The sequence below is a fragment of the Hydractinia symbiolongicarpus genome, chromosome 2 (assembly GCF_029227915.1).
Source record: "Hydractinia symbiolongicarpus strain clone_291-10 chromosome 2, HSymV2.1, whole genome shotgun sequence".
Classification (NCBI taxonomy): Eukaryota; Metazoa; Cnidaria; class Hydrozoa; order Anthoathecata; family Hydractiniidae; genus Hydractinia; species Hydractinia symbiolongicarpus.
Window position 1 is genome coordinate 20,341,848 of NC_079876.1, and position 72,089 is coordinate 20,413,936.

Sequence of the window (72,089 nt, forward strand, 5' to 3'; positions counted from 1 at the left end):
CTATTTCCTCTACACTCACTGGACTACGACGTTTCAAGTCGTTTTCCATCGCGCCATGGTCTTACAACAAAGTGATCTACGTGTAGAGGCCTCTAAAGATTGTTATATGGCCCTTTACCACCTAACAAAGACCCTACACGTAAATCACGTGTTCCACGTGCCTACGCAGTTCACCATCGGTCTATTCCTTCCACTCTCAATGGGCTACGACGTGTCAAGTTGTTTTCAATCACGTCATGGTCTTACAACGCAGTGAAATACGTGTAAAGGCCTCTAAGGACTGTTATATGGCCTTTTGCCGCCTAATAAAGGCCTCACACCTAAAACACGTGGTTCGACGTGTCTGCGCAGGTTACCATCGGTCTATTCCTTCCACTCTCAATGGACTACGAGGTCTCAAGTCGCTTTCCAACGCGCCATGGTCTTACAACGTAGTGAACTACGTGTAGAGGCCTCTAAAGACTGTTATATGGCCCTTTGCCAACTAACAAAGGTCCTCCACGTAAATCACGTGATTCCACGTGCCTGCGCAGGTTACAATCGGTCTATTCCCTCTACACTCACTGGACTACGACGTTTTAAGTCGTTTTCCATCGCGCCATGGTCTTACAACGCAGTGAAATGCGTGTAAAGGCTTATAAGGACTGTTATATAGCCTTTTGCCGCCTAATAAAGGCCTTACACGTAAAACACGTGGTTCGACGTGTCTGCGCAGGTTACCATCGGTCTATTCCTTCCACTCTAAATGGACTACGGCGTCTCAAGTCGCTTTCCAACGCGCCATGGTCTTACAACATAGTGAACTACGTGTAGAGGCCTCTAAAGACTGTTGTATGGCCCTTTGCCACCTAACAAAGGTCCTTCACGTAAATCACGTGATTCCACAAGCCTGCGCAGGTTACCATCGGTCTATTCCTTCCACTCTCAAGGGACTATGAAGTTTCAAGTCGCTTTCCATTGCACCATGGTCTTACAACACTGTGAACTACGTGTAAAGGCTTCTGAAGATTGTTATATGACCTTCTGACGCCTAATAAAGGCTTTACACGTAAATCACGTGTTTCCACGTGCCTGAGCAGGTTAACATCGGTGTATTCCTTCTACACTCAATGGACTACGACGTCTGAACTTAAATTCCATAGCGCCATGGTCTTACAACACAGTAAAATACGTGTAGAGGCCTCTAAAGATTGTTACATGGCCTGTTGCCACCTAATAAAGACTTTACACGTAATTCACGTGGTTCGACGTGTCCGCGCAGGTTACCATCAGTCTATTACTACCACTTTCAATGGACTACGACGTCTCAAGACGCTTTACATCGCGCCATGGTCTTACAGCACAGTGAACTACGTGTAGAGGCCTCTGAAGGTTGTTATATGGCCTCTTGCCGCCTAATAAAGGCTTTACACGTAAATCAAGTGGTTTCACGTGTCTGTGCAGGTTACCATCGGTCTATTCCTTACACTCTCAATGAACTACGACGTCTCAAGTCGTTTTCCGGCGCGCCGTGGTCTCACAGCACAGTGAACTACGTGCAGATGCCTCTTAGGGCTGTTATATGGGCCTTCACCACCTAACAAAGGCCCTACACGTAAATCTCGTGGTTCCACGAATCTACGCAGTTTACCATCGGTCTATTCCTTCCACTCTCAATGGGCTACGACGTCTCAAGTTGTTTTCAATCACGTCATGGTCTTACAACACAGTGAACTACGTGTAGAGTCCTCTTAGGGCTGTTATATGACCTTTTACCACCTAATAAAAGCCTTACACGTAAAACATGTGGTTCCATGTGTTAGCCCAGGTAAACATCCGTCTATTCCTTCTACACTCACTGGACTGCGACGTTTCAAGTCGTTTTCCATCGCGCCATGGTCTTACAACGCAGTGAAATACGTGTAAAGGCCTCTAAGGACTGTTATATGGCCTTTTGCCGCCTAATAAAGGCCTCACACCTAAAACACGTGGTTCGACGTGTCTGCGCAGGTTACCATCGGTCTATTCCTTCCACTCTCAATGGACTACGAGGTCTCAAGTCGCTTTCCAACGCGCCATGGCCTTTCAACATAGTGAACTACGTGTAGAGGCCTCTAAAGACTGTTATATGGCCCTTTGCCAACTAACAAAGGCCCTACACGTAAATCACGTGGTTCCACGATCCTGCCCAAGTTAGCGTCAGTCTATTCCTTCTACACTCACTGGACTAGGACGTTTCAAGTCGTTTTCCATCGCGCCATGGTCTTACAACGCAGTAAAATAAGTGTAAAGGCTTATAAGGACTGTTATATGGCCTTTTGCCGCGTAATAAAGGCCTCACACCTAAAACACGTGGTTCGACGTGTCTGCGCAGGTTACCATAGGTCTATTCCTTTTACACTCACTGGACTACGACGTTTCAAGTCGTTTTCCATCGCGCCATGGTCTTACAACGCAGTGAAATACGTGTAAAGGCCTCTAAGGACTCTTATATGGCCTTTTGCCGCCTAATAAATGCCTCACACCTAAAACACGTGGTTCGACGTGTCTGCGCAGGTTACCATCGGTCTATTCCTTCCACTCTCAATGGACTACGAGGTCTCAAGTCGCTTTCCAACGCGCCATGGTCTTACAACGTAGTGAACTACGTGTAGAGGCCTCTAAAGACTGTTATATGGCCCTTTGCCAACTAACAAAGGCCCTCCACGTAAATCACGTGATTCCACGTGCCTGCGCAGGTTACAATCGGTCTATTCCCTCTATACTCACTGGACTACGACGTTTCAAGTCGTTTTTCATCGCGCCATGGTCTTACAACGCAGTGAAATGCGTGTAAAGGCTTATAAGGACTGTTATATAGCCTTTTGCCGCCTAATAAAGGCCTTACACGTAAAACACGTGGTTCGACGTGTCTGCGCAGGTTACCATCGGTCTATTCCTTCCACTCTAAATGGACTACGGCGTCTCAAGTCGCTTTCCAACGCGCCATGGTCTTACAACATAGTGAACTACGTGTAGAGGCCTCTAAAGACTGTTGTATGGCCCTTTGCCACCTAACAAAGGTCCTTCACGTAAATCACGTGGTTCCACAAGCCTGCGCAGGTTACCATCGGTCTATTCCTTCCACTCTCAAGGGACTACGAAGTTTCAAGTCGCTTTCCATTGCACCATGGTCTTACAACACTGTGAACTACGTGTAAAGGCTTCTGAAGATTGTTATATGACCTTCTGACGCCTAATAAAGGCTTTACACGTAAATCACGTGTTTCCACGTGCCTGAGCAGGTTAACATCGGTGTATTCCTTCTACACTCAATGGACTACGACGTCTGAACTTAAATTCCATAGCGCCATGGTCTTACAACACAGTAAAATACGTGTAGAGGCCTCTAAAGATTGTTACATGGCCTGTTGCCACCTAATAAAGACTTTACACGTAATTCACGTGGTTCGACGTGTCCGCGCAGGTTACCATCAGTCTATTACTACCACTTTCAATGGACTACGACGTCTCAAGACGCTTTACATCGCGCCATGGTCTTACAGCACAGTGAACTACGTGTAGAGGCCTCTGAAGGTTGTTATATGGCCTCTTGCCGCCTAATAAAGGCTTTACACGTAAATCAATTGGTTTCACGTGTCTGTGCAGGTTACCATCGGTCTATTCCTTACACTCTCAATGGACTACGACGTCTCAAGTCGTTTTCCGGCGCGCCGTGGTCTCACAGCACAGTGAACTACGTGCAGATGCCTCTTAGGGCTGTTATATGGGCCTTCACCACCTAACAAAGGCCCTACACGTAAATCACGTGGTTCCACGAATCTACGCAGTTTACCATCGGTCTATTCCTTCCACTCTCAATGGGCTACGACGTCTCAAGTTGTTTTCAATCACGTCATGGTCTTACAACACAGTGAACTACGTGTAGAGTCCTCTTAGGGCTGTTATATGACCTTTTACCACCTAATAAAAGCCTTACACGTAAAACATGTGGTTCCATGTGTTAGCCCAGGTAAACATCCGTCTATTCCTTCTACACTCACTGGACTACGACGTTTCAAGTCGTTTTCCATCGCGCCATGGTCTTACAACGCAGTGAAATACGTGTAAAGGCCTCTAAGGACTGTTATATGGCCTTTTGCCGCCTAATAAAGGCCTCACACCTAAAACACGTGGTTCGACGTGTCTGCGCAGGTTACCATCGGTCTATTCCTTCCACTCTCAATGGACTACGAGGTCTCAAGTCGCTTTCCAACGTGCCATGGCCTTTCAACATAGTGAACTACGTGTAGAGGCCTCTAAAGACTGTTATATGGCCCTTTGCCAACTAACAAAGTCCCTACACGTAAATCACGTGGTTCCACGATCCTGCCCAAGTTAGCATCAGTCTATTCCTTCTACACTCACTGGACTAGGACGTTTCAAGTCGTTTTCCATCGCGCCATGGTCTTACAACGCAGTAAAATAAGTGTAAAGGCTTATAAGGACTGTTATATGGCCTTTTGCCGCGTAATAAAGACCTTACACCTAAAACACGTGGTTCGACGTGTCTGCGCAGGTTACCATCGGTCTATTCCTTTTACACTCACTGGACTACGACGTTTCAAGTCGTTTTCCATCGCGCCATGGTCTTACAACGCAGTGAAATACGTGTAAAGGCCTCTAAGGACTGTTATATGGCCTTTTGCCGCCTAATAAAGGCCTCACACCTAAAACACGTGGTTCGACGTGTCTGCGCAGGTTACCATCGGTCTATTCCTTCCACTCTCAATGGACTACGAGGTCTCAAGTCGCTTTCCAACGCGTCATGGTCTTACAACGTAGTGAACTACGTGTAGAGGCCTCTAAAGACTGTTATATGGCCCTTTGCCAACTAACAAAGGCCCTACACGTAAATCACGGGGTTCCACGTGCCTGCGCAGGTTGCAATCGGTCTATTCCTTCTACACTCCCTGGACTACGACGTTTCAAGTCGTTTTCCATCGCACCATGGTCTTACAACGCAGTGAAATACGTGTAAAGGCTTATAAGGACTGTTATATAGCCTTTTGCCGCGTAATAAAGGCCTTACACGTAAAACACGTGGTTCGACGTGTCTGCGCAGGTTACCATCGGTCTATCATTTCCACTCTCAATGGACTACGAGGTCTCAAGTCGCTTTCCAACGCGCCATGGTCTTACAACATAGTGAACTACGTGTAGAGGCCTCTAAAGACTGTTATATGGCCCTTTGCCACCTAACAAAGGTCCTACACGTAAATCACGTGGTTCCACGTTGCTGCGCAAGTTAGCATCAGTCTATTCCTTCTACACTCACTGGACTAGGACGTTTCAAGTCGTTTTCCATCGCGCCATGGTCTTACAACGCAGTAAAATAAGTGTAAAGGCTTATAAGGACTGTTATATGGCCTTTTGCCGCGTAATAAAGACCTTACACCTAAAACACGTGGTTCGACGTGTCTGCGCAGGTTACCATCGGTCTATTCCTTTTACACTCACTGGACTACGACGTTTCAAGTCGTTTTCCATCGCGCCATGGTCTTACAACGCAGTGAAATACGTGTAAAGGCCTCTAAGGACTGTTATATGGCCTTTTGCCGCCTAATAAAGGCCTCACACCTAAAACACGTGGTTCGACGTGTCTGCGCAGGTTACCATCGGTCTATTCCTTCCACTCTCAATGGACTACGAGGTCTCAAGTCGCTTTCCAACGCGTCATGGTCTTACAACGTAGTGAACTACGTGTAGAGGCCTCTAAAGACTGTTATATGGCCCTTTGCCAACTAACAAAGGCCCTACACGTAAATCACGTGGTTCCACGTTGCTGCGCAAGTTAGCATCAGTCTATTCCTTCTACACTCACTGGACTAGGACGTTTCAAGTCGTTTTCCATCGCGCCATGGTCTTACAACGCAGTAAAATAAGTGTAAAGGCTTATAAGGACTGTTATATGGCCTTTTGCCGCATAATAAAGACCTTACACTTAAAACACGTGGTTCGACGTGTCTGCGCAGGTTACCATCGGTCTATTCCTTTTACACTCACTGGACTACGACGTTTCAAGTCGTTTTCCATCGCGCCATGGTCTTACAACGCAGTGAAATACGTGTAAAGACCTCTAAGGACTGTTATATGGCCTTTTGCCGCCTAGTAAAGGCCTCACACCTAAAACACGTGGTTCGACGTGTCTGCGCAGGTTACCATCGGTCTATTCCTTCCACTATCAATGGACTACGAGGTCTCAAGTCTCTTTCCAACGCGTCATGGTCTTACAACGTAGTGAACTACGTGTAGAGGCCTCTAAAGACTGTTATATGGCCCTTTGCCAACTAACAAAGGCCCTACACGTAAATCACGTGGTTCCACGTGCCTGCGCAGGATACAATCGGTGTATTCCTTCTACACTCAATGGAGTACGACGTCTGAACTTATTTTCCATGGCGCCATGGTCTTACAACACAGTAAAATACGTGTAGAGGCCTCTAAAGATTGTTACATTGCCTGTTGCCGCCTAATAAAGGCTTTACACGTAATTCACGTGGTTCGACGTGTCTGCGCAGGTTACCATCGGTCTATTCCTACCACTTTCAATGGACTACGACGTCTCAAGAGGCTTTACATCGCGCCATGGTCTTACAGCACAGTGAACTACGTGTAGGGGCCTCTTAGGGCTGTTATATGACCCTTTACCACCTAATAAAAGCCTTACACCTAAATCACGTGGTTCCACGTACTTCCGCAGGTTAACATCGGCGTATTCCTCCTACACTCAATGGACTATGGCGTCTCAAGTCCTTTTCCATCGCGCCATTTTCTTACAACGCAGTGAAATACGTGTAAAGGCCTCTAAGGACTGTTATATGGCCTTTTGCCGCCTAATAAAGGCCTCACACCTAAAACACGTGGTTTGACGTGTCTGCGCAGGTTACCATCGGTCTATTCCTTCCACTCTCAATGGACTACGAGGTCTCAAGTCGCTTTCCAACGCGCCATGGTCTTTCAACATAGTGAACTACGTGTAGAGGCCTCTAAAGACTGTTATATGGCCCTTTGCCAACTAACAAAGGCCCTACACGTAAATCACGTGGTTCCACGTTGCTGCGCAAGTTAGCATCAGTCTATTCCTTCTACACTCACTGGACTAGGACGTTTCAAGTCGTTTTCCATCGCGCCATGGTCTTACAACGCAGTAAAATAAGTGTAAAGGCTTATAAGGACTGTTATATGGCCTTTTGCCGCATAATAAAGACCTTACACTTAAAACACGTGGTTCGACGTGTCTGCGCAGGTTACCATCGGTCTATTCCTTTTACACTCACTGGACTACGACGTTTCAAGTCGTTTTCCATCGCGCCATGGTCTTACAACGCAGTGAAATACGTGTAAAGACCTCTAAGGACTGTTATATGGCCTTTTGCCGCCTAGTAAAGGCCTCACACCTAAAACACGTGGTTCGACGTGTCTGCGCAGGTTACCATCGGTCTATTCCTTCCACTATCAATGGACTACGAGGTCTCAAGTCTCTTTCCAACGCGTCATGGTCTTACAACGTAGTGAACTACGTGTAGAGGCCTCTAAAGACTGTTATATGGCCCTTTGCCAACTAACAAAGGCCCTACACGTAAATCACGTGGTTCCACGTGCCTGCGCAGGATACAATCGGTGTATTCCTTCTACACTCAATGGAGTACGACGTCTGAACTTATTTTCCATGGCGCCATGGTCTTACAACACAGTAAAATACGTGTAGAGGCCTCTAAAGATTGTTACATTGCCTGTTGCCGCCTAATAAAGGCTTTACACGTAATTCACGTGGTTCGACGTGTCTGCGCAGGTTACCATCGGTCTATTCCTACCACTTTCAATGGACTACGACGTCTCAAGAGGCTTTACATCGCGCCATGGTCTTACAGCACAGTGAACTACGTGTAGGGGCCTCTTAGGGCTGTTATATGACCCTTTACCACCTAATAAAAGCCTTACACCTAAATCACGTGGTTCCACGTACTTCCGCAGGTTAACATCGGCGTATTCCTCCTACACTCAATGGACTATGGCGTCTCAAGTCCTTTTCCATCGCGCCATTTTCTTACAACGCAGTGAAATACGTGTAAAGGCCTCTAAGGACTGTTATATGGCCTTTTGCCGCCTAATAAAGGCCTCACACCTAAAACACGTGGTTTGACGTGTCTGCGCAGGTTACCATCGGTCTATTCCTTCCACTCTCAATGGACTACGAGGTCTCAAGTCGCTTTCCAACGCGCCATGGTCTTTCAACATAGTGAACTACGTGTAGAGGCCTCTAAAGACTGTTATATGGCCCTTTGCCAACTAACAAAGGCCCTACACGTAAATCACGTGGTTCCACGATCCTGCCCAAGTTAGCATCAGTCTATTCCTTCTACACTCACTGGACTAGGACGTTTCAAGTCGTTTTCCATCGCGCCATGGTCTTACAACGCAGTAAAATAAGTGTAAAGGCTTATAAGGACTGTTATATGGCCTTTTGCCGCGTAATAAAGACCTTACACCTAAAACACGTGGTTCGACGTGTCTGCGCAGGTTACCATCGGTCTATTCCTTTTACACTCACTGGACTACGACGTTTCAAGTCGTTTTCCATCGCGCCATGGTCTTACAACGCAGTGAAATACGTGTAAAGACCTCTAAGGACTGTTATATGGCCTTTTGCCGCCTAGTAAAGGCCTCACACCTAAAACACGTGGTTCGACGTGTCTGCGCAGGTTACCATCGGTCTATTCCTTCCACTATCAATGGACTACGAGGTCTCAAGTCTCTTTCCAACGCGTCATGGTCTTACAACGTAGTGAACTACGTGTAGAGGCCTCTAAAGACTGTTATATGGCCCTTTGCCAACTAACAAAGGCCCTACACGTAAATCACGTGGTTCCACGTGCCTGCGCAGGTTACAATCGGTGTATTCCTTCTACACTCAATGGAGTACGACGTCTGAACTTATTTTCCATGGCGCCATGGTCTTACAACACATTAAAATACGTGTAGAGGCCTCTAAAGATTGTTACATTGCCTGTTGCCGCCTAATAAAGGCTTTACACGTAATTCACGTGGTTCGACGTGTCTGCGCAGGTTACCATCGGTCTATTCCTACCACTTTCAATGGACTACGACGTCTCAAGAGGCTTTACATCGCGCCATGGTCTTACAGCACAGTGAACTACGTGTAGCGGCCTCTTAGGGCTGTTATATGACCCTTTACCACCTAATAAAAGCCTTACACCTAAATCACGTGGTTCCACGTACTTCCGCAGGTTAACATCGGCGTATTCCTCCTACACTCAATGGACTATGGCGTCTCAAGTCCTTTTCCATCGTGCCATGATCTTACAACGCAGTGTACTACGTGTAAAGGCCTCTAACGACTGTTATATGGCTTCTTACCTCCTAATGAAGACCTTACATCTAAAACACATTGTTCGACGTGTCTGCACTTGTTACCATCGGTCTATTCCATCCACTCTCCATGGACTACGACGTCTCAAGTCGCTTTTCGACGCGCTATGGTCTTACAACACAGTGAACTATGTGTAGAGGACTCTAAAGACTGTTTTATAGCCCTTTGCCAACTAACAAAAGTCCTACACGTAAATCACGTGGTTCCCCGTGCTTGCGCAGGTTACCATCGGTCTATTCCTTGCTCTCTTATTGGACTGCGACGTCTCAAGTACTTTTCCGGCGCGCCGTGGTCTTACAGCACAGTGAACTACGTATAGAGACCTCTTAGGGCTGTTATATGACCTTCTACCACCTAATAAAAGCCTTAAACGTAAATCACGTGGTTCCACGTACTTCCGCAGGTTAACATCGGTCTATTCCTCCTACACTTAATGGACTACGACATCTCAAGTCCTTTTTCATCGTGCCATGATCTTACAGGGCAGTGAACTACGTGTAGAGGACTCTAAGGGCTGTTATATGACCTTTTACCACCTAATAAAAGCCTTATACGTAAAACATGTGGTTCCACGTACTTCCGTAGGTTACCATCGGTCTATTCCTTCAACTCTCAATGGACTACGACGTCTCAAGTCGCTTTCCAACGCGCCATTGTCTTACAACATAGTGAACTACGTGTAGAGGCCTGTAAAGACTGTTATGGCCCTTTGCCACCTAACAAAGGTCCTACACTTAAATCACGTGGTTCCACGAGCCTGCGCAGGTTACCATCGGTCTATTCCTTCCACTCTCAATGGACTACGACGTTTCAAGTCGCTTTCCATTGCGCCATGTTCTTACAACACTGTGAACTACGTGTAAAGGCTTCTGAAGACAGTTATATGACCTTCTGACGCCTAATAAAGGGTTTACACGTAAATCACGTGGTTCCACGTGCCTGCGCAGTTTATCATCGGTACAGTCCTTCCGCCATAAATGGCCTAAAACGTCTCAAGTTGTTTTCCATTCCGCCATTTTTCTTACAACATAGTATAATACGTGTAGAGGCCTCTAAAGAATGTTATATGGCCTGTTGCCGCCTAATAAAGGCTTTACACGTAATTCACGTGGTTCAACGTGTCTGCGCAGGTAACCATCGGTCTATTCCTACCACTCTCAATGGACTACGACGTCTTAAGACGCTTTCCATTGCGCCATGGTCTTACAGCACAGTGAACTACGTGTAGAGGCCTCTAAGGGCTGCTATATGACCTTTTACCACCTAATAAAAGCCTTACACGTAAATCACGTGGTTCCACTTACTTCCGCAGGTTAACATCAGTCTATTCCTCCTACACTCAATGGACTACGACGTCTCAAGTCCTTTTCCATCGTCCCATGATCTTACAACGCAGTGAACTACGTGTAGAGGCCTCTAAAGATTGTTATATGGCCTGTTGCCGCCTAATAAAGGCTTTACACGTAATTCACGTGGTTCGACGTGTCTACGCAGGTTACCATTGGTCTATTCCTTCCACTCTCAATGAACTACGACGTCTCAAGACGCTTTCCATCGCGCCATGGTCTTACAGCACAGTAAACTATGTATAGAGGCCTCTAAGGGCTGCTATATGACCTTTTACCACCTAATAAAAGCCTTACACGTAAATCACGTGGTTCCACGTACTTCCACAGGTTAACATCGGTCTATTCCTCCTACACTCAAAGGACTACGACGTTTCAAGTCGTTTTCCATCGCGCCATGGTCTTACAACGCAGTGAAATACGTGTAAAGGCTTATAAGGACTGTTATATGGCCTTTTGCCGCCTAATAAAGGCCTTACACCTAAAACACGTGGTTCGACGTGTCTGCATAGGTTACCATCGGTCTATTCCTTCTACACTCAATGGATTACGACGTCTGAACTTAAATTCCATAGCGCCATGGTCTTACAACACAGTAAAAGACGTTTAGAGGCCTCTAAAGATTGTTACATGGCCTGTTGCCGCCTACTAAAGACTTTACACGTAATTCACGTGGTTCGACGTGTCTGCGCAGGTTACCATCGGTCTATTCCTACCACTTTCAATGGACTACGACGTCTCAAGACGCTTTACATCGCACCATGGTCTCACAGCACAGTGAACTACGTGTAGAGGCCTCTAAGGGCTGCTATATGACCTTTTACCACCTAATGAAGGCTTTACACGTAAATCACGTCGTTCCACGTACTTCCGCAGGTAAACATCGCTCTTTTCCTCCTACACTGAATGGACTAAGACGTCTCAATTCTTTTCCATCGTGTCATGATCTTACAACGCAGTGAACTACGTGTAGAGTCCTCTGAAGGTTGTTATATGGCCTCTTGCCGCCTAATAAAGGCTTTACACGTAAATCAAGTGGTTTCACGTGTCTGTGCAGGTTACCATCGGTCTATTCCTTACACTCTCAATGGACTACGACGTCTCAAGTCGTTTTCCGGCGCGCCGTGGTCTCACAGCACAGTGAACTACGTGCAGAGGCCTCTTAGGGCTGTTACATGGCCCTTCACCACCTAACAAAGGCCCTACACGTAAATCACGTGGTTCCACGAATCTACGCAGTTTACCATCGTTCTATTCCTTTCACTCTTAATGGACTACTACGTCTCAAGTTGTTTTCTATCACGCCATGGTCTTAAAACACAGTGAACTACGTGTAGAGGCCTCTAAAGATTGTTATATGGCCCTTTACCACCTAACAAAGGCCCTACACGTAAATCACGTGTTCCACGTGTCTACGCAGTTCACCATCGGTCTATTCCTTCCACTCTCAATGGGCTACGACGTCTCAAGTTGTTTTCAATCACGTCATGGTCTTATATCACAGTGAACTACGTGTAGAGTCCTCTTATGGCTGTTATATGACCTTTTACCACCTAATAAAAGCCTTACACGTAAAACATGTGGTTCCATGTGTTAGCCCAGGTAAACATCCGTCTATTCCTTCTACACTCACTGGACTACGACGTTTCAAGTCGTTTTCCATCGCGCCATGGTCTTACAACGCAGTGAAATACGTGTAAAGGCCTCTAAGGACTGTTATATGGCCTTTTGCCGCCTCATAAAGGCCTCACACCTAAAACACGTGGTTCGACGTGTCTGCGCAGGTTACCATCGGTCTATTCCTTTCACTCTCAATGGACTACGAGGTCTTAAGTCGCGTTCCAACGCGCCATGGTTTTTTTAACATAGTGAACTACGTGTAGAGGCCTCTAAAGACTGTTATATGGCCCTTTGCCAACTAACAAAGTACCTACACGTAAATCACGTGGTTCCACGTTCCTGCGCAAGTTAGCATCAGTCTATTCCTTCTACACTCACTGGACTAGGACGTTTCAAGTCGTTTTCCATCGTGCCATGGTCTTACAACGCAGTAAAATAAGTGTAAAGACTTATAAGGACTGTTATATGTCCTTTTGTCGCCTAATAAAGGCCTTACACCTAAAACACGTGGTTCGACGTGTCTGCGCAGGTTACCATCGGTCTATTCCATCCACTCTCAATGGACTACGACCTCTCAAGTCGATTTCCAACGCGCCATGGTCTTACAACATAGTGAACTACGTGTAGAGGCCTCTAAAGACTGTTATATGGCCCTTTGCCAACTAACAAAGGACCCACACGTAAGTCACGTGGTTCCACGTTCCTGTGCAGGTTAGCATCGGTCTATTTCTTCTACACCAACTGGACTAGGACGTTTCAAGTCGTTTTCCATCGCGCCATGGTCTTACAACGCAGTAAAATAAGTGTAAAGGCTTATAAGGACTGTTATATGGCCTTTTGCCGCCTAATAAAAGCCTTACACCTAAAACACGTGGTTCGACGTGTATGCGCAGGTTACCATTGGTCTATTCCTTCCACTCTCAATGGACTACGACGTCTCAAGTCGATATCCAACGCGCCATGGTCTTACTACATAGTGAATGACGTGTAGAGGCCTCTAAAGACTGTTATATGGCCCTTTGCCACCTAACAAAGACCCTACACGTAAATCACGTGTTCCACGTGCCTACGCACTTTACCATCGGTCTATTCCTTCCACTCTCAATGGGCTACGACGTCTCAAGTTGTTTTCCATCACGCCATGGTCTCACAACACAGTAAACTACCTATAGAGACCTCTAAGGCCTGTTATATGACCTTTTACCACCTAATGAAAGCCTTACACGTAAAACATGTGGATCCATGTGTTAGCCCAGGTAAACATCGGTCTATTCCTTTTACACTCACTGGACTACGACGTTTCAAGTCGTTTTCCATCGTGCCATGATCTTACAACGCAGTGAACTACGTGTAGAGTCCTCTGAAGGTTGTTATATGGCCTCTTGCCGCCTAATAAAGGCTTTACACGTAAATCAAGTGGTTTCACGTGTCTGTGCAGGTTACCATCGGTCTATTCCTTACACTCTCAATGGACTACGACGTCTCAAGTCGTTTTCCGGCGCGCCGTGGTCTCACAGCACAGTGAACTACGTGCAGAGGCCTCTTAGGGCTGTTATATGGCCCTTCACCACCTAACAAAGGCCCTACACGTAAATCACGTGGTTCCACGAATCTACGCAGTTTACCATCGTTCTATTCCTTCCACTCTTAATGGACTACTACGTCTCAAGTTGTTTTCCATCACTCCATGGTCTTAAAACACAGTGAACTACGTGTAGAGGCCTCTAAGGGCTGCTATATGTCCTTTTACCACCTAATGAAGGCTTTACACGTAAATCACGTCGTTCCACGTACTTCCGCAGGTAAAAATCGCTCTATTCCTCCTACACTGAATGGACTAAGACGTCTCAATTCTTTTCCATCGTGCCATGATCTTACAACGCAGTGAACTACGTGTAGAGTCCTCTGAAGGTTGTTATATGGCCTCTTGCCGCCTAATAAAGGCTTTACACGTAAATCAAGTGGTTTCACGTGTCTGTGCAGGTTACCATCGGTCTATTCCTTACACTCTCAATGGACTACGACGTCTCAAGTCGTTTTCCGGCGCGCCGTGGTCTCACAGCACAGTGAACTACGTGCAGAGGCCTCTTAGGTCTGTTATATGGCCCTTCACCACCTAACAAAAGCCCTACACGTAAATCACGTGGTTCCACGAATGTACGCAGTTTACCATCGTTCTATTCCTTCCACTCTTAATGGACTACTACGTCTCAAGTTGTTTTCCATCACGCCGTGGTCTTAAAACACAGTGAACTACGTGTAGAGGCCTCTAAAGATTGTTATATGGCCCTTTCCCACCTAACAAAGGTCCTACACGTAAATCACGTTGTTTCACGAGCCTCCGCAGGCTACCATTAGTCTATTCCTACCACTCTCAATGGACTACAACGTCTTAAGACGCTTTCCATCGCGCCATGGTCTTACAGCACAGTGAACTACGTGTAGAGGCCTCTAAGGGCTGCTATATGACCTTTTACCACCTAATAAAAGCCTTACACGTAAATCACGTGGTTCCACTTACTTCCGCAGGTTAACATCAGTCTATTCCTCCTACACTCAATGGACTACGACGTCTCAAGTCCTTTTCCATCGTCCCATGATCTTACAACGCAGTGAACTACGTGTAGAGGCCTCTAAAGATTGTTATATGGCCTGTTGCCGCCTAATAAAGGCTTTACACGTAATTCACGTGGTTCGACGTGTCTACGGAGGTTACCATTGGTCTATTCCTTCCACTCTCAATGAACTACGACGTCTCAAGACGCTTTCCATCGCGCCATGGTCTTACAGCACAGTAAACTACGTATAGAGGCCTCTAAGGGCTGCTATATGACCTTTTACCACCTAATAAAAGCCTTACACGTAAATCACGTGGTTCCACGAATTTCCACAGGTTAACATCGGTCTATTCCTCCTACACTCAAAGGACTACGACGTTTCAAGTCGTTTTCCATCGCGCCATGGTCTTACAACGCAGTGAAATACGTGTAAAGGCTTATAAGGACTGTTATATGGCCTTTTGCCGCCTAATAAAGGCCTTACACCTAAAACACGTGGTTCGACGTGTCTGCACAGGTTACCATCGGTCTATTCCTTCTAAACTCAATGGAATACGACGTCTGAACTTAAATTCCATAGCGCCATGGTCTTACAACACAGTAAAACACGTGTAGAGGCCTCTAAAGATTGTTACATGGCTTGTTGCCGCCTACTAAAGACTTTACACGTAATTCACGTGGTTCGACGTGTCTGCGCAGGTTACCATCGGTCTATTCCTACCACTTTCAATGGACTACGACGTCTCAAGACGCTTTACATCGCGCCATGGTCTTACAGCACAGTAAACTACGTGTAGAGGCCTCTAAGGGCTGCTATATGACCTTTTACCACCTAATGAAGGCTTTACACGTAAATCACGTCGTTCCACGTACTTCCGCAGGTAAACATCGCTCTATTCCTCCTACACTGAATGGACTAAGACGTCTCAAATCTTTTCTATCGTGCCATGATCTTACAACGCAGTGAACTACGTGTAGAGTCCTCTGAAGGTTGTTATATGGCCTCTTGCCGCCTAATAAAGGCTTTACACGTAAATCAAGTGGTTTCACGTGTCTGTGCAGGTTACCATCGGTCTATTCCTTACACTCTCAATGGACTACGACGTCTCAAGTCGTTTTCCGGCGCGCCGTGGTCTCACAGCACAGTGAACTACGTGCAGAAGCCTCTTAGGGCTGTTATATGGCCCTTTACTACCTAAGAAAGGCCCTACACGTAAATCACGTGGTTCCACGAATCTACGCAGTTTACCATCGTTCTATTCCTTCCACTCTTAATGGACTACTACGTCTCAAGTTGTTTTCCATCACGCCATGGTCTTAAAACACAGTGAACTACGTGTAGAGGCCTCTAAAGATTGTTATATGGCCCTTTACCACCTAACAAAGGCCCTACACGTAAATTGGGTGTTCCACGTGCCTACGCAGTTCACCATCGGTCTATTCCTTCCACTCTCAATGGGCTACGACGTCTCAAGTTGTTTTCAATCACGTCATGGTCTTACATCACAGTGAACTACGTGTAGAGTCCTCTTATGGCTGTTATATGACCTTTTACCACCTAATAAAAGCCTTACACGTAAAACATGTGGTTCCATGTGTTAGCCCAGGTAAACATCCGTCTATTCCTTCTACACTCACTGGACTACGACGTTTCAAGTCGTTTTCCATCGCGCCATGGTCTTACAACGCAGTGAAATACGTGTAAAGGCCTCTAAGGACTGTTATATGGCCTCTTGCCGCCTAATAAAGGCTTTACACGTAAATCAAGTGGTTTCACGTGTCTGTGCAGGTTACCATCGGTCTATTCCTTACACTCTCAATGGACTACGACGTCTCAAGTCGTTTTCCGGCGCGCTGTGGTCTCACAGCACAGTGAACTACGTGCAGAAGCCTCTTAGGGCTGTTATATGGCCCTTTACTACCTAACAAAGGCCCTACACGTAAATCACGTGGTTCCACGAGTCTACGCAGTTTACCATCGTTCTATTCCTTCCACTCTTAATGGACTACTACGTCTCAAGTTGTTTTCCATCACGCCATGGTCTTAAAACACAGTGAACTACGTGTAGAGGCCTCTAAAGATTGTTATATGGCCCTTTACCACCTAACAAAGGCCCTACACGTAAATCGGGTGTTCCACGTGCCTACGCAGTTCACCATCGGTCTATTCCTTCCACTCTCAATGGGCTACGACGTCTCAAGTTGTTTTCAATCACGTCATGGTCTTACATCACAGTGAACTACGTGTAGAGTCCTCTTATGGCTGTTATATGACCTTTTACCACCTAATAAAAGCCTTACACGTAAAACATGTGGTTCCATGTGTTAGCCCAGGTAAACATCCGTCTATTCCTTCTACACTCACTGGACTACGACGTTTCAAGTCGTTTTCCATCGCGCCATGGTCTTACAACGCAGTGAAATACGTGTAAAGGCCTCTAAGGACTGTTATATGGCCTTTTGCCGCCTAATAAAGGCCTCAAACCTAAAACACGTGGTTCGACGTGTCTGCGCAGGTTTGCATCGGTCTATTCCTTCCACTCTCAATGGACTACGAGGTCTCAAGTCGCGTTCCAACGCGCCATGGTCTTTCAACATAGTGAACTACGTGTAGAGGCCTCTAAAGACTGTTATATGGCCCTTTGCCAACTAACAAAGGCCCTACACGTAAATCACGTGGTTCCACGTTCCTGCGCAAGTTAGCATCAGTCTATTCCTTCCACACTCACTGGACTAGGACGTTTCAAGTCGTTTTCCATCGTGCCATGGTCTTACAACGCAGTAAAATAAGTGTAAAGGCCTCTAAGAACTGTTATATGGCCCTTTACCACCTAACAAAGGCCCTACACGTAAATCACGTGTTCCACGTGCCTACGCAGTTTACCATTGGTCTATTTCTTCCACTCTCAATGGGCTACGACGTCTCAAGTTGTTTTCCACTGTTATATGGCCTTTTGCCGCCTAACAAAGGCCTTACACCTAAAACACGTGGTTCGACGTGTCTGCGCAGGTTACCATCGGTCTATTCCTTCCACTCTCAATGGACTACGACGTCTCAAGTCGATATCCAACGCGCCATGGTCTTACAACATAGTGAACGACGTGTAGAGGCCTCTAAAGACTGTTATATGGCCCTTTGCCAACTAACAAAGGCCCCACACGTAAATCACGTGGTTCCACGTTCCTGTGCAGGTTAGCATCGGTCTATTTCTTCTACACCCACTGGACTAGGACGTTTTAAGTCGTTTTCCATCGCGCAATGGTCTTACAATGCAGTAAAATAAGTGAAAAGGCCTCTAAAGACTGTTATATGGCCCTTTGCCACCTAACAAAGACCCTACACGTAAATCTCGTGTTCCACGTGCCTACGCACTTTACCATCGGTCTATTCCTTCCACTCTCAATGGGCTACGACGTCTCAAGTTGTTTTCCATCGTGCCATGGTCTTACAACGCAGTAAAATAAGTGTAAAGACTTATAAGGACTGTTATATGGCCTTTTGCCGCGTAATAAAGGCCTTACACCTAAAACACGTGGTTCGACGTGTCTGCGCATGTTACCATCGGTCTATTCCATCCACTCTCAATGGACTACGACGTCTCAAGTCGATTTCCAATGCGCCATGGTCTTACAACATAGTGAACTACGTGTAGAGGCCTCTAAAGACTGTTATATGGTCCTTTGCCACGTAACAAAGGTCCTACACGTAAATCACGTTGTTTCACGAGCCTCCACAGGTTACCATCAGTCTATTCCTTCCACTCTCAATGGACTACCAGGTCTCAAGTCTTTTTCCGGCGCACCGTGGTCTTACAGCACAGTGAACTACGTGTAAAGGCCTCTAAGGACTGTTATATGGCCCTTTACCACCTAACAAAGGCCCTACACGTAAATCACGTGTTCCACGTGCCTACGCAGTTTACCATTGGTCTATTCCTTCCACTCTCAATGGGCTCTCAGAGACCTCTAAGGCCTGTTAAATGACCTTTTACCACCTAATGAAAGCCTTACACGTAAAACATGTGGTTCCATGTGTTAGCCCAGGTAAGCATCGGTCTATTCCTTTTACACTCACTGGACTACGACGTTTCAAGTCTTTTTCCATCGTGCCATGATCTTACAACGCAGTGAACTACGTGTAGAGTCCTCTGAAGGTTGTTATATGGCCTCTTGCCGCCTAATAAAGGCTTTACATGTAAATCAAGTGGTTTCACGTGTCTGTGCAGGTTACCATCGGTCTATTCCTTACACTCTCAATGGACTACGACGTCTCAAGTCGTTTTCCGGCGCGTCGTGGTCTCACAGCACAGTGAACTACGTGCAGAGGCCTCTTAGGGCTGTTATATGGCCCTTCACCACATAACAAAGGCCCTACAGGTAAATCACGTGGTTCCACGAATCTAGGCAGTTTACCATCGTTCTATTCCTTCCACTCTTAATGGACTACTACGTCTCAAGTTGTATTCCATCGCGCCATGGTCTTAAAACACAGTGAACTACGTGTAGAGGCCTCTAAAGATTGTTATATGGCCCTTTACCACCAAAGAAAGGCCCTACACGTAAATCACGTGTTCCACGTGCCTACGCAGTTCACCATCCGTCTATTCCTTCCACTCTCAATGGGCAACGACGTCTCAAGTTGTTTTCAATCACGCCATGGTCTTACATCACAGTGAACTACGTGTAGAGTCCTCTTATGGCTGTTATATGACCTTTTACCACCTAATAAAAGCCTTACACGTAAAACATGTGGTTCCATGTGTTAGCCCAGGTAAACATCCGTCTATTCCTTCTACACTCACTGGACTACGACGTTTCAAGTCGTTTTCCATCGCGCCATGGTCTTACAACGCAGTGAAATACGTGTAAAGGCCTCTAAGGACTGTTATATGGCCTTTTTCCGCCTCATAAAGGCCTCACACCTAAAACACGTGGTTCGACGTGTCTGCGCAGGTTACCATCGGTCTATTCCTTCCACTCTCAATGGACTACGAGGTCTCAAGTCGCGTTCCAACGCGCCATGGTCTTTCAACATAGTGAACTACGTGTAGAGGCCTCTAAAGACTGTTATATGGCCCTTTGCCAACTAACAAGGGCCCTACACGTAAATCACGTGGTTCCACGTTCCTGCGCAAGTTAGCATCAGTCTATTCCTTCTACAGTCACTGGTCTTACAGCACAGTGAACTACGTGTAGGGGCCTCTTAGGGCTGTTATATGACCCTTTACCACCTAATAAAAGCCTTACACCTAAATCACGTGGTTCCACGTACTTCCGCACGTTAACATCGGCGTATTTCTCCTACACTCAATGGACTATGGCGTCTCAAGTCCTTTTCCATCGTGCCATGATCTTACAACGCAGTGAACTACGTGTAAAGGCCTTTAACGACTGTTATATGGCTTCTTACCTCCTAATGAAGACCTTACATCTAAAACACATTGTTCGACGTGTCTGCACTTGTTACCATCGGTCTATTCCATCCACTCTCCATAGACTACGACGTCTCAAGTCGCTTTTCGACGCGCTATGGTCTTACAACACAGTGAACTATGTGTAGAGGACTCTAAAGACTGTTTTATAGCCCTATGCCAACTAACAAAAGTCCTACACGTAAATCACGTGGTTCCACTTACTTCCGCAGGTTAACATCAGTCTATTCCTCCTACACTCAATGGACTACGACGTCTCAATTTGTTTTCCATCGCGCCATGGTCTTACAACGCAGTGAAATACGTGTAAAGGCTTATAAGGACTGTTATATGGCCTTTTGCCGCCTAATAAAGGCCTTACACCTAAAACACGTGGTTCGACGTGTCTGCACAGGTTACCATCGGTCTATTCCTTCTAAACTCAATGGAATACGACGTCTGAACTTAAATTCCATAGCGCCATGGTCTTACAACACAGTAAAACACGTGTAGAGACCTCTAAAGATTGTTACATGGCTTGTTGCCGCCTACTAAAGACTTTACACGTAATTCACGTGGTTCGACGTGTCTGCGCAGGTTACCATCGGTCTATTCCTACCACTTTCAATGGACTACGACGTCTCAAGACGCTTTACATCGCGCCATGGTCTTACAGCACAGTGAACTACGTGTAGAGGCCTCTAAGGGCTGCTATATGACCTTTTACCACCTAATGAAGGCTTTACACGTAAATCACGTCGTTCCACGTACTTCCGCAGGTAAACATCGCTCTATTCCTCCTACACTGAATGGAATAAGACGTCTCAATTGTTTTCTATCGTGCCATGATCTTACAACGCAGTGAACTACGTGTAGAGTCCTCTGAAGGTTGTTATATGGCCTCTTGCCGCCTAATAAAGGCTTTACACGTAAATCAAGTGGTTTCACGTGTCTGTGCAGGTTACCATCGGTCTATTCCTTACACTCTCAATGGACTACGACGTCTCAAGTCGTTTTCCGGCGCGCCGTGGTCTCACAGCACAGTGAACTACGTGCAGAAGCCTCTTAGGGCTGTTATATGGCCCTTTACTACCTAAGAAAGGCCCTACACGTAAATCACGTGGCTCCACGAATCTACGCAGTTTACCATCGTTCTATTCCTTCCACTCTTAATGGACTACTACGTCTCAAGTTGTTTTCCATCACGCCATGGTCTTAAAACACAGTGAACTACGTGTAGAGGCCTCTAAAGATTGTTATATGGCCCTTTACCACCTAACAAAGGCCCTACACGTAAATCGGGTGTTCCACGTGCCTACGCAGTTCACCATCGGTCTATTCCTTCCACTCTCAATGGGCTACGACGTCTCAAGTTGTTTTCAATCACGTCATGGTCTTACATCACAGTGAACTACGTGTAGAGTCCTCTTATGGCTGTTATATGACCTTTTACCACCTAATAAAAGCCTTACACGTAAAACATGTGGTTCCATGTGTTAGCCCAGGTAAACATCCGTCTATTCCTTCTACACTCACTGGACTACGACGTTTCAAGTCGTTTTCCATCGCGCCATGGTCTTACAACGCAGTGAAATACGTGTAAAGGCCTCTAAGGACTGTTATATGGCCTCTTGCCGCCTAATAAAGGCTTTACACGTAAATCAAGTGGTTTCACGTGTCTGTGCAGGTTACCATCGGTCTATTCCTTACACTCTCAATGGACTACGACGTCTCAAGTCGTTTTCCGGCGCGCCGTGGTCTCACAGCACAGTAAACTACGTGCAGAAGCCTCTTAGGGCTGTTATATGGCCCTTTACTACCTAACAAAGGCCCTACACGTAAATCACGTGGTTCCACGAATCTACGCAGTTTACCATCGTTCTATTCCTTCCACTCTTAATGGACTACTACGTCTCAAGTTGTTTTCCATCACGCCATGGTCTTAAAACACAGTGAACTACGTGTAGAGGCCTCTAAAGATTGTTATATGGCCCTTTACCACCTAACAAAGGCCCTACACGTAAATCGGGTGTTCCACGTGCCTACGCAGTTCACCATCGGTCTATTCCTTCCACTCTCAATGGGCTACGACGTCTCAAGTTGTTTTCAATCACGTCATGGTCTTACATCACAGTGAACTACGTGTAGAGTCCTCTTATGGCTGTTATATGACCTTTTACCACCTAATAAAAGCCTTACACGTAAAACATGTGGTTCCATGTGTTAGCCCAGGTAAACATCCGTCTATTCCTTCTACACTCACTGGACTACGACGTTTCAAGTCGTTTTCCATCGCGCCATGGTCTTACAACGCAGTGAAATACGTGTAAAGGCCTCTAAGGACTGTTATATGGCCTCTTGCCGCCTAATAAAGGCTTTACACGTAAATCAAGTGGTTTCACGTGTCTGTGCAGGTTACCATCGGTCTATTCCTTACACTCTCAATGGACTACGACGTCTCAAGTCGTTTTCCGGCGCGCCGTGGTCTCACAGCACAGTGAACTACGTGCAGAAGCCTCTTAGGGCTGTTATATGGCCCTTTACTACCTAACAAAGGCCCTACACGTAAATCACGTGGTTCCACGAATCTACGCAGTTTACCATCGTTCTATTCCTTCCACTCTTAATGGACTACTACGTCTCAAGTTGTTTTCCATCACGCCATGGTCTTAAAACACAGTGAACTACGTGTAGAGGCCTCTAAAGATTGTTATATGGCCCTTTACCACCTAACAAAGGCCCTACACGTAAATCGGGTGTTCCACGTGCCTACGCAGTTCACCATCGGTCTATTCCTTCCACTCTCAATGGGCTACGACGTCTCAAGTTGTTTTCAATCACGTCATGGTCTTAAAACACAGTGAACTACGTGTAGAGTCCTCTTATGGCTGTTATATGACCTTTTACCACCTAATAAAAGCCTTACACGTAAAACATGTGGTTCCATGTGTTAGCCCAGGTAAACATCCGTCTATTCCTTCTACACTCACTGGACTACGACGTTTCAAGTCGTTTTCCATCGCGCCATGGTCTTACAACGCATTGAAATACGTTTAAAGGCCTCTAAGGACTGTTATATGGCCTTTTGACGCCAAATAAAGGCCTCACACCTAAAACACGTGGTTCGACGTGTCTGCGCAGGTTACCATCGGTCTATTCCTTCCACTCTCAATGGACTACGAGATCTCAAGTCGCTTTCCAACGCGCCATGGTCTTACAATGTAGTGAACTACGTTTAGAGGCCTCTAAAGACTGTTATATGGCCCTTTGCCAACTAACAAAGGCCCTACACGTAAATCACGTGGTTCCACGTGCCTGCGCAGGTTAGCATCGGTCTATTCCTTCTACACTCACTGGACTACGACGTTTCAAGTTGTTTTCCATCGCCCCATGGTCTTACAACGCAGTGAAATACGTGTGAAGGCTTATAAGGACTGTTATATAGCCTTTTGCCGCCTAATAAAGGCCTTACACCTAAAACACGTGGTTCGACGTGTCTGCGCAGGTTACCATCGGTCTATTCCTTCCACTCTCAATGGACTACGACGTCTCAAGTCGCTTTCCAACGCGCCATGGTCTTACAACACTGTGAACTACGTGTAAAGGCTACTAAAGACAGTTATATGACCTTCTGACGCCTAATAAAGGCTTTACACGTAAATCACGTGTTTCCACGTGCCTGAGCAGGTTAACATTGGTGTATTCCTTCTACACTCAATGGACTACGACGTCTGAACTTATTTTCCATGGCGCCATGGTCTTACAACGCAGTGAAATACGTGTGAAGGCTTATAAGGACTGTTATATAGCCTTTTGCCGCCTAATAAAGGCCTTACACCTAAAACACGTGGTTCGACGTGTCTGCGCAGGTTACCATCGGTCTATTCCTTCCACTCTCAATGGACTACGACGTCTCAAGTCGCTTTCCAACGCGCCATGGTCTTACAACACTGTGAACTACGTGTAAAGGCTACTAAAGACAGTTATATGACCTTCTGACGCCTAATAAAGGCTTTACACGTAAATCACGTGTTTCCACGTGCCTGAGCAGGTTAACATTGGTGTATTCCTTCTACACTCAATGGACTACGACGTCTGAACTTATTTTCCATGGCGCCATGGTCTTACAACACAGTAAAATACGTGTAGAGGCCTCTAAAGTTTGTTACATGGCCTGTTGCCGCCTAATAAAGGCTTTACACGTAATTCACGTGGTTCGACGTGTCTGTGCAGGTTACCATCGGTCTATTCCTACCACTTTCGATGGACTACGACGTCTCAAGTCGTTTTCAGGCGCACCGTGGTCTTACAGCACGGTGAACTACGTGTAAAGGCCTCTAAGGACTGTTATATGACCCTTTACCACCTAACAAAGGCCCTACACGTAAATCACGTGTTCCACGTGCCTACGCAGTTTACCATCGGTCTATTCCCTCCACTCTCAATGGGCTACGACGTCTCAAGTTGTTTTCCATCACGCCATGATCTCACAACACAGTAAACTACCTGTAGAGGCCTCTAAGGCCTGTTATATGACCTTTTACCACGTAAAACATGTGGTTCCATGTGTTCGCTCAGGTAAACATCGGTCTATTCCTTTTACACTCACTGAATTACGACGTTTCAAGTCGTTTTCCATGGCGCCATGGTCTTACAACGCAGTGAAATACGTGTAAAGACCTCTAAGGACTGTTATATGGCATTTTGCCGCCTAATAAAGGCCTCACACCTAAAACACGTGGTTCGACGTGTCTGCGCAGGTTACCATCGGTCTATTCCTTCCACTCTCAATGGACTACGAGTGCTCAAGTCGCTTTCCAACGCGCCATGGTCTTACAACGTAGTGAACTACATGTAGAGGCCTCTAAAGACTGTTATATGGCCCTTTGCCAACTAACAATGGCCCTACACGTAAATCACGTGGTTCCACGTGCCTGCGCAGGTTAGCATCGGTCTATTTCTTCTACACTCACTGGACTACGACATTTCAAGTCGTTTTCCATCGCGCCATGGTCTTACAACGCAGTGAAATACGTGCAAAGGCTTATAAGGACTGTTATATGGCCCTTTGCCACCTAACAAAGGTCCTACACGTAAATCACGTGGTTCCACGAGCCTGAGCAGGTTACCATCGGTCTATTCCTTCCACTCTCAAGGGACTACGACGTTTCAAGTCGCTTTCCATTGCGTCATGGTCTTACAACACTGTGAACTATGTGTAAAGGCTTCTGAAGACTGTTATATGACCTTCTGACGCCTAATAAAGGCTTTACACGTAAATCACGTGTTTCCACGTGCCTGAGCAGGTTAACATCGGTGTATTCCTTCTACACTCAATGGACTAAGACGTCTGAACTTATTTTCCGTGGCGCCATGGTCTTACAACACAGTAAAATACGTGTAGAGGCCTCTAAAGATTGTTACATGGCCTGTTGCCGCCTAATAAAGGCTTTACACGCAATTCACGTGGTTCGACGTGTCTGCGCAGGTTACCATCGGTCTATTCCTACCACTTTCAATGGACTACGACGTCTCAAGAGGCTTTATATCGCGCCATGGTCTTACAGCACAGTGAACTACGTGTAGAGGCCTCTAAGGGCTGTTATATGACCTTTTACCTCCTAATAAAAGCCTTACAAGTAAATCACGTGGTTCCACTTACTTCCGCAGGTTAACATCGGTCTATTCCTCCTACACTCAATGAACTACGACGTCTCAAGTCTTTTTCCATCGTGCCATGATCTTACAACGCAGTGAACTACGTGTGGAGGCCTCTGAAGACTGTTATATGACCTTTTACGGCCTAATAAAATCTTTACAGGTAAATCTCGTGGCTCCACGCACCTGCACAGTTTACCATCAGTATATTCCTTCCACTCTCAATGGACTACGACGTGTCAAGTCGCTTTCCAACGCGCCATGGTCTTACAACATAGTGAACTACGTGTAGAGGCCTCTAAAGACTGTTATATGGCCCTTTGCCAACTAACAAAGGCCCTACACGTAAATCACGTGGTTCCACGTGCCTGCGCAGGTTAGCATCGGTCTATTCCTTCTACACTCACTGGACTATGACGTTTCAAGTTGTTTTCCATCGCGCCATGGTCTTGCAATGCAGTGAAATACGTGTAAAGGCCTCTAAGGGCTGTTATATGACCTTTTACCTCCTAATAAAAGCCTTACAAGTAAATCACGTGGTTCCACTTACTTCCGCAGATTAACATCGGTCTATTCCTCCTACACTCAATGAACTACGACGTCTCAAGTCTTTTTCCATCGTGCCATGATCTTACAACGCAGTGAACTACGTGTGGAGGCCTCTGAAGACTGTTATATGACCTTCTACGGCCTAAAAAAATCTTTACAGGTAAATCTCGTGGCTCCACGCACCTGCACAGTGTACCATCAGTATATTCCTTCCACTCTCAATGGACTACGACGTGTCAAGTCAGTTTCCCGCGCCATGGTCTCACAACACAGTGAACTACGTGTAGAGGCCTCTAAGGGCTGTTATATGACCTTTTGCCCCTTAATAAAAGCCTTACGCGTAAAACATGTGGTTCCACGTGCATGCGCAGGTTACCATCGGTTTATTCCTTCCACTCTCAATGGACTACGACGTCTCAAGTCGCTTTCCAACGCGCCATGGTCTTACAACATAGTGAACCACGGGTAGAGGCCTCTAAAGACTGTTATATGGCCCTTTGCCACCTAACAAAGGTCCTACACGTAAATTACGTGGTTCCACGAGCCTACGCAGGTTACCATCGGTCTATTCCTTCCACTCTCAGTGGACTACGACGTTTCAAGTCGCTTTCCGTTGCGCCATGGTCTTACAACACTGTGAACTACTTGTAAAGGCTTCTGAAGACTGTTATATGACCTTCTGACGCCTAATAAAGGCTTTACACGTAAATCACGTGATTTCACGTGCCTGAGAAGGTTAACATTGGTCTATTCCTTCTACACTCAATGGACTACGACGTCTGATTTTATTTCCATAGCGCCATGGTCTTACAACACAGTAAAATACGTGTAGAGGCCTCTAAGGGCTGTTATATGACCTTTTACCACCTAACAAAGGCCCTACACGTAAATCACGTGGTTCCACGAATCTCTGCAGTTTACCATCGTTCTATTCCTTCCACTCTCAATGGACTACGACGTGTCAAGTCGGTTTCCGGCGCGCCATGGTCTCACAACACAGTGAACTACGCGTAGAGGCCTCTAAGGGCTGTTATATGACCTTTTGCCCCTTAATAAAAGCCTTATACGTAAAACATGTGGTTCACTTACTTCCGCAGGTTAACATCGGTCTATTCCTCCTACACTCAATGAACTACGACGTCTCAAGTCTTTTTCCATCGTGCCATGATCTTACAACGCAGTGAACTACGTGTGGAGGCCTCTGAAGACTGTTATATGACCTTTTACGGCCTAAAAAAATCTTTACAGGTAAATCTCGTGGCTCCACGCACCTGCACAGTTTACCATCAGTATATTCCTTCCACTCTCAATGGACTACGACGTGTCAAGTCGCTTTCCAACGCGCCATGGTCTTACAACATAGTGAACTACGTGTAGAGGCCTCTAAAGACTGTTATATGGCCCTTTGCCAACTAACAAAGGCCCTACACGTAAATCACGTGGTTCCACGTGCCTGCGCAGGTTAGCATCGGTCTATTCCTTCTACACTCACTGGACTACGACGTTTCAAGTTGTTTTCCATCGCGCCATGGTCTTGCAATGCAGTGAAATACGTGTAAAAGCCTCTAAGGGCTGTTATATGACCTTTTACCTCCTAATAAAAGCCTTACAAGTAAATCACGTGGTTCCACTTACTTCCGCAGATTAACATCGGTCTATTCCTCCTACACTCAATGAACTACGACGTCTCAAGTCTTTTTCCATCGTGCCATGATCTTACAACGCAGTGAACTACGTGTGGAGGCCTTTGAAGACTGTTATATGACCTTTTACGGCCTAAAAAAATCTTTACAGGTAAATCTCGTGGCTCCACGCACCTGCACAGTTTACCATCAGTATATTCCTTCCACTCTCAATGGACTACGACGTGTCAGGTCAGTTTCCGGCGCGCCATGGTCTCACAACACAGTGAACTACGTGTAGAGGCCTCTAAGGGCTGTTATATGACCTTTTGCCCCTTAATAAAAGCCTTACGCGAAAAACATGTGGTTCCACGTGCATGCGCAGGTTACCATCGGTCTATTCCTTCCACTCTCAATGGACTACGACGTCTCAAGTCGCTTTCCAACGCGTCATGGTCTTACAACATAGTGAACTACGGGTAGAGGCCTCTAAAGACTGTTATATGGCCCTTTGCCACCTAACAAAGGTCCTACACGTAAATTACGTGGTTCCACGAGCCTGCGCAGGTTACCATCGGTCCATTCCTTCCACTCTCAGTGGACTACGACGTTTCAAGTCGCTTTCCGTTGCGCCATGGTCTTACAACACTGTGAACTACTTGTAAAGGCTTCTGAAGACTGTTATATGACCTTCTGACGCCTAATAAAGGCTTTACACGTAAATCACGTGATTTCACGTGCCTGAGAAGGTTAACATTGGTCTATTCCTTCTACACTCAATGTACTACGACGTCTGATTTTATTTCCATAGCGCCATGGTCTCACAACACAGTGAACTACGCGTAGAGGCCTCTAAGGGCTGTTATATGACCTTTTGCCCCTTAATAAAAGCCTTATACGTAAAACATGTGGTTCCACGTGCATGCGCAGGTTATCATCGGTCTATTCCTGCCACACTCAACGGACTACGATGTCTCAAGTCGTTTTCTGGCGCACCGTGGTCTTACAGCACAGTGAACTTCGTGTAAAGGCCTCTAAGGACTGTGATATGGCCTTTTGCCGCCTAATATAGGCCTTACACGTAATTCACGTGGTTCGACGTGTCTGCGCAGGTAACCATCGGTCTATTCCTCCTACACTCAATGAACTACGACGTCTCAAGTCTTTTTCCATCGTGCCATGATCTTACAACGCAGTGAACTACGTGTGGAGGCCTCTGAAGACTGTTATATGACCTTTTACGGCCTAAAAAAATCTTTACAGGTAAATCTCGTGGCTCCACGCACCTGCACAGTTTACCATCAGTATATTCCTTCCACTCTCAATGGACTACGACGTGTCAAGTCAGTTTCCGGCGCGCCATGGTCTCACAACACAGTGAACTACGTGTAGAGGCCTCTAAGGGCTGTTATATGACCTTTTGCCCCTTAATAAAAGCCTTACGCGTAAAACATGTGGTTCCACGTGCATGCGCAGGTTACCATCGGTCTATTCCTTCCACTCTCAATGGACTACGACGTCTCAAGTCGCTTTCCAACGCGCCATGGTCTTACAACATAGTGAACTACGGGTAGAGGCCTCTAAGGACTGTTATATGGCCCTTTGCCACCTAACAAAGGTCCTACACGTAAATTACGTGGTTCCACGAGCCTGCGCAGGTTACCATCGGTCTATTCCTTCCACTCTCAGTGGACTACGACGTTTCAAGTCGCTTTCCGTTGCGTCATGGTCTTACAACACTGTGAACTACTTGTAAAGGCTGCTGAAGACTGTTATATGACCTTCTGACGCCTAATAAAGGCTTTACACGTAAATCACGTGATTTCACGTGCCTGAAAATGTTAACATTGGTCTATTCCTTCTACACTCAATGGACTACGATGTCTCAAGTCGTTTTCTGGCGCACCGTGGTCTTACAGCACAGTGAACTACGTGTAAAGGCCTCTAAGGACTGTTATATGGCCTTTTGCCGCCTAATATAGGCCTTACACGTAATTCACGTGGTTCGACGTGTCGTCGCAGGTAACCATCGGTCTATTCCAACCACTCTCAATGGACTACGACGTCTTAAGACGCTTTCCATCGTTCCATAGTCTTACAACACAGTGAACTACGTGTGGAGGCCTCTGAAAACTGTTATATGACCTTTTACGGCCTAAAAAAATCTTTACAGGTAAATCTCGTGGCTCCACGCCCCTGCACAGTTTACCATCAGTATATTCCTTCCACTCTCAATGGACTACGACGTGTCAAGTCGGTTTCCGGCGCGCCATGGTCTCACAACACAGTGAACTACGTGTAGAGGCCTGTAAGGGCTGTTATATGACCTTTTGACCCTTAATAAAAGCCTTACACGTAAAACATGTGGTTCCACGTGCATGCGCAGGTTACCATCGGTCTATTCCTTTTACACTCACTGGATTACGACGATTCAAGTCGTTTTCCATCGCGCCATGGTCTTACAACGCAGTGAAATACGTGTAAAGGCCTCTAAGGACTGTTATATGGCCTTTTGCCGCCTAATAAAGGCCTCACACCTAAAACACGTGGTTGGACGTGTCTACGCAGGTTACCATCGGTCTATTCCTTCCCCTCTCAATAGACTACGAGGTCTCAAGTCGCTTTCCAACGCGCCATGGTCTTACAACATAGTGAACTACGTGTAGAGGCCTCTAAAGACTGTTATATGGCCCTTTGCCACCTAACAAAGGTCCTACACGTAAATCACGTGGTTCCACGAGCCTGCGCAGGTTAACATCGGTCTATTCCTTCTACACTCAATAGACTACGACGTTTCAACACATTTTCCATCGCGCCATGGCCTTACAACACTGTAAACTACGTGTAGAGGCCTCTAAAGACTGTTAGATGGCCTTTTGACGTCTAGTAAAGGCTTTACACGTAAATCACGTGGTTCCACGAACCTGCGCAGTTTACCATCGGTCTATTCCTTCCAATCTCAATGGACTACGAGGTCTGAAGTCCTTTTCCGGCGCGCCATGGTCTTACATCAAAGTGAACTACGTGTAGGGTCCTCTTAGGGCTGTTATATGACCTTTTACCACCTAATAAAAGCCTTACACGTAAATCACGAGGTTCCACGTGCCTGCGCAGGTTAGCATCGGTCTATTCCTTTTATACTCACTGGACTACGACATTTCAAGTCGTTTTCCATCGCGCCATGGTCTTACAACGCAGTGAAATACGTGTTAAGGCCTCTAAGAACTGTTATATGGCATTTTGCCGCCTAATAAAGGTCTCACACCAAAAACACGTGGTTGGACGTGTCTGCGCAGGTTACCATCGGTCTATTCCTCCTACACTCAATGAACTACGACGTCTCAAGTCTTTTTCCATCGTGCCATGATCTTACAACGCAGTGAACTACGTGTGGAGGCCTCTGAAGACTGTTATATGACCCTTTGCCACCTAACAAAGGTCCTACACGTAAATCACGTGGTTCCACGAGCCTGCGCAGGTTAACATCGGTCTATTCCTTCTACACTCAATAGACTACGACGTTTCAACACATTTTCCATCGCGCCATGGCCTTACAACACAGTGAACTACGTGTAGAGGCCTCTAAGGGCTGTTATATGACCTTTTGACCCTTAATAAAAGCCTTACACGTAAAACATGTGGTTCCACGTGCATGCGCAGGTTACCATCGGTCTATTCCTTTTACACTCACTGGATTACGACGATTCAAGTCGTTTTCCATCGCGCCATGGTCTTACAACGCAGTGAAATACGTGTAAAGGCCTCTAAGGACTGTTATATGACCTTTTACCTCCTAATAAAAGCCTTACAAATAAATCACGTGGTTCCACTTACTTCCGCAGGTTAACATCGGTCTATTCCTCCTACACTCAATGAACTACGACGTCTCAAGTCTTTTTCCATCGTGCCATGATCTTACAACGCAGTGAACTACGTGTGGAGGCCTCTGAAGACTGTTATATGACCTTTTACGGCCTAAAAAAATCTTTACAGGTAAATCTCGTGGCTCCACGCACCTGCACAGTTTACCATCGGTCTATTCCTGCCACACCCAACGGACTACGATGTCTCAAGTCGTTTTCTGGCGCACCGTGGTCTTACAGCACAGTGAACTACGTGTAAAGGCCTCTAAAGACTGTTATATGGCCCTTTACCACCTAACAAAGGCCCTACACGAAAATCACGTGTTCTACGTGCCTACGCAGTTTACCATCGGTCTATTCCTTCCACTCTCAATGGGCTACGACGTCTGAAGTTGTTTTCCATCACGCCGTGGTCTTACATCAAAGTGAACTACGTGTAGGGTCCTCTTAGGGCTGTTATATGACCTTTTACCACCTAATAAAAGCCTTACACGTAAATCACGAGGTTCCACGTGCCTGCGCAGGTTAGCATCGGTCTATTCCTTTTATACTCACTGGACTACGACATTTCAAGTCGTTTTCCATCGCGCCATGGTTTTACAACGCAGTGAAATACGTGTAAAGGCCTCTAAGGACTGTTATATGGCCCTTTACCACCTAACAAAGGCTCTACACGTAAATCACGTGTTCCACGTGCTTACGCAGTTTACCATCAGTCCATTCCTTCCACTCTCAATGGGCTACGACGTCTCAAGTTGTTTTCTATCACGCCATGGTCTCACAACACAGTAAACTACCTGTAGAGGCCTCTAAGGCCTGTTATATGACCTTTTACCACCTAATAAAAGCCTTACACGTAAAACATGTGGTTCCATGTGTTGGCCCAGGTAAACATCGGTCTATTTCTTTTACACTCACTGGATTACGACGATTCAAGTCGTTTTCCATCGCGCCATGGTCTTACAACGCAGTGAAATACGTGTTAAGGCCTCTAAGAACTGTTATATGGCCTTTTGCCGCCTAATAAAGGTCTCACACCAAAAACACGTGGTTGGACGTGTCTGCGCAGGTTACCATCGGTCTATTCCTCCTACACTCAATGAACTACGACGTCTCAAGTCTTTTTCCATCGTGCCATGATCTTACAACGCAGTGAACTACGTGTGGAGGCCTCTGAAGACTGTTATATGACCTTTTACGGCCTAAAAAAATCTTTACAGGTAAATCTCGTGGCTCCACGCACCTGCACAGTTTACCATCGGTCTATTCCTGCCACACTCAACGGACCACGATGTCTCAAGTCGTTTTCTGGCGCACCGTGGTCTTACAGCACAGTGAACTACGTGTAAAGGCCTCTAAGGAGTGTTATATGGCCCTTTACCACCTAACAAAGGCCCTACACGAAAATCACGTGTTCTACGTGCCTACGCAGTTTACCATCGGTCTATTCCTTCCACTCTCAATGGGCTACGACGTCTGAAGTTGTTTTCCATCACGCCGTGTTCTTACATCAAAGTGAACTACGTGTAGGGTCCTCTTAGGGCTGTTATATGACCTTTTACCACCTAATAAAAGCCTTACACGTAAATCACGTGGTTCCACGTGCCTGCGCAGGTTAGCATCGGTCTATTCCTTCCACTCTCAGTGGACTACGACGTTTCAAGTCGCTTTCCGTTGCGCCATGGTCTTACAACACTGTGAACTACTTGTAAAGGCTTCTGAAGACTGTTATATGACCTTCTAACGCCTAATAAAGGCTTTACACGTAAATCACGTGATTTCACGTGCCTGAGAAGGTTAACAATGGTCTATTCCTTCTACACTCAATGGACTACGACGTCTGAACTTATTTTCCATAGCGCCATGGTCTTACAACACAGTAAAATACGTGTAGAGGCCTCTAAGGGCTGTTATATGACCTTTTACCACCTAACAAAGGCCCTACACGTAAATCACGTGGTTCCCCGAATCTATGCAGTTTACCATCGTTCTATTCCTTCCACTCTCAATGGACTACGACGTGTCAAGTCGGTTTCCGGCGCGCCATGGTCTCACAACACAGTGAACTACGCGTAGAAGCCTCTAAGGGCTGTTATATGACCTTTTGCCCCTTAATAAAAGCCTTATACGTAAAACATGTGGTTCCACGTGCATGCGCAGGTTATCATCGGTCTATTCCTGCCACACTCAACGGACTACGATGTCTCAAGTCGTTTTCTGGCGCACCGTGGTCTTACAGCACAGTGAACTACGTGTAAAGGCCTCTAAGGACTGTTATATGGCCTTTTGCCGCCTAATATAGGCCTTACACGTAATTCACGTGGTTCGACGTGTCTGCGCAGGTAACCATCGGTCTATTCCTACCACCCTCAATGGACTACGACGTCTCAAGTCTTTTTCCATCGTGCCATGATCTTACAACGCAGTGAACTACGTGTGGAGGCCTCTGAAGACTGTTATATCACCTTTTACGGCCTAAAAAAATCTTTACAGGTAAATCTCGTGGCTCCACGCACCTGCATAGTTTACCATCAGTATATTCCTTCCACTCTCAATGGACTACGATGTCTCAAGTCGTTTTCCGGCGCACTGTGGTCTTACAGCACAGTGAACTACGTGTAAAGGCCTCTAAAGACTGTTATATGGCCCTTTACCACCTAACAAAGGCCCTACACGTAAATCACGTGTTCCACGTGCTTATGCAGTTTACCATCAGTCCATTCCTTCCACTCTCAATGGGCTACGACGTCTCAAGTTGTTTTCTATCACGCCATGGTCTCACAACACAGTAAACTACCTGTAGAGGCCTCTAAGGCCTGTTATATGACCTTTTACCACCTAATAAAAGCCTTACACGTAAAACATGTGGTTCCATGTGTTGGCCCAGGTAAACATCGGTCTATTTCTTTTACACTCCATGGATTACGACGATTCAAGTCGTTTTCCATCGCGCCATGGTCTTACAACGCAGTGAAATACGTGTAAAGGCCTGTAAGAACTGTTATATGGCCTTTTGCCGCCTAATAAAGGTCTCACACCTAAAACACGTGGTTGGACGTGTCTGCGCAGGTTACCATCGGTCTATTCCTTCCCCTCTCAATAGACTACGAGGTCTCAAGTCGCTTTCCAACGCGCCATGGTCTTACAACATAGTGAACTACGTGTAGAGGCCTCTAAAGACTGTTATATGGCCCTTTGCCAACTAACAAAGGCCCTACACGTAAATCACGTGGTTCCACGTGCCTGTGCAGGTTAGCATCGGTCTATTCCTTCCACCCTCAATGGACTACGAGGTCTGAAGTCCTTTTCCGGCGCGCCATGGTCTTACAGCACAGTGAACTACGTGTAGAGGCCTCTAAGGGCTGCTATATGACCTTTTACCTCCTAATAAAAGCCTTACACGTAAATCACGTGGTCCACTTACTTCCGCAGGTTAACATCGGTCTATTCCTCCTACAGATAATGAACTACGACGTCTCAAGTCTTTTTCCATCGTGCCATGATCTTACAACGCAGTGAACTACGTGTGGAGGCCTCTTAAGACTGTTATATGACCTTTTACGGCCTAAAAAAACTTTACAGGTAAATCTCGTGGCTCCACGCACCTGCACAGTTTACCATCAGTATATTCCTTCCACTCTCAATGGACTACGACGTGTCAAGTCGGTTTCCGGCGCGCCATGGTCCCACAACACAGTGAACTACGTGTAAAGTCCTCTAAGGACTGTTATATGGCCCTTTGCCACCTAACAAAGGTCCTACACGTAAATCACGTGGTTCCACGAGCTTGCGCAGGTTAAGATCGGTCTATTCCTTCTACACTCTATAGACTACGACGTTTCAACACATTTTCCATCGCGCCATGGCCTTACAACACTGTAAACTACGTGTAGAGGCCTCTAAAGACTGTTAGATGGCCTTTTGAGGTCTAGTAAAGGCTTTACACGTAAATCACGTGGTTCCACGTGCCTGCGCAGTTTATCATCGGTACAGTCTTTCCGCCATAAATGGCCTAAAACGTCTCAAGTTGTTTTCCATTCCGCCATTGTCTTACAACATAGTATAATACGTGTAGAGGCCTCTAAAGAATGTTATATGGCCTGTTGCCGCCTAATAAAGGCTTTACACGTAATTCACGTGGTTCGACGTGTCTGTGCAGGAAACCATCGGTCTACTCCCACCACTCTCAATGGACTACGACGTCTTAAGACGCTTTCCATCGCTCCATGGTCTCACAACACAGTGAACTACGGGTAGAGGCCTCTAAGGGCTGTTATATGACCTTTTACCACCTAATAAAAGCCTTACACGTAGATCACGTGGTTCCACGTACTTCCGCAGGTTAACATCGGTCTATTCCTTCTACACTCAATGGGCTACGACGTCTCAAGTCCTTTTCCATCGTGCCATGATAGTACAACGCTGTGAACTATGTGTAGAGGCCTCCAAAGACTGTTATATGGCCCCTTACCACCTAACAAAGGCCCTACACGTACATCACGTGGTTCCACGAACCTACGCAGTTTACCATCGGTCTATTCCTTCCCCTCTCAATAGACTACGAGGTCTCAAGTCGCTTTCCAACGCGCCATGGTCTTACAACATAGTGAACTACGTGTAGAGGCCTCTAAAGACTGTTATATGGCCCTTTGCCAACTAACAAAGGCCCTACACGTAAATCACGTGGTTCCACGTGCCTGTGCAGGTTAGCATCGGTCTATTCCTTCCACCCTCAATGGACTACGAGGTCTGAAGTCCTTTTTCGGCGCGCCATGGTCTTAAAGCACAGTGAACTACGTGTAGAGGCCTCTAAGGGCTGCTATATGACCTTTTACCTCCTAATAAAAGCCTTACACGTAAATCACGTGGTCCAATTACTTCCGCAGGTTAACATCGGTCTATTCCTCCTACAGATAATGAACTACGACGTCTCAAGTCTTTTTCCATCGTGCCATGATCTTACAACGCAGTGAACTACGTGTGGAGGCCTCTGAAGACTGTTATATGACCTTTTACGGCCTAACAAAACTTTACAGGTAAATCTCGTGGCTCCACGCACCTGCACAGTTTACCATCAGTATATTCCTTCCACTCTCAATGGACTACGACATGTCAATTCGGTTTCCGGCGCGCCATGGTCCCACAACACAGTGAACTACGCGTAGAGGCCTCTAAGGGCTGTTATATGACCTTTTGCCCCTTAATAAAAGCCTTACACGTAAAACATGTGGTTCCACGTGCATGTGCAGGTTATCATCAGTCTATTCCTTCCACACTCAACGGACTACGATGTCTCAAGTCGTTTTCCGGCGCACCGTGGTCTTACAGCACAGTGAACTACGTGTAAAGTCCTCTAAGGACTGTTATATGGCCCTTTACCACCTAACAAAGGCCCTACACGTAAATCACGTGTTCCACGTGCCTACGCAGTTTACCATCGGTCTATTCCTTCCACTCGCAATGGGCTACGACGTCTCAAGTTGTTTTCCATCACGCCGTGGTCTTACATCACAGTGAACTACGTGTAGAGGCATCTTAGGGCTGTTATATGACCTTTTACCACCTAATAAAAGCCTTACACGTAAATCACGTGGTTCCACGTACTTCCGCAGGTTAACATCGGTCTATTCCTCGTCCACTTAATGAGCTACGACGTCTCAAGTCTTTTTTTTATCGTGCCATGGTCTTACAAAATAGTGAACTACGTGTAGAGGCCTCTAAAGACTGTTATATGGCCCTTTGCCACCTAACAAAGGTCCTAAACGTAAATCACGTGGTTCCACGAGCTTGCGCAGGTTAAGATCGGTCTATTCCTTCTACACTCTATAGACTACGACGTTTCAACACATTTTCCATCGCGCCATGGCCTTACAACACTGTAAACTACGTGTAGAGGCCTCTAAAGACTGTTAGATGGCCTTTTGACGTCTAGTAAAGGCTTTACACGTAAATCACGTGGTTCCACGTGCCTGCGCAGTTTATCATCGGTACAGTCTTTCCGCCATAAATGGCCTAAAACGTCTCAAGTTGTTTTCCATTCCGCCATTGTCTTACAACATAGTATAATACGTGTAGAGGCCTCTAAAGAATGTTATATGGCCTGTTGCCGCCTAATAAAGGCTTTAAACGTAATTCACGTGGTTCGACGTGTCTGCGCAGGAAACCATCGGTCTACTCCCACCACTCTCAATGGACTACGACGTCTTAAGACGCTTTCCATCGCTCCATGGTCTCACAACACAGTGAACTACGGGCAGAGGCCTCTAAGGGCTGTTATATGACCTTTTACCACCTAATAAAAGCCTTACACGTAGATCACGTGGTTCCACGTACTTCCGCAGGTTAACATCGGTCTATTCCTTCTACACTCAATGGGCTACGACGTCTCAAGTCCTTTTCCATCGTGCCATGATAGTACAACGCAGTGAACTATGTGTAGAGGCCTCCAAAGACTGTGATATGGCCCCTTACCACCTAACAAAGGCCCTACACGTACATCACGTGGTTCCACGAACCTACGCAGTTTACCATCGGTCTATTCCTTCCAATCTCAATGGACTACGAGGTCTGAAGTCCTTTTCCGGCGCGCCATGGTCTTACAGCACAGTGAACTACGTGTAGAGGCCTCTAAGGGCTGCTATATGACCTTTTACCTCCTAATAAAAGCCTTACACGTAAATCACGTGGTTCCACCTACTTCTGCAGGTTAACATCGGTCTATTCCTCCTACACTTAATGAACTACGACGTCTCAAGTCTTTTTCCATCGTGCCATGATCTTACAACGCAGTGAACTACGTGTGGAGGACTCTAAAGACTGTTATATGACCTTTTACGGCCTAAAAAAATCTTTACAGGTAAATCTCGTGGCTACACGCACCTGCAAAGTTTACCATCAGTATATTCCTTCCACTCTCGATGGACTACGACGTGTCAAGTCGGTTTCCGGCGCGCCATGGTCTCACAACACAGTGAACTACGTGTAGAGGCCTTTAAGGGCTGTTATATGACCTTTTGCCCCTTAATGAAAGCCTTACGCGTAAAACATGTGGTTCCACGTGTATGCGCAGGTTAACATCGGCGTATTCCTCCAACACTCAATGAACTACGGCGTCTCAAGTCCTTTTCCATCGTGCCCTGATCTTACAACGCAGTGAACTACGTGTAAAGGCCTCTAACGACTGTTATATGGCTTCTTACCTCCTAATGAAGACCTTACATATAAATTACGTTGTTCGACGTGTCTACGCATGTGACCATCGGTCTATTCCATCCACTCTTCATGGACTACGACGTCTCAAGTCGCTTTCCAACGCGCTCTGGTCTTACAACACAGTGAACTATGTATAGAGGCATCTAAAGACTGTTTTATAGCCCTTTGCCACCTAACAAAAGCCTTACACGTAAATCACGTGGTTCCACGTACTTCCGCAGGTTAACATTGGTCTATTCCTTCTACACTCAATAGACTACGACGTTTCAACACATTTTCCATCGTGCCATGGCCTTACAACACTGTAAACTACGTGTAGAGGCCTCTAAAGACTGTTAGATGGCGTTTTGACGTCTAGTAAAGGCTTTACAAGTAAATCACGTGGTTCCACGTGCCTGCGCAGTTTATCATCGGTACAGTCCTTCCGCCATAAATGGCCTAAAACGTCTCAAGTTGTTTTCCATTCCGCCATTGTCTTACAACATAGTATAATACGTGTAGAGGCCTCTAAAGAATGTTATATGGCCTGTTGCCGCCTTATAAAGGCTTTACACGTAATTCACGTGGTTCGACGTGTCTGCACAGGTAACCATCGGTCTATTCCTACCACTCTCAATGGACTACGACGTCTTAAGACGCTTTTAATCACGCCATGGTCTTACAACACAGTGAACTACGTGTGGAGGCCTGTGAAGACTGTTATATGACCTTTTACGGCCTAAAAAAATCTTTACAGGTAAATCTCGTGGCCCCACGCACTTCCTCACAGTTTACCATCAGTATATTCCTTCCACTCTCAATGGACTACGACGTGTCAAGTCGGTTTCCGGCGCGCCATGGTCTCACAACACAGTGAACTACGTGTAGAGACCTCTTAGGGCTGTTATATGACCTTTTACCACCTAATAAAAGCCTTACACGTAAATCACGTGGTTCCACGTACTTCCGCAGGTTAACATCGGTCTATTCCTCCTACACTCAATGGGATACGACGTCTCAAGTCCTTTTCCATCGTGCCATGATAGTACAATACAGTGAACTACGTGTAGAGGCCTCTAAGGGCTGTCATATGACCTTTTGCCGCCTAATAAAGGCTTTACACGTAATTCACGTGGTTCGACGTGTCTGCGCAGGTAACCATCGGTCTATTCCTACCACTCTCAATGAACTACGACGTGTCAAGACGATTTCCAACGCGCCATGGTCTTACAACATAGTGAACTACGTGTAGAGGCCTCTAAAGACTGTTATATGGCCCTTTGCCACCTAACAAAGGTCCTATACGTAAATCACGTGGTTCCACGTGTATGCGCAGGTTAACATCGGCGTATTCCTCCAACACTCAATGAACTACGGCGTCTCAAGTCCTTTTCCATCGTGCCCTGATCTTACAACGCAGTGAACTACGTGTAAAGGCCTCTAACGACTGTTATATGGCTTCTTACCTCCTAATGAAGACCTTACATATAAATTACGTTGTTCGACGTGTCTACGCATGTTACCATCGGTCTATTCCATCCACTCTCCATGGACTACGACGTCTCAAGTCGCTTTCCAACGCGCTCTGGTCTTACAACACAGTGAACTATGTGTAGAGGCATCTAAAGACTGTTTTATAGCCCTTTGCCACCTAACAAAAGCCGTACACGTAAATCACGTGGTTCCTCGTGCTTGCGCAGGTTACCATCGGTCTATTCCTCGCTCTCTCAATGGACTGCGACGTCTAAAGTCCTTTTCCGGCGCGCCGTGGTCTTACAGCACAGTAAACTACGCATAGAGACCTCTTAGGGCTGTTATATGACTTCTACAACCTAATAAAAGCCTTACACGTAAATCACGTGGTTCCACGTACTTCCGCAGGTTAACATCGGTCTATTCCTTCTACACTCAATAGACTACGACGTTTCAACACATTTTCCATCGCGCCATGGCCTTACAACACTGTAAACTACGTGTAGAGGCCTCTAAAGACTGTTAGATGGCGTTTTGACGTCTTGTAAAGGCTTTACAAGTAAATCACGTGGTTCCACGTGCCTGCGCAGTTTATCATCGGTACAGTCCTTCCGCCATAAATGGCCTAAAACGTCTCAAGTTGTTTTCCATTCCGCCATTGTCTTACAACATAGTATAATACGTGTAGAGGCCTCTAAAGAATGTTATTAGGCCTGTTGCCGCCTAATAAAGGCTTTACACGTAATTCACGTGGTTTGACGTGTCTGCACAGGTAACCATCGGTCTATTCCTACCACTCTCAATGGACTACGACGTCTTAAGACGCTTTCAATCACGCCATGGTCTTTCAACACAGTGAACTACGTGTGGAGGCCTGTGAAGACTGTTATATGACCTTTTACGGCCTAAAAAAATCTTTACAGGTAAATCTCGTGGCCCCACGCACTTCCGCACAGTTTACCATGAGTATATTCCTTCCACTCTCAATGGACTACGACGTGTCAAGTCGGTTTCCAACGCGCCATGGTCTCACAACACAGTGAACTACGTGTAGAGGCCTCTTAGGGCTGTTATATGACCTTTTACCACCTAATAAAAGCCTTACACGTAAATCACGTGGTTCCACGTACTTCCGCAGGTTAACATCGGTCTATTCCTCCTACACTCAATGGGCTACGACGTCTCAAGTCCTTTTCCATCGTGCCATGATAGTACAATACAGTGAACTACGTGTAGAGGCCTCTAAGGGCTGTTATATGACCTTTTGCCGCCTAATAAAGGCCTTACACGTAATTCACGTGGTTCAACGTGTCTGCGCAGGTAACCATCGGTCTATTCCTACCACTCTCAATGGACTACGACGTCTTAAGATGCTTTCCATCACGCCATGGTCTTACAACACAGTGAATTACGTATAGAGACCTCTGAGGGTTGTTATATGACCTTCTACCACCTAATAGAAGCCTTACACGTAAATCACGTGGTTCCACGTGCCTGCGCAGGTTACCATCGGTCTATTCCTTGCACTTTCAATGGACTACGACGTCTCAAGACGTTTTCCGGAGCGCCGTGGTCTTACAGCACAGTGAACTACGTATAGAGACCTCCTAGGGCTCTTATATGACCTTCTACCACCTAATAAAAGCCTTACACGTAAATCACGTGGTTCCACGTACTTCCGCAGGTTAACATCTGTCTATTCCTCTTACACTTAATGGACTACGACATCTCAAGTCCTTTTTCATCGTGCCATGATCTTACAAGGCAGTGAACTCTACGTGTAAATGCCTCTAAAGATTGTTATTTGGCCTGTTGCCGCCTAATAAAAGTTTTACACGTAATTCACGTGCTTCGACGTGTCTGCGCAGGTAACCATCGGTCTATTCCTACCACTCTCAATGAACTACGACGTGTCAAGTCGATTTCCAACGCGCCATGGTCTTACAACATAGTGAACTACGTGTAGAGGCCTCTAAAGACTGTTATATGGCCCTTTGCCACCTAACAAAGGTCCTATACGTAAATCACGTGGTTCCACGAGCCTGCGCAGGTTACCATCGGTCTATTCCTTCCACTCTCAATGGACTACGACGTTTCAAGTCGCTTTCCATTGCGCCATGGTCTTACAACACTGTGAACTACGTGTAAAGGCTTTTGAAGACTGTTACATGGCCTGTTGCCGCCTAATAAAAGCCTCACACATAAAACACGTGGTTCGACGTGACTGCGCAGGTTACCATCGGTCTATTCCTTCCACTCTCAATGGACTACGAGGTCTCAAGTCGCTTTCCAACGCGCCATGGTCTTACAACATAGTGAACTGCGTGTAGAGGCTTATAAGGACTGTTATATGGCCTTTTGCCGCCTAATAAAGGCCTTACACCTAAAACACGTGGTTCCACGAGCCTGCGCAGGTTACCATCGGTCTATTCCTTCCACTCTCAATGGGCTACGACGTCTCAAGTTGTTTTCCATCACGCCGTGGTCTTACATCACAGTGAACTACGTGTAGAGGCCTCTTAGGGCTGTTATATGACCTTCTACCACCTAATAGAAGCCTTACACCTAAATCACGTGGTTCCACGTACTTCCGCAGGTTAACATCGGCGTATTCCTCCAACACTCAATGAACTATGGCGTCTCAAGTCCTTTTCCATCGTGCCATGATTTTACAACGCAGTGAACTACGCGTAAAGGCCTCTAAGGACTGTTATATGGCCTTTTGCCGCCTAATAAAGGCCTTACACCTAAAACACGTGGTTCGACGTGTCTGCGCAGATTACAATCGGTCTATTCCTTTCACTCTCAATGGACTACGACGTCTCAAGTTGTTTTCCATCACGCCATGGTCTCACAACACAGTGAACTACCTGTAGAGGCCTCTAAGGCCTGTTATATGACCTTTAACCACCTAATAAAAGCCTTACACGTAAATCATGTGGTTCCATGTGTTAGCCCGGGTAAACATCGGTCTATTCCATCTACACTCACTGGACTACGTCGTTTCAAGTCGTTTTCCATGGCGCCATGGTCTTACAACGCAGTGAAATACGTGTAAAGGCCTCTAAGGACTGTTATATGACTTTTTACCACCTAATAAAAGCCTTACACGTAATACACGTGGTTTCACGTACTTCCGCAGGTTAATATCGGTCTATTCCATCCACTCTCCATGGACTACGACATCTCAAGTCGCTTTCCAACGCGCTATGGTCTTACAACACAGTGAACTATGTGTAGAGGCCTCTAAAGTCTGTTTTATAGCCCATTGCCACCTAACAAAAGCCGTACACGTAAATCACGTGGTTCCTCGTGCTTGCGCAGGTTACCATCGGTCTATTCCTTGCTCTCTCAATGGACTGCGACGTCTCAAGTCTTTTTCCGGCGCGCCGTGGTCTTACAGCACAGTGAACTACGTGTAGAGGCCTGTGAAGACTGTTATATGACCTTTTACGGCCTAAAAAAATCTTTACAGGTAAATCCCGTGGCTCCACGCACTTCCGCACAGTTTACCATCAGTATATTCCTTCCACTCTCAATGGACTACGACGTGTCAAGTCGGTTTCCGGCGCGCCATGGTCTCACAACACAGTGAACTACGTGTAGAGACCTCTTAGGGCTGTTATATGACCTTTTACCACCTAATAAAAGCCTTACACGTAAATCACGTGGTTCCACGTACTTCCGCAGGTTAACATCGGTCTATTCCTCCTACACTCAATGGGCTACGACGTCTCAAGTCCTTTTCCATCGTGCCATGATAGTACAATACAGTGAACTCTACGTGTAAAGGCCTCTAAAGATTGTTATTTGGCCTGTTGCCGCCTAATAAAAGCTTTACACGTAATTCACGTGCTTCGACGTGTCTGCGCAGGTAACCATCGGTCTATTCCTACCACTCTCAATGAACTACGACGTGTCAAGTCGTTTTCCGGCGCGCCATGGTCTCACAACACAGTGAACTACCTGTAGAGGCCTCTAAGGCCTGGTATATGACCTTTTACCACCTAATAAAAGCCTCACACATAAAACACGTGGTTCGACGTGTCTGCGCAGGTTACCATCGGTCTATTCCTTCCACTCTCAATGGACTACGACGTTTCAAGTCGCTTTCCATTGCGCCATGGTCTTCCAACACTGTGAACTACGTGTAAAGGCTTCTGAAGACTGTTACATGGCCTGTTGCCGCCTAATAAAAGCCTCACACATAAAACACGTGGTTCGACGTGTCTGCGCAGGTTACCATCGGTCTATTCCTTCCACTCTCAATGGACTACGAGGTCTCAAGTCGCTTTCCAACGCGCCATGGTCTTACAACATAGTGAACTGCGTGTAAAGGCTTATAAGGACTGTTATATGGCCTTTTGCCGCCTAATAAAGGCCTTACACCTAAAACACGTGGTTCCACGAGCCTGCGCAGGTTACCATCGGTCTATTCCTTCCACTCTTAATGGGCTACGACGTCTCAAGTTGTTTTCCATCACGCCGTGGTCTTACATCACAGTGAACTACGTGTAGAGGCCTCTTAGGGCTGTTATATGACCTTTTACCACCTAATAAAAGCCTTACACGTAACTCACGTGGTTCCACGTACTTCCGCAGGTTAACATCGGTCTATTCCTCGTACACTTAATGGGCTACGACGTCTCAAGTCTTTTTCCATCGTGCCAGTGTCTTAAAACGCAGTGAAATACGTGTAAAGGCCTCTAAGGACTGTTATATGGCGTTTTGCCGCATAGTAAAGGCCTTACACGTAATTCACATGGTTCGACGTGTCTGCGCAGGTAACCATCGGTCTATTCCTACCACTCTCAATGGACTACGACATCTCAAGTCGCTTTCCAACGCGCTATGGTCTTACAACACAGTGAGCTATGTGTAGAGGCCTCTAAAGACTGTTTTATAGCCCTTTGCCACCTAACAAAAGCCGTACACGTAAATCACGTGGTTCCACGTACTTCCGCATGTTAACATCGGTCTATTCCTCCTACACTCAATGGGCTACGACGTCTCAAGTCCTTTTCCATCGTGCCATGATAGTAAAACGCAGTGAACTATGTGTAGAGGCCTCCAAAGACTGTTATATGGCCCCTTACCACCTAACAAAGGCCCTACACGTACATCACGTGGTTCCACGAACGTACGCAGTTTACCATCGGTCTATTCCTTCCTATCTCAATGGACTACGACGTCTCAAGACGTTATCCGGAGCGCCGTGGTCTTACAGCGCAGTGAACTACATGTAGAGGCCTCTTAGGGTTGTTATATGACCTTTTACCTCCTAATAAATGCCTTACACCTAAATCACGTGGTTCCACGTACTTCCGCAGGTTAACATCGGCGTATTCCTCCAGCACTCAATGAACTACGGCGTCTCAAGTCCTTTTCCATCGTGCCATGATCTTTCAACGCAGTGAACTACGTGTAAAGGCCTCTAACGACTGTTATATGGCTTTTTTTCTCCTAATGAAGACCTTACATCTAAAATACGTTGTTCGACGTATCTACGCATGTTACCATCGGTGTATTTCATCCACTCTCCATGGACTACGACATCACAAGTCGCTTTCCAACGCGCTATGGTCTTACAACACAGTGAACTATGTGTAGAGGCCTCTAAAGACTGTTTTATAGCCCTTTGCCACCTAACAAAAGCCGTACACGTAAATCACGTGGTTCCTCGTGCTTGCGCAGGTTACCATCGGTCTATTCCTTGCTCTCTCAATGGACTGCGACGTCTCAAGTCCTTTTCCGGCGCGCCGTGGTCTTACAGCACAGTGAAATACGTATAAAGACCTCTAAGGGCTGTTATATGACCTTTTACCACCTAATGAAGGCTTTACACGTAAATCACGTGGTTCCACGTACTTCCGCAGGTTAACACCGGTCTATTCCTTCTGCACTCAATAGACTACGACGTTTCAAGACATTTTCCATCGCGCCATGATTTTACAACGCAGTGAACTACGCGTAAAGGCCTCTAAGGACTGTTATATGGCCTTTTGCCGCCTAATAAAGGCCTTACACCTAAAACACGTGGTTCGACGTGTCTGCGCAGGTAACCATCGATCTATTCCTACCACTCTCAATGAACTACGACGTGTCAAGTCGATTTCCAACGCGCCATGGTCTTACAACATAGTGAACTACGTGTAGAGGCCTCTAAAGACTGTTATATGGCCCTTTGCCACCTAACAAAGGTCCTATACGTAAATCACGTGGTTCCACGAGCCTGCGCAGTTTACCATCGGTCTATTCCTTCCACTCTCAATGGACTACGACGTTTCAAATCGCTTTCCATTGCGCCATGGTCTTACAACACTGTGAACTACGTGTAAAGGCTTCTGAAGACTGTTACATGGCCTGTTGCCGCCTAATAAAAGCCTCACACATAAAACACGTGGTTCGACGTGTCTGCGCAGGTTACCATCGGTCTATTCCTTCCACTCTCAATGGACTACGAGGTGTCAAGTCGCTTTCCAACGCGCCATGGTCTTACAACATAGTGAACTGCGTGTAGAGGCTTATAAGGACTCTTATATGGCCTTTTGCCGCCTAATAAAGGCCTTACACCTAAAACACGTGGTTCCACGAGCCTGCGCAGGTTACCATCGGTCTATTCCTTCCACTCTCAATGGGCTACGACGTCTCAAGTTGTTTTCCATCACGCCGTGGTCTTACATCACAGTGAACTACGTGTAGAGGCCTCTTAGGGCTGTTATATGACCTTTTACCACCTAATAAAAGCCTTACACGTAAATCACGTGGTTCCACGTACTTCCGCAGGTTAACATCGGTCTATTCCTCGAACACTTAATGGGCTACGACGTCTCAAGTCTTTTTCCATCGTGCCATGGTCTTAAAACGCAGTGAAATACGTGTAAAGGCCTCTAAGGACTGTTATATGGCGTTTTGCCGCCTAGTAAAGGCCTTACACGTAATTCACGTGGTTCGACGTGTCCACGCATGTTACCATCGGTCTATTCCATCCACTCTCCATGGACTACGACGTCTCAAGTCGCTTTCCAATGCGCTCTGGTCTTACAACACAGTGAACTATGTGTAGAGGCATCTAAAGACTGTTTTATAGCCCTTTGCCACCTAACAAAAGCCGTACACGTAAATCACGTGGTTCCTCGTGCTTGCGCAGGTTACCATCGGTCTATTCCTCGCTCTCTCAATGGACTGCGACGTCTAAAGTCCTTTTCCGGCGCGCCGTGGTCTTACAGCACAGTGAACTACGCATAGAGACCTCTTAGGGCTGTTATATGACGTTCTACAACCTAATAAAAGCCTTACACGTAAATCACGTGGTTCCACGTACTTCCGCAGGTTAACATCGGTCTATTCCTTCTACACTCAATAGACTACGACGTTTCAACACATCTTCCATCGCGCCATGGCCTTACAACACTGAAAACTACGTGTAGAGGCCTCTAAAGACTGTTAGATGGCGTTTTGACGTCTAGTAAAGGCTTTACAAGTAAATCACGTGGTTCCACGTGCCTGCGCAGTTTATCATCGGTACAGTCCTTCCCCAATAAATGGCCTAAAACGTCTCAAGTTGTTTTCCATTCCGCCATTGTCTTACAACATAGTATAATACGTGTAGAGGCCTCTAAAGAATGTTATATGGCCTGTTGCCGCCTAATAAAGGCTTTACACCTAAATAACGTGGTTCCACGTACTTCCGCAGGTTAACATCGGCGTATTCCTCCAACACTCAATGAACTACGGCGTCTCAAGTCCTTTTCCATCGTGCCATGATCTTACAACGCAGTGAACTACGTGTAAAGGCCTCTAACGACTGTTATATGGCTTTTTTCCTCCTAATGAAGACCTTACATCTAAAATACGTTGTTCGACGTATCTACGCATGTTACCATCGGTGTATACCATCCACTCTCCATGGACTACGACATCACAAGTCGGTTTCCAACGCGCTATGGTCTTAAAACACAGTGAACTATGTGTAGAGGCCTCTAAAGACTGTTTTATAGCCCTTTGCCACCTAACAAAAGCCGTACACGTAAATCACGTGGTTCCTCGTGCTTGCGCAGGTTACCATCGGTCTATTCCTTGCTCTCTCAATGGACTGCGACGTCTCAAGTCCTTTTCCGGCGCGCCGTTGTCTTACAGCACAGTGAAATACGTATAAAGACCTCTTAGGGCTGTTATATGACCTTCTACCACCTAATAAAAGCCTTACACGTAAAACATGTGGTTCCATGTGTTAGCCCAGGTAAACATCGGTCTATTCCTTCTACACTCACTGGACTACGACGTTTCAAGTCGTTTTCCATCGGGCCATGGTCTTACAACGCAGTGAAATACGTGTAAAGGCCTCTAAGGACTGTTATATGGCCTTTTGCCGCCTAATAAAGGCCTTACACCTAAAACACGTGGTTCGACGTGCCTTAGCAGGTTACCATCGGTCTATTCCTTCCACTCTCAATGGACTACGACGTCTCAAGTCGATTTCCAACGCGCCATGGTCTTACAACACAGTGAACTACGTGTAAAGGCTTCTGAAGACTGTTATATGACCTTCTGACGCCTAATAAAGGCTTTACACGCAATTCACGTGGTTCGACGTGTCTGCGCAGGTAACCGTCGGTCTATTCCTACCACTCTCAATGGACTACGACGTCTCAAGTCGTTTTCCAGCGCACCGGGATCTTACAGAACGGTGAACTACGTGTAAATGCCTCTAAGGACTGTTATATGGCCATTTACCACCTAACAAAGGCCCTACACGTAAATCACGTGTTCCCCGTGCCTACGCAGTTTACCATCGGTCTATTCCTTCCACTCTCAATGGGCTACGACGTCTCAAGTTGTTTTCCATCACGCCATGGTCTCACAACACAGTGAACTACCTGTAGAGGCCTCTAAGGCCTGTTAAATGACCTTTACCACCTAATAAAAGCCTTACACGTAAATCATGTGGTTCCATGTGTTAGCCCAGGTAAACATCGGTCTATTCCATCTACACTCACTGGACTACGACGTTTCAAGTCGTTTTCCATGGCGCCATGGTCTTACAACGCCTTGAAATACGTGTAAAGGCCTCTAAGGACTGTTATATGGCCTTTTGCCGCCTATTAAAGGCCTTACACCTAAAACACGTGGTTCGACGTGTCTGCGCCGGTTACCATCGGTCTATTCCTTCCACTCTCAATGGACTACGACGTTTCAAGTCGCTTTCCATTGCGCCATTGTCTTACAACACTGTGAACTACATGTAAAGGCTTCTGAAGACTGTTATATGACCTTCTGACGCCAAATACAGGGTTTACACGCAAATCACGTGTTTCCACGTGCCTGAGTAGGTTAACATCAGTCTATTCCTTCTACACTCAATGGACTACGACGTCTGAACTTATTTTCCATAGCGCCATGGTCTTACAACACAGTAAAATACGTGTAAAGTCCTCTAAGGACTGTTATATGGCCTTTTGCTGCCTAATAAAGGCCTTACTCCTAAAACACTTGATTCGACGTGTCTGCGCATGTAACCATCGGTCTATTCCTACCACTCTCAATAGACTACGACGTCTTAAGACGCATTCCATCGCGCCATGGTCTTACAACGCAGTGAACTACGTGTAAAGTTCTCTAAGGACTGTTATATGGCCTTTTGCTGCCTAATAAAGGCCTTACTCCTAAAACACTTGATTCGACGTGTCTGCGCATGTAACCATCGGTCTATTCCTACCACTCTCAATAGACTACGACGTCTTAAGACGCATTCCATCGCGCCATGGTCTTACAACGCAGTGAACTACGTGTAGAGTCCTCTTAGGGCTGTTATATGACCTTTTACCACCTAATAAAAGCCTTACACGTAATACACGTGGTTTCACGTACTTCCGCAGGTTAACATCGGTCTATTCCATCCACTCTCCATGGACTACGACATCTCAAGGCTTTACAAGTAAATCACGTGGTTCCACGTGCCTGCGCAGTTTATCATCGGTACAGTCCTTCCGCCATAAATGGCCTAAAACGTCTCAAGTTGTTTTCCATTCCGCCATTGTCTTACAACATAGTATAATACGTGTAGAGGCCTCTAAAGAATGTTATATGGCCTGTTGCCGCCTAATAAAGGCTTTACACGTAATTTACGTGGTTCGACGTGTCTGCGCAGGTAACTATCGGTCTATTCCTACCACTCTCAATGGACTACGACGTCTTAAGACGCTTTTCATCACGCCATGGTCTTACAACACAGTGAACTATGTGTAGAGGCCTCTAAAGACTGTTTTATAGCCCTTTGCCACCTAACAAAAGCCGTACACGTAAATTACGTGGTTCCTCGTGCTTGCGCAGGTTACCATCGGTCTATTCCTTGCTCTCTCAATGGACTGCGACGTCTCAAGTCCTTTTCCGGCGCGCCGTGGTCTTACAGCACAGTGAACTACGTGTAGAGGCCTCTAAAGACTGTTATATGGCCCTTTGCCACCTAACAAAGGTCCTACACGTAAATCACGTGGTTCCACGAGCCTGTGCAGGTTAACATCGGTCTATTCCTTCTACACTCAATAGACTACAACGTTTCAACACATTTTCCATCGCGCCATGGCCTTACAACACTGTAAACTACGCGTTGAGGCCTCTAAAGACTGTTAGATGGCCTTTTGACGTCTAGTAAAGGCTTTACACGTAAATCACGTTGTTCCACGTGCCTGCGCGGTTTATCATCGGTACAGTCCTTCTGCCATAAATGGCCTAAAACGTTTCAAGTTGTTTTCCATTCCGCCATTGTCTTACAACGCAGTGAAATACGTGTAAAGGCTTATAAGGACTGTTATATGGCCTTCTGCCGCCTTATAAAGGCCTTACACCTAAAACATGTGGTTCGACGTGTCTGCGCAGGTTACCATCGGTCTATTCCTTCCACTCTCAATGGACTACGACGTCTCAAGTCGATTTCCAACGCGCCATGGTCTTACAACATAGTGAACTACGTGTAGAGGCCTCTAAAGACTGTTATATGGCCCTTTGCCACCTAACAAAGGTCCTATACGTAAATCACGTGGTTCCACGAGCCTGCGCAGGTTACCATCGGTTTATTCCTTCCACTCTCAATGGACTACGACGTTTCAAGTCGCTTTCCATTGCGCCATGGTCTTACAACACTGTGAACTACGTGTCAAGGCTTCTGAAGACTGTTACATGGCCTGTTGCCGCCTAATAAAAGCCTCACACATAAAACACGTGGTTCGACGTGTCTGCGCAGGTTACCATCGGTCTATTCCTTCCACTCTCAATGGACTACGAGGTCTCAAGTCGCTTTCCAACGCGCCATGGTCTTACAAAATAGTGAACTGCGTGTAGAGGCCTCTAAAGACTGTTATATGGCCTTTTGCCGCCTAATAAAGGTCTTACACCTAAAACACGTGGTTCGACGTGTCTTAGCAGGTTACCATCGGTCTATTCCTTCCACTCTCAATGGACTACGACGTCTCAAGTCGATTTCCAACGCGCCATGGCCTTACAACACTGTAAACTACGCGTAGAGGCCTCTAAAGACTGTTAGATGGCCTTTTGACGTCTAGCAAAGGCTTTACACGTAAATCACGTGGTTCCACGTGCCTGCGCGGTTTATCATCGGTACAGTCCTTCTGCCATAAATGGCCTAAAACGTTTCAAGTTGTTTTCCATTCCGCCATTGTCTTACAACGCAGTGAAATACGTGTAAAGGCTTATAAGGACTGTTATATGGCCTTCTGCCGCCTTATAAAGGCCTTACACCTAAAACATGTGGTTCGACGTGTCTGCGCAGGTTTCCATCGGTCTATTCCTTTCACTCTCAATGGACTACGACGTCTCAAGTCGATTTCCAACGCGCCATGGTCTTACAACATAGTGAACTACGTGTAGAGGCCTCTAAAGACTGTTATATGGCCCTTTGCCACCTAACAAAGGTCCTATACGTAAATCACGTGGTTCCACGAGCCTGCGCAGGTTACCATCGGTTTATTCCTTCCACTCTCAATGGACTACGACGTTTCAAGTCGCTTTCCATTGCGCCATGGTCTTACAACACTGTGAACTACGTGTCAAGGCTTCTGAAGACTGTTACATGGCCTGTTGCCGCCTAATAAAAGCCTCACACATAAAACACGTGGTTCGACGTGTCTGCGCAGGTTACCATCGGTCTATTCCTTCCACTCTCAATGGACTACGAGGTCTCAAGTCGCTTTCAAACGCGCCATGGTCTTACAAAATAGTGAACTGCGTGTAGAGGCCTCTAAAGACTGTTATATGGCCTTTTGCCGCCTAATAAAGGCCTTACACCTAAAACACGTGGTTCGACGTGTCTTAGCAGGTTACCATCGGTCTATTCCTTCCACTCTCAATGGACTACGACGTCTCAAGTCGCTTTCCATTGCGCCATGGTCTTACAACACTGTGAACTACGTGTCAAGGCTTCTGAAGACTGTTACATGGCCTGTTGCCGCCTAATAAAAGCCTCACACATAAAACACGTGGTTCGACGTGTCTGCGCAGGTTACCATCGGTCTATTCCTTCCACTCTCAATGGACTACGAGGTCTCAAGTCGCTTTCAAACGCGCCATGGTCTTACAAAATAGTGAACTGCGTGTAGAGGCCTCTAAAGACTGTTATATGGCCTTTTGCCGCCTAATAAAGGCCTTACACCTAAAACACGTGGTTCGACGTGTCTTAGCAGGTTACCATCGGTCTATTCCTTCCACTCTCAATGGACTACGACGTCTCAAGTCGATTTCCAACGCGCCATGGTCTTACAACATAGTGAACTCCGTGTAGAGGCCTCTAAAGACTGTTATATGGCCCTTTGCCACCTAAGAAAGGTCCTACACGTAAATCACGTGGTTCGACGTGTCTGCGCAGGTTACCATCGGTCTATTCCTTCCACTCTCAATGGACTACGAGGTCTCAAGTCGCTTTCAAACGCGCCATGGTCTTACAAAATAGTGAACTGCGTGTAGAGGCCTCTAAAGACTGTTATATGGCCTTTTGTCGCCTAATAAAGGCCTTACACCTAAAACACGTGGTTCGACGTGTCTTAGCAGGTTACCATCGGTCTATTCCTTCCACTCTCAATGGACTACGACGTCTCAAGTCGATTTCCAACGCGCCATGGTCTTACAACATAGTGAACTCCGTGTAGAGGCCTCTAAAGACTGTTATATGGCCCTTTGCCACCTAAGAAAGGTCCTACACGTAAATCACGTGGTTCGACGTGTCTGCGCAGGTTACCATCGGTCTATTCCTTCCACTCTCAATGGACTACGAGGTCTCAAGTCGCTTTCAAACGAGCCATGGTCTTACAAAATAGTGAACTACGTGTAGAGGCCTCTAAGGGTTGTTATATGCCCTTTTACCACCTAATGAAGGCTTTACACGTAATTCACGTAGTTCCACGTACTTCCGCAGGTTAACACCGGTCTATTCCTTCTGCACTCAATAGACTGCGACGTTTCAAGACATTTTCCATCGCGCCATGGTCTTACAACGCAGTGAAATACGTGTAAAGGCCTCTAAGGACTGTTATATGGCCTTTTGCCGCCTAGTAAAGGCCTTACACGTAATTCACGTGGTTCGACGTGTCTGCGCAGGTAACCATCGGTCTATTCTTACCACTCTCAATGGACTACGACGTCTTAAGACGCTTTCCATCGCGCCATGGTCTTACAACACAGTGAACTACGTGTAGAGTCCTCTTAGGGCTGTTATATGACCTTTTACCACCTAATAAAAGCCTTACACGTAATACACGTGGTTCCACGTACTTCCGCAGGTTAACCTCGGTCTATTCCTCCTACACTCAATGGGCTACGACGTCTCAAGTCCTTTTCCATCGTACCATGATAGTAGAACGCATTGAACTATGTGTAGAGGCCTCCAAAGACTGTTATATGGCCCCTTACCACCTAACAAAGGCCCTACACGTACATCACGTGGTTCCACGAACCTACGCAGTTTACCATCGGTCTATTCCTTCCAATCTCAATGGACTACGACGTCTTAAGACGCTTTCCATCGCGCCATGGTCTTACAACACAGTGAACTACGTGTAGAGTTCTCTTAGGGCTGTTATATGACCTTTTACCACCTAATAAAAGCCTTACACGTAATACACGTGGTTCCACGTACTTCCGCAGGTTAACATCGGTCTATTCCTTGCTCTCTCAATGGACTGCGACGTCTCAAGTCCTTTTCCGACCCGCCGTGGTCTTACAGCACAGTGAACTACGTATAAAGACCTCTTAGGGCTGTTATATGACCTTCTCCCACCTAATAAAAGCCTTACACGTAAAACATGTGGTTCCATGTGTTAGCCCAGGTAAACATCGGTCTATTCCTTCTACACTCACTGGACTACGACGTTTCAAGTCGTTTTCCATCGCGCCATGGTCTTACAACGCAGTGAAATACGTGTAAAGGCCTCTAAGGACTGTTATATGGCCTTTTGCCGCCTAATAAAGGCCTTACACCTAAAACATGTAGTTCGACGTGTCTGTGCATATTACCATCGGTCTATTCCTTCCGCTCTCAACGGACTACGACGTCTCAAGTCGATTTCCAACGCGCCATGGTCTTACAACATAGTGAACTACGTGTAGAGGCCTCTAAAGACTGTTATATGGCCTTTCGCCACCTAACAAAGGTCCTACACGTAAATCACGTGGTTCCAGGAGCCTGCGCAGGTTACAATCGGTCTATTCCTTCCACTCTCAATGGACTACGACGTCTCAAGTCGATTTCCAACGCGCCATGGTCTTACAACATAGTGAACTACGTGTAAAGGCTTCTGAAGACTGTTATATGACCTTCTGACGCCTAATAAAGGCTTTACACGTAATTAACGTGGTTCGACGTGTCTGCGCAGGTAACCATCGGTTTATTCCTACCACTCTCAATGAACTGCGACGTCTCAAGTCGTTTTCCAGCGCATCTTACAGAACGGTGAACTACGTGTAAAGGCCTCTAAGGACTGTTATATGGCCCTTTACCACCTAACAAAGGCCCTACACGTAAATCACCTGTTCCACGTGCCTACGCAGTTTACCATCGGTCTATTCCTTCCAATCTCAATGGACTACGACGTCTCAAGACGTTTTTCGGAGCGCCGTGGTCTTACAGCACAGTGAACTACATGTAGAGGCATCTTAGGGCTGTTATATGACTTTTTACCTCCTAATAAATGCCTTACACCTAAATCACGTGGTTCCATGTACTTCCGCAGGTTAACATCGGCGTATTCCTCCAGCACTCAATGAACTACGGCGTCTCAAGTCCTTTTCCATCGTGCCATGATCTTACAACGCAGTAAACTACGTGTAAAGGCCTCTAACGACTGTTATATGGCTTCTTTCCTCCTAATGAAGACCTTACATCTAAAATACGTTGTTCGACGTATCTACGCATGTTACCATCGGTCTATTCCATCCACTCTCCATGGACTACGACATCACAAGTCGCTTTCCAACGCGCTATGGTCTTACAAAATAGTGAACTGCGTGTAGAGGCCTCTAAAGACTGTTATATGGCCTTTTGCCGCCTAATAAAGGCCTTACACCTAAAACACGTGGTTCGACGTGTCTTAGCAGGTTACCATCGGTCTATTCCTTCCACTCTCAATGGACTACGACGTCTCAAGTCGATTTCCAACGCGCCATGGTCTTACAACATAGTGAACTCCGTGTAGAGGCCTCTAAAGACTGTTATATGGCCCTTTGCCACCTAAGAAAGGTCCTACACGTAAATCACGTGGTTCGACGTGTCTGCGCAGGTTACCATCGGTCTATTCCTTCCACTCTCAATGGACTACGAGGTCTCAAGTCGCTTTCAAACGAGCCATGGTCTTACAAAATAGTGAACTACGTGTAGAGGCCTCTAAGGGTTGTTATATGCCCTTTTACCACCTAATGAAGGCTTTACACGTAATTCACGTAGTTCCACGTACTTCCGCAGGTTAACACCGGTCTATTCCTTCTGCACTCAATAGACTGCGACGTTTCAAGACATTTTCCATCGCGCCATGGTCTTACAACGCAGTGAAATACGTGTAAAGGCCTCTAAGGACTGTTATATGGCCTTTTGCCGCCTAGTAAAGGCCTTACACGTAATTCACGTGGTTCGACGTGTCTGCGCAGGTAACCATCGGTCTATTCTTACCACTCTCAATGGACTACGACGTCTTAAGACGCTTTCCATCGCGCCATGGTCTTACAACACAGTGAACTACGTGTAGAGTCCTCTTAGGGCTGTTATATGACCTTATACCACCTAATAAAAGCCTTACACGTAATACACGTGGTTCCACGTACTTCCGCATGTTAACCTCGGTCTATTCCTCCTACACTCAATGGGCTACGACGTCTCAAGTCCTTTTCCATCGTACCATGATAGTAGAACGCATTGAACTATGTGTAGAGGCCTCCAAAGACTGTTATATGGCCCCTTACCACCTAACAAAGGCCCTACACGTACATCACGTGGTTCCACGAACCTACGCAGTTTACCATCGGTCTATTCCTTCCAATCTCAATGGACTACGAGGTCTGAAGTCCTTTTCCGGCGTGCCGTGGTCTTACAGCACAGTGAATTACGCATAGAGACTTCTGAGGGTTGTTACATGACCTTCTACCACCTAATAGAAGCCTTACACCTAAATCACGTGGTTCCACGTACTTCCGCAGGTTAACATCGGCGTATTCCTCCAACACTCAATGAACTACGGCGTCTCAAGTCCTTTTCCATCGTGCCATGATCTTACAATGCAGTGAACTACGTGTAAAGGCCTCTAACGACTGTTATATGGCTTCTTTCCTCCTAATGAAGACCTTACATCTAAAACACGTTGTTCGACGTGTCTGCGCATTTTACCATCGGTCTATTCCTACCACTCTCAATGGACTACGACGTCTTAAGACGCTTTCCATCGCGCCATGGTCTTACAACACAGTGAACTACGTGTAGAGTTCTCTTAGGGCTGTTATATGACCTTTTACCACCTAATAAAAGCCTTACACGTAATACACGTGGTTCCACGTACTTCCGCAGGTTAACATCGGTCTATTCCTTGCTCTCTCAATGGACTGCGACGTCTCAAGTCCTTTTCCGACCCGCCGTGGTCTTACAGCACAGTGAACTACGTATAAAGACCTCTTAGGGCTGTTATATGACCTTCTCCCACCTAATAAAAGCCTTACACGTAAAACATGTGGTTCCATGTGTTAGCCCAGGTAAACATCGGTCTATTCCTTCTACACTCACTGGACTACGACGTTTCAAGTCGTTTTCCATCGCGCCATGGTCTTACAACGCAGTGAAATACGTGTAAAGGCCTCTAAGGACTGTTATATGGCCTTTCGCCACCTAACAAAGGTCCTACACGTAAATCACGTGGTTCCAGGAGCCTGCGCAGGTTACAATCGGTCTATTCCTTCCACTCTCAATGGACTACGACATCTCAAGTCGATTTCCAACGCGCCATGGTCTTACAACATAGTGAACTACGTGTAAAGGCTTCTGAAGACTGTTATATGACCTTCTGACGCCTAATAAAGGCTTTACACGTAATTAACGTGGTTCGACGTGTCTGCGCAGGTAACCATCGGTTTATTCCTACCACTCTCAATGAACTGCGACGTCTCAAGTCGTTTTCCAGCGCATCTTACAGAACGGTGAACTACGTGTAAAGGCCTCTAAGGACTGTTATATGGCCCTTTACCACCTAACAAAGGCCCTACACGTAAATCACCTGTTCCACGTGCCTACGCAGTTTACCATCGGTCTATTCCTTCCAATCTCAATGGACTACGACGTCTCAAGACGTTTTTCGGAGCGCCGTGGTCTTACAGCACAGTGAACTACATGTAGAGGCATCTTAGGGCTGTTATATGACTTTTTACCTCCTAATAAATGCCTTACACCTAAATCACGTGGTTCCATGTACTTCCGCAGGTTAACATCGGCGTATTCCTCCAGCACTCAATGAACTACGGCGTCTCAAGTCCTTTTCCATCGTGCCATGATCTTACAACGCAGTAAACTACGTGTAAAGGCCTCTAACGACTGTTATATGGCTTCTTTCCTCCTAATGAAGACCTTACATCTAAAATACGTTGTTCGACGTATCTACGCATGTTACCATCGGTCTATTCCATCCACTCTCCATGGACTACGACATCACAAGTCGCTTTCCAACGCGCTATGGTCTTACAACACAGTGAACTATGTGTAGAGGCCTCTAAAGACTGTTTTATAGCCCTTTGCCACCTAATAAAGGCCTTACACCTAAAAAACGTGGTTCGACGTGCCTTAGCAGGTTACCATCGGTCTATTCCTTCCACTCTCAATGGACTACGACGTCACAAGTCGATTTCCAACGCGCTATGGTCTTACAACATAGTGAACTACGTGAAGAGGCCTCTAAGGGTTGTTATATGCCCTTTTACCACCTAATGAAGGCTTTACACGTAAATCACGTAGTTCCACGTACTTCCGCAGGTTAACACCGGTCTATTCCTTCTGCACTCAATAGACTACGACGTTTCAAGACATTTTCCATCGCGCCATGGTCTTACAACGCAGTGAAATACGTGTAAAGGCCTCTAAGGACTGTTATATGGCCTTTTGCCGCCTAGTAAAGGCCTTACACGTAATTCACGTGGTTCGACGTGTCTGCGCAGGTAACCATCGGTCTATTCTTACCACTCTCAATGGACTACGACGTCTTAAGACGCTTTCCATCGCGCCATGGTCTTACAACACAGTGAACTACGTGTAGAGTCCTCTTAGGGCTGTTATATGACCTTTTACCACCTAATAAAAGCCTTACACGTAATACACGTGGTTCCACGTACTTCCGCAGGTTAACATCGGTCTATTCCTCCTACACTCAATGGGCTACGACGTCTCTAGTCCTTTTCCATCGTACCATGATAGTAGAACGCATTGAACTATGTGTAGAGGCCTCCAAAGACTGTTATATGGCCCCTTACCACCTAACAAAGGCCCTACACGTACATCACGTGGTTCCACGAACCTACGCAGTTTACCATCGGTCTATTCCTTCCAATCTCAATGGACTACGAGGTCTGAAGTCCTTTTCCGGCGCGCCGTGGTCTTACAGCACAGTGAATTACGCATAGAGACTTCTGAGGGTTGTTACATGACCTTCTACCACCTAATAGAAGCCTTACACCTAAATCACGTGGTTCCATGTACTTCCGCAGGTTAACATCGGCGTATTCCTCCAGCACTCAATGAACTACGGCGTCTCAAGTCCTTTTCCATCGTGCCATGATCTTACAACGCAGTGAACTACGTGTAAAGGCCTCTAACGACTGTTATATGGCTTCTTTCCTCCTAATGAAGACCTTACATCTAAAACACGTTGTTCGACGTGTCTGCGCATTTTACCATCGGTCTATTCCTACCACTTTCAATGGACTACGACGTCTTAAGACGCTTTCCATCGCGCCATGGTCTTACAACACAGTGAACTACGTGTAGAGTTCTCTTAGGGCTGTTATATGACCTTTTACCACCTAATAAAAGCCTTACACGTAATACACGTGGTTCCACGTGCCTGCACAGGTTAGCATCGGTCTATTCCTTCTACACTCACTGGACTACGACGTTTTAAGTCGTTTTCCATCGCGCCATGGTCTTACAACGCAGTGAAATACGTGTAAAGGCTTATAAGGACTGTTATATGGCCTCTTGCCGCCTAATAAAGGCCTTACACCTAAAACACGGGTTCGACGTGTCTGCGCAGGTTACCATCGGTCTATTCCTTCCACTCTCAATGGACTACGACGTCTCAAGTCGATTTCCAACGTGCCATGGTCTTACAACATAGTGAACTACGTGTAGAGGCCTCTAAAGACTGTTATATGGCCCTTTGCCACCTAACAAAGACTCTACACGTAAATCACGTGGTTCCACGAGCCTGCGCAGGTTACCATCGGTCTATTCCTTCCACACTCAATGGACTACAACGTCTGAAGTTATCTTCCATAGCGCCATGGTCTTACAACACAGTAAAATACGTGTAGAGGCCTCTAAAGATTGTTACATGGCCTGTTGCCGCCTAATAAAAGCCTCACACCTAAAACACGTGGTTCGACGTGTCTGCGCAGGTTACCATCGGTCTATTCCTTCCACTCTCAATGGACTACGAGATCTCAAGTCGCTTTACAACGCGCCATGGTCTTACAACATAGTGAACTACGTGTACAGGCCTCTAAAGACTGTTATATGACCTTTTACCACCTAATGAAGGCTTTACACGTAAAACATGTGGTTCCATGTGTTAGCCCAGGTAAACATCGGTCTATTTCTTCTACACTCACTGGACTACGACGTTTCAAGTCGTTTTCCATCGCGCCATGGTCTTACAACGCAGTGAAATACGTGTAAAGGCCTCTAAGGACTGTTATATGGCCTTTTGCCGCCTAATAAAGGCCTTACACCTAAAACACGTGGTTCGACGTGTCTGTGCATATTACCATCGGTCTATTCCTTCCGCTCTCAACGGACTACGACGTCTCAAGTCGATTTCCAACGCGCCATGGTCTTACAACATAGTGAACTACGTGTAGAGGCCTCTAAAGACTGTTATATGGCCTTTCGCCACCTAACAAAGGTCCTACACGTAAATCACGTGGTTCCAGGAGCCTGCGCAGGTTACAATCGGTCTATTCCTTCCACTCTCAATGGACTACGACGTCTCAAGTCGATTTCCAACGCGCCATGGTCTTACAACATAGTGAACTACGTGTAAAGGCTTCTGAAGACTGTTATATGACCTTCTGACGCCTAATAAAGGCTTTACACGTAATTAACGTGGTTCGACGTGTCTGCGCAGGTAACCATCGGTTTATTCCTACCACTCTCAATGAACTGCGACGTCTCAAGTCGTTTTCCAGCGCATCTTACAGAACGGTGAACTACGTGTAAAGGCCTCTAAGGACTGTTATATGGCCCTTTACCACCTAACAAAGGCCCTACACGTACATCACGTGGTTCCACGAACCTACGCAGTTTACCATCGGTCTATTCCTTCCAATCTCAATGGACTACGAGGTCTGAAGTCCTTTTCCGGCGCGCCGTGGTCTTACAGCACAGTGAATTACGCATAGAGACTTCTGAGGGTTGTTACATGACCTTCTACCACCTAATAGAAGCCTTACACCTAAATCACGTGGTTCCATGTACTTCCGCAGGTTAACATCGGCGTATTCCTCCAGCACTCAATGAACTACGGCGTCTCAAGTCCTTTTCCATCGTGCCATGATCTTACAACGCAGTGAACTACGTGTAAAGGCCTCTAACGACTGTTATATGGCTTCTTTCCTCCTAATGAAGACCTTACATCTAAAACACGTTGTTCGACGTGTCTGCGCATTTTACCATCGGTCTATTCCTACCACTTTCAATGGACTACGACGTCTTAAGACGCTTTCCATCGCGCCATGGTCTTACAACACAGTGAACTACGTGTAGAGTTCTCTTAGGGCTGTTATATGACCTTTTACCACCTAATAAAAGCCTTACACGTAATACACGTGGTTCCACGTGCCTGCACAGGTTAGCATCGGTCTATTCCTTCTACACTCACTGGACTACGACGTTTTAAGTCGTTTTCCATCGCGCCATGGTCTTACAACGCAGTGAAATACGTGTAAAGGCTTATAAGGACTGTTATATGGCCTCTTGCCACCTAACAAAGACTCTACACGTAAATCACGTGGTTCCACGAGCCTGCGCAGGTTACCATCGGTCTATTCCTTCCACACTCAATGGACTACAACGTCTGAAGTTATCTTCCATAGCGCCATGGTCTTACAACACAGTAAAATACGTGTAGAGGCCTCTAAAGATTGTTACATGGCCTGTTGCCGCATAATAAAAGCCTCACACCTAAAACACGTGGTTCGACGTGTCTGCGCAGGTTACCATCGGTCTATTCCTTCCACTCTCAATGGACTACGAGATCTCAAGTCGCTTTACAACGCGCCATGGTCTTACAACATAGTGAACTACGTGTACAGGCCTCTAAAGACTGTTATATGACCTTTTACCACCTAATGAAGGCTTTACACGTAAATCACGTGGTTCCACGTACTTCCGCAGGTTAACATCGGTCTATTCCTTCTACACTCAATAGACTACGACGTTTCAAGACATTTTCCATCGCGCCATGGCCTTACAGCACTGTAAACTATGTGTAGAGGCCTCTAAAGACTGTTAGATGGCCTTTTGACGTCTAGTAAAGGCTTTACACGTAAATCACGTGGTTCCACGTGCCTGCGCAGGTTAGCATCGGTCTATTCCTTCTACACTCACTGAACTACGACGTTTTAAGTCGTTTTCTATCGCGCCATGGTCTTACAACGCAGTGAAATACGTGTAAAGGCTTATAAGGACTGTTATATGGCCTTTTGCCGCCTAATAAAGGACTTACACCTAAAACACGTGGTTCGACGTGTCTGCGCAGGTTACCATCGGTCTATTCCTTCCACTCTCAATGGACTACGACGTCTCAAGTCGATTTCCAACGCGCTATGGTCTTACAACATAGTGAACTGCGTGTAGAGGCCTCTAAAGACTGTTATATGGCCCTTTGCCACCTAACAAAGGGTTTACACGTAAATCACGTGTTTCCACGTGCCTGAGCAGGTTAACATCGGTCTATTCCTCCTACACTCAATGGACTACGACGTCTCAAGTCCTTTTCCATCGTCCCATGATCTTACAACGCAGTGAACTACGTTTAGAGGCCTCTAAGGACTGTTATAGGCCCTTTGCCAACTAACAAAGGCCCTACACGTAAATCACGTGGTTCCACTTGCCTGCGCAGGTTAGCATCGGTCTATTCCCTGGACTACGACGTTTCAAGTCGTTTTCCATCGCGCCATGGTTTTACAACGCAGTGAAATACGTGTAAAGGCTTATAAGGACTGTTATATGGCCTTCTGCCGCCTAATAAAGGCCTTACACCTAAAACAAGTGGTTCGACGTGTCTGCGCAGGTTACCATCGGTCTATTCCTTCCACTCTCAATGGACTACGACGTCTTAAGTCGTTTTCCATCGCGCCATGGTCTTACAACGCAGTGAAATACGTGTAAAGGCTTATAAGGACTGTTATATGGCCTTTTGCCGCCTAATAAAGGGTTTACACGTAAATCACGTGGTTCGACGTGTCTGCGCAGGTTACCATCGGTCTATTCCTTCCACTCTCAATGGACTACGATGTTTCAAGTCGCTTTACAACGCGCCATGGTCTTACAACATAGTGAACTACGTGTAGAGGCCTCTAAAGACTGTTATATGGCCCTTTGTCAACTAACAAAGGTCCTACACGTAAATCACGTGGTTCCACGAGCCTGCGCAGGTTACCATCGGTCTATTCCTTCCACTCTCATTGGACTACGACGTTTCAAGTCGCTTTCCATTGCGCCGTGGTCTTACAACACTGTGAACTACGTGTAAAGGCTTCTGAAGACTGTTATGTGACCTTCTGACGCCTAATAAAGGGTTTACACGTAAATCACGTGTTTCCACGTGCCTGAGTAGGTTAACATCGGTCTATTCCTTCTACACTCAATGGACTACAACGTCTGAAGTTATTTTCCATAGCGCCATGGTCTTACAACACAGTAAAATACGTGTAGAGGCCTCTAAAGATTGTTACATGGCCAGTTGCCGCCTAATAAAAGCCTCACACCTAAAACACGTGGTTCGACGTGTCTGCGCAGTTACCATCGGTCTATTCCTTCTACACTAACTGGACTACGACGTTTCAAGTCGTTTTTCATCGCGCCATGGTCTTACAAAGTCTTAAAATACTTGTAAAGGCTTATAAGGACTGTTATATGGCCTTTTGCCGCCTAATAAGGACCTCACACCTAAAACACGTGGTTCGACGTGTCTGCGCAGGTTACCATCGGTCTATTCCTTCCACTCTCAATGGACTACGAGGTCTCAAGTTGCTTTACAACGCGCCATGGTCTCACAACATAGTGAACTACGTGTAGAGGCCTCTAAAGACTGTTATATGGCCCTTTGTCAACTAACAAAGGCCCTACACGTAAATCACGTGGTTCCACGTGCATGCGCAGGTTAGCATCGGTCTATTCCTTCTACACTCATTGGACTGCGACGTCTCAAGTCCTTTTCCGGCGCGCCGTGGTCTTACAGCACAGTAAACTACGTACAGAGACCTCTTAGGGCTGTTATATGACCTTCTACCACCTAATAAAAGCCTCACACCTAAAACACGTGGTTCGACGTGTCTGCGCAGTTACCATCGGTCTATTCCTTCTACACTAACTGGACTACGACGTTTCAAGTCGTTTTCCATCGCGCCATGGTCTTACAAGGCCTTAAAATACTTGTAAAGGCTTATAAGGACTGTTATATGGCCTTTTGCCGCCTAATAAAGACCTCACACCCAAAACACGTGGTTCGACGTGTCTGCGCAGGTTACCAGCGGTCTATTCCTACCACTCTCAATGGACTACGACGTCTTAAGACGCTTTCCATCGCGCCATGGTCTTACAACACAGTGAACTACGTGTAGAGTTCTCTTAGGGCTGTTATATGACCTTTTACCACCTAATAAAAGCCTTACACGTAATACACGTGGTTCCACGTACTTCCGCAGGTTAACATCGGTCTATTCCTTGCTCTCTCAATGGACTGCGACGTCTCAAGTCCTTTTCCGACCCGCCGTGGTCTTACAGCACAGTGAACTACGTATAAAGACCTCTTAGGGCTGTTATATGACCTTCTCCCACCTAATAAAAGCCTTACACGTAAAACATGTGGTTCCATGTGTTAGCCCAGGTAAACATCGGTCTATTCCTTCTACACTCACTGGACTACGACGTTTCAAGTCGTTTTCCATCGCACCATGGTCTTACAACGCAGTGAAATACGTGTAAAGGCCTCTAAGGACTGTTATATGGCCTTTTGCCGCCTAATAAAGGCCTTACACCTAAAACACGTGGTTCGACGTGTCTGTGCATATTACCATCGGTCTATTCCTTCCGCTCTCAACGGACTACGACGTCTCAAGTCGATTTCCAACGCGCCATGGTCTTACAACATAGTGAACTACGTGTAAAGAAAAGACTGTTATATGGCCTTTCGCCACCTAACAAAGGTCCTACACGTAAATCACGTAGTTCCAGGAGCCTGCGCAGGTTACAATCGGTCTATTCCTTCCACTCTCAATGGACTACGACGTCTCAAGTCGATTTCCAACGCGCCATGGTCTTACAACATAGTGAACTACGTGTAAAGGCTTCTGAAGACTGTTATATGACCTTCTGACGCCTAATAAAGGCTTTACACGTAATTAACGTGGTTCGACGTGTCTGCGCAGGTAACCATCGGTTTATTCCTACCACTCTCAATGAACTGCGACGTCTCAAGTCGTTTTCCAGCGCATCTTACAGAACGGTGAACTACGTGTAAAGGCCTCTAAGGACTGTTATATGGCCCTTTACCACCTAACAAAGGCCCTACACGTAAATCACCTGTTCCACGTGCCTACGCAGTTTACCATCGGTCTATTCCTTCCAATCTCAATGGACTACGACGTCTCAAGACGTTTTTCGGAGCGCCGTGGTCTTACAGCACAGTGAACTACATGTAGAGGCATCTTAGGGCTGTTATATGACTTTTTACCTCCTAATAAATGCCTTACACCTAAATCACGTGGTTCCATGTACTTCCGCAGGTTAACATCGGCGTATTCCTCCAGCACTCAATGAACTACGGCGTCTCAAGTCCTTTTCCATCGTGCCATGATCTTACAACGCAGTAAACTACGTGTAAAGGCCTCTAACGACTGTTATATGGCTTCTTTCCTCCTAATGAAGACCTTACATCTAAAATACGTTGTTCGACGTATCTACGCATGTTACCATCGGTCTATTCCATCCACTCTCCATGGACTACGACATCACAAGTCGCTTTCCAACGCGCTATGGTCTTACAACACAGTGAACTATGTGTAGAGGCCTCTAAAGACTGTTTTATAGCCCTTTGCCACCTAATAAAGGCCTTACACCTAAAAAACGTGGTTCGACGTGCCTTAGCAGGTTACCATCGGTCTATTCCTTCCACTCTCAATGGACTACGACGTTTCAAGACATTTTCCATCGCGCCATGGTCTTACAACGCAGTGAAATACGTGTAAAGGCCTCTAAGGACTGTTATATGGCCTTTTGCCGCCTAGTAAAGGCCTTACACGTAATTCACGTGGTTCGACGTGTCTGCGCAGGTAACCATCGGTCTATTCTTACCACTCTCAATGGACTACGACGTCTTAAGACGCTTTCCATCGCGCCATGGTCTTACAACACAGTGAACTACGTGTAGAGTCCTCTTAGGGCTGTTATATGACCTTTTACCACCTAATAAAAGCCTTACACGTAATACACGTGGTTCCACGTACTTCCGCAGGTTAACATCGGTCTATTCCTCCTACACTCAATGGGCTACGACGTCTCTAGTCCTTTTCCATCGTACCATGATAGTAGAACGCATTGAACTATGTGTAGAGGCCTCCAAAGACTGTTATATGGCCCCTTACCACCTAACAAAGGCCCTACACGTACATCACGTGGTTCCACGAACCTACGCAGTTTACCATCGGTCTATTCCTTCCAATCTCAATGGACTACGAGGTCTGAAGTCCTTTTCCGGCGCGCCGTGGTCTTACAGCACAGTGAATTACGCATAGAGACTTCTGAGGGTTGTTACATGACCTTCTACCACCTAATAGAAGCCTTACACCTAAATCACGTGGTTCCATGTACTTCCGCAGGTTAACATCGGCGTATTCCTCCAGCACTCAATGAACTACGGCGTCTCAAGTCCTTTTCCATCGTGCCATGATCTTACAACGCAGTGAACTACGTGTAAAGGCCTCTAACGACTGTTATATGGCTTCTTTCCTCCTAATGAAGACCTTACATCTAAAACACGTTGTTCGACGTGTCTGCGCATTTTACCATCGGTCTATTCCTACCACTTTCAATGGACTACGACGTCTTAAGACGCTTTCCATCGCGCCATGGTCTTACAACACAGTGAACTACGTGTAGAGTTCTCTTAGGGCTGTTATATGACCTTTTACCACCTAATAAAAGCCTTACACGTAATACACGTGGTTCCACGTGCCTGCACAGGTTAGCATCGGTCTATTCCTTCTACACTCACTGGACTACGACGTTTTAAGTCGTTTTCCATCGCGCCATGGTCTTACAACGCAGTGAAATACGTGTAAAGGCTTATAAGGACTGTTATATGGCCTCTTGCCGCCTAATAAAGGCCTTACACCTAAAACACGGGTTCGACGTGTCTGCGCAGGTTACCATCGGTCTATTCCTTCCACTCTCAATGGACTACGACGTCTCAAGTCGATTTCCAACGTGCCATGGTCTTACAACATAGTGAACTACGTGTAGAGGCCTCTAAAGACTGTTATATGGCCCTTTGCCACCTAACAAAGACTCTACACGTAAATCACGTGGTTCCACGAGCCTGCGCAGGTTACCATCGGTCTATTCCTTCCACACTCAATGGACTACAACGTCTGAAGTTATCTTCCATAGCGCCATGGTCTTACAACACAGTAAAATACGTGTAGAGGCCTCTAAAGATTGTTACATGGCCTGTTGCCGCCTAATAAAAGCCTCACACCTAAAACACGTGGTTCGACGTGTCTGCGCAGGTTACCATCGGTCTATTCCTTCCACTCTCAATGGACTACGAGATCTCAAGTCGCTTTACAACGCGCCATGGTCTTACAACATAGTGAACTACGTGTACAGGCCTCTAAAGACTGTTATATGACCTTTTACCACCTAATGAAGGCTTTACACGTAAATCACGTGGTTCCACGTACTTCCGCAGGTTAACATCGGTCTATTCCTTCTACACTCAATAGACTACGACGTTTCAAGACATTTTCCATCGCGCCATGGCCTTACAGCACTGTAAACTATGTGTAGAGGCCTCTAAAGACTGTTAGATGGCCTTTTGACGTCTAGTAAAGGCTTTACACGTAAATCACGTGGTTCCACGTGCCTGCGCAGGTTAGCATCGGTCTATTCCTTCTACACTCACTGAACTACGACGTTTTAAGTCGTTTTCTATCGCGCCATGGTCTTACAACGCAGTGAAATACGTGTAAAGGCTTATAAGGACTGTTATATGGCCTTTTGCCGCCTAATAAAGGACTTACACCTAAAACACGTGGTTCGACGTGTCTGCGCAGGTTACCATCGGTCTATTCCTTCCACTCTCAATGGACTACGACGTCTCAAGTCGATTTCCAACGCGCTATGGTCTTACAACATAGTGAACTGCGTGTAGAGGCCTCTAAAGACTGTTATATGGCCCTTTGCCACCTAACAAAGAGTTTACACGTAAATCACGTGTTTCCACGTGCCTGAGCAGGTTAACATCGGTCTATTCCTCCTACACTCAATGGACTACGACGTCTCAAGTCCTTTTCCATCGTCCCATGATCTTACAACGCAGTGAACTACGTTTAGAGGCCTCTAAGGACTGTTATAGGCCCTTTGCCAACTAACAAAGGCCCTACACGTAAATCACGTGGTTCCACTTGCCTGCGCAGGTTAGCATCGGTCTATTCCCTGGACTACGACGTTTCAAGTCGTTTTCCATCGCGCCATGGTTTTACAACGCAGTGAAATACGTGTAAAGGCTTATAAGGACTGTTATATGGCCTTTTGCCGCCTAATAAAGGCCTTACACCTAAAACAAGTGGTTCGACGTGTCTGCGCAGGTTACCATCGGTCTATTCCTTCCACTCTCAATGGACTACGACGTCTTAAGTCGTTTTCCATCGCGCCATGGTCTTACAACGCAGTGAAATACGTGTAAAGGCTTATAAGGACTGTTATATGGCCTTTTGCCGCCTAATAAAGGGTTTACACGTAAATCACGTGGTTCGACGTGTCTGCGCAGGTTACCATCGGTCTATTCCTTCCACTCTCAATGGACTACGATGTTTCAAGTCGCTTTACAACGCGCCATGGTCTTACAACATAGTGAACTACGTGTAGAGGCCTCTAAAGACTGTTATATGGCCCTTTGTCAACTAACAAAGGTCCTACACGTAAATCACGTGGTTCCACGAGCCTGCGCAGGTTACCATCGGTCTATTCCTTCCACTCTCATTGGACTAAGACGTTTCAAGTCGCTTTCCATTGCGCCGTGGTCTTACAACACTGTGAACTACGTGTAAAGGCTTCTGAAGACTGTTATGTGACCTTCTGACGCCTAATAAAGGGTTTACACGTAAATCACGTGTTTCCACGTGCCTGAGTAGGTTAACATCGGTCTATTCCTTCTACACTCAATGGACTACAACGTCTGAAGTTATTTTCCATAGCGCCATGGTCTTACAACACAGTAAAATACGTGTAGAGGCCTCTAAAGATTGTTACATGGCCAGTTGCCGCCTAATAAAAGCCTCACACCTAAAACACGTGGTTCGACGTGTCTGCGCAGTTACCATCGGTCTATTCCTTCTACACTAACTGGACTACGACGTTTCAAGTCGTTTTCCATCGCGCCATGGTCTTACAAAGTCTTAAAATACTTGTAAAGGCTTATAAGGACTGTTATATGGCCTTTTGCCGCCTAATAAAGACCTCACACCTAAAACACGTGGTTCGACGTGTCTGCGCAGGTTACCATCGGTCTATTCCTTCCACTCTCAATGGACTACGAGGTCTCAAGTTGCTTTACAACGCGCCATGGTCTCACAACATAGTGAACTACGTGTAGAGGCCTCTAAAGACTGTTATATGGCCCTTTGTCAACTAACAAAGGCCCTACACGTAAATCACGTGGTTCCACGTGCATGCGCAGGTTAGCATCTGTCTATTCCTTCTACACTCATTGGACTGCGACGTCTCAAGTCCTTTTCCGGCGCGCCGTGGTCTTACAGCACAGTAAACTACGTACAGAGACCTCTTAGGGCTGTTATATGACCTTCTACCACCTAATAAAAGCCTCACACCTAAAACACGTGGTTCGACGTGTCTGCGCAGTTACCATCGGTCTATTCCTTCTACACTAACTGGACTACGACGTTTCAAGTCGTTTTCCATCGCGCCATGGTCTTACAAGGCCTTAAAATACTTGTAAAGGCTTATAAGGACTGTTATATGGCCTTTTGCCGCCTAATAAAGACCTCACACCCAAAACACGTGGTTCGACGTGTCTGCGCAGGTTACCATCGGTCTATTCCTTCCACTCTCAATGGACTACGACGTCTTAAGTCGATTTCCAACGCGCCATGCTCTTACAACATAGTGAACTACGTGTAGAGGACTGTAAAGACTGTTATATGGCCCTTTGCCAACTAACAAAGACCCTACACGTAAATCACGTGGTTCCACGTGCCTGCGTAGGTTAGCATCGGTCTATTCCTTCTACACTCACTGGACTACGACGTTTCAAGTCGTTTTCCATCGCGCCATGGTCTTACAACGCAGTGAAATACGTGTAAAGGCTTATAAGGACTGTTATATGGCCTTTTGCCGCCTAATAAAGGCCTTACACCTAAAACACGTGGTTTGACGCGTCTTAGCAGGTTACCATCGGTCTATTCCTTCCACTCTCAATGGACTACGACGTTTCAAGTCGCTTTCCATTGCGCCATTGTCTTACAACACTGTGAACTACGTGTAAAGGCTTCTGAAGACTGTTATGTGACCTTCTGACGCCTAATAAAGGGTTTACACGTAAATCACGTGTTTCCACGTGCCTGAGTAGGTTAACATCGGTCTATTCCTTCTACACTCAATGGACTACAACGTCTGAAGTTATTTTCCATAGCGCCATGGTCTTACAACACAGTAAAATACGTGTAGAGGCCTCTAAAGATTGTTACATGGCCTGTTGCCGCCTAATAAAAGCCTCACACCTAAAACACGTGGTTCGACGTGTCTGCGCAGTTACCATCGGTCTATTCCTTCTACACTAACTGGACTACGACGTTTCAAGTCGTTTTCCATCGCGCCATGGTCTTACAAGGCCTTGAAATACTTGTAAAGGCTTATAAGGACTGTTATATGGCCTTTTGCCGCCTAATAAAGACCTCACACCTAAAACACGTGGTTCGACGTGTCTGCACAGGTTACCATCGGTCTATTCCTTCCACTCTCAATGGACTACGAGGTCTCAAGTTGCTTTACAACGCGCCATGGTCTCACAACATAGTGAACTACGTATAGAGACCTCTTAGGGCTGTTATATGACCTTCTACCACCTAATAAAAGCCTTACACGTAAATCACGTGCATCCACGTACTTCCGCAGGTTAA